Genomic DNA, 71,652 nt, shown 5'->3' on the forward strand with positions numbered 1-71,652 from the left:
ACAAATTCTAAACTCAAAAATACTTTTCTAATACTTGAATGCAGAAAGCAACGGCGGACGGTAATTAACTGCAGCGAAATTTTACTCGTATTCGGCGAATAATTAGAAGTCAATCGTAAGTAAGTAACAGTTGGTGAATTAATCGTAAGTCGACGGTCGGGAAAACTTAAGTGAAAATCGTAAGTGAAGTGGCCTGCGGGGGATTATCTGATTTTATACCCACAGGGGGGGTGCGGAAATCAGATGTGCCCAGCAGTCGAAATTCGGTAAATTTGCGTCGATGAAAACGTCTTAATTTCGAATTATCTGTGCTAGCGAACAAAAAAAACTCGGTTATCTTCCAATTCAGGATGTTTTATATGGTGCGACATCGTTTTTAGGAAATAAAAACGGAATAAAAACGGTGCGGTATGTTTTCAATTCCGAACGATGTCGGAATCCTGAATTGGAAATTCGAAAAGATTTCTCGGAAAATTAATTCAAAACAAAATTATTTAAAAATGAAAACTAAAATAATTATTCTAAAATGAGGGGGTAGGTTTGAAAACTACCCTCTCGTTACAAGATCTTCAACATGTGGAACAAAACTCAGCTCACTGTCAAACCAAACTCCCAGGTCACGAAAACGATCACCTACCGCAATAAGATCATTCCCAATGTGATAAGCAAAAGCTAGCGGGTGCGCCCTCCTGGTGAAAGTAACTTCAAACACAAACAAACAAATATAGCTGGAAGGAATGGAAAAATTTACATCCCCCGGGCTCCGGTTGAAAAATTGAATCCACGATGAAATAGGGGATTAAATTTTTCACGGTGAAATCTACTAAGTCCGGTTAACGGTTTGACTATTCACGGCAAGACGATTGAGATCGGATTTACATTAAACAGGTTCACCTAATCTACTCCAGGTGGCGTATACTCGGCTAATGCTATCTCGGTTACTCCCACTCTATGGTCCGCGATGACGGCGCTCTTCGATGATGCTGTCGAAGTTCTGTGTTCTATCAGCTAACCTCCAAAGTCCAATTGTCAAATTTCGCCGGGTGGTTCCAAACCTCGACCTCCACTTCCATCGGTGAAAGAAATGCCGGAAAATAGTGGAAACAGTGCAGGACGGAATCTTCAAAGTGAGTACCATTTCGATTTGTCATTCGTTGTGTTATTTCTGAACCCTTTTAGGGTGGACCTCGCAAAGCCGGCTCCGGGCACATGTCATGGGGGTTAACAGTTGTCAATATCATCCAACCAGGGTAGTTTGGAATACCAGACAGCGTCGTTGGCTCCCCTTGTGACGGTGGTGCACTTCTCCGAGGGTGTTGGAGTCAGCAGCAGTTGTAGGTTGCATAAAAATGAGAGAAAAGCATTTAGTATACTGATATCCTGGAGCAGAGGGATAACAGGGTGTACGGTGGAATTTCGGAAGAAACGGTAATTACGGTCGGTAATTTTGATAAGGAGATACAAATATACTGTTCTATTTCACTTACCGTTCAGGCCAGTTTGTAATATCGGTGTAAGCGGTGTCAGCCTTCTATTGCTATTTTCTATTCGGTTATTGTATTTAACAGTGACACAGGGGTGAAATAGAGACAGACAGGACGGGTGTATGTATTTGAAAAAAATAAAAATTAGGAGTAATCATGTATGTAATTACCATATGAATTTTCTTTACTTCCTGACATGTCCTATACACTGTCATATGTGTCTTACAGGATTAATAAAATTATGTTATGTTATGTTATGTTATGTTATCTCACTTGTTATTATCGGTCCCACAATCAATACAGAAAAATTGAATTAACGGTAACGGTTCCTGTTTTTCCAGTGAATTAACGGAATTTTCTGTTGTAGGTATTGTGGGATACTTACCCACTGGATGACAATCAGACGGTCCTGCTTGGTGGTAATAAAAGCTGCACAGAACAAACCAAACTGTACGGAAGAGATTCTTCCAACACTGGCAGACCAGGTTAGATCTATCGGTTATGGTGGAATCGCGGAAATATAGGTATGTACATTTTGTCAGTTAATAAGGAGATACAAGTATAAGGCTCCATTTCACTCACCTGGGCACTTATTCGGTGAAAGCAGCGGTAGTACCCCATTACTAACCTATTTACAGTGATGAATATTATTTTTAACGGTAATAGAGGAGTGAAATAGAGACAGACAGAACGGATGTATCCCATTTATTATCGGTGATTAGTACAATATAACGGTACGGTTTGTTTTTTATTTCGGTTGCTATACAGTGCACTTACTAATGATCAGACGGATGGAACGGTTTTAAATCCTTCACATGAATATTGGTGATTTTCTTACCACTGTCATCTTTCAGGTCATAAACAACGGGTGAAATTACTTTCACAACGGTATACGGACCAGAGAACTTCGGAGCCAACTTGGCTGCAAAGCTATCAACGGCGGATGACAACGGATTAGCGCGGTGCAGAACTCAATCACCGACATAAAAACGAACTTCTCTTCGACGGAGGTTGTAATGGTGAGCTTGTTGCTCAAATGCACGGTACAACCTGGTATTGACAAACTCATAGGCCTCATGAAGATGACGGATTTGTTCTGTACGGTGAGTAAGATTTACTCTACTTTCTTCTGGGCTTCTGTTTGTCTCCTCGGTGTCTTCGTCTTGGGTGTTTGACGAGTAGATTGCCTTTGGAACTGTTAATTCCCTTCCATAGTTCAGGAATGCCGGTGTGAATCCTGTAGATTCTTGTTTTGCGGTGTTCAGGGCGAAAGTTAGTTCACCTAATTTCTCATCCCAAGTACGGTGATCGGCTTCACAGAACTGACCTATCATAGTTTCGACGTACGATTGGCTCGTTCTACGGCGTTGCACTGTGGTGTATACGGAGGGAAGAAACGGTGAGCAATGTTTAGCTCTCGGAGACTGTTTTTGAAGAGTCTACTGTCATACTGTACCCCGTTGTCAGATATCACCAGTTTCGGACAGCCATATCGGAGTATAACCTGTTCGTATAGGGCTGAGTAAACGGTTTTAGCGGTGACTTTCCGCAACGAACGGCATTCAACCCACTTCGTGAAACGGTCCTGCATCACCACTACGTAAGAATTTACCTTCTTGGAACGGGGAAGTGGCCCAACCACATCTGTACAGACCTCTTGGAACGGTGCATCAGTCATTCTATGTGGTTGCATTTTTCCAGGCGTCTTCTGTTGTGGTACTTTGTACTTTTGACAGGATGGGCAGTTTCTTACGTATTTTGCGACATCTCTGAACATCCCTGGCCAGTAATAATTCCGGGCTAGCCGAGAGATGGTTTTGGAGATTCCCAGGTGTCCAGCTAATTCAGAATCGTGATTTTCTTTCAGAACCTCCAGTCGTTGTTCGGTGGGTACACAGAGCTTCCATGGTTGTCCGGATCCAACTTCAGTTAAGTCGGAAGAGTCCCAGAAGTGACGATACAGTTTCCCATCCTCAACGGCGTAGTCAGGGAAATCTTCTGGGTCTCTTTGTACCTCTTGGAGCTTTTTGTTGTACCAACTGCAGCGAACTTCGACGTCGGCCAGGCATACGGAATCCACAGAAGGTAACGGGTTTCGGAACAGGCTGTCGGCGACTTTGTTCAGGGCGCCTTTCCGATATTGGACTTCAAAGTCGAATTGCTGAAGGAAAGCGGCCCATCGAGCAATTCTTCCGGACGGTGACTTGATGGAATTCAGCCATTTCAGACTCATGTGGTCGGAAATTACGGTGAAATGAAATCCTTCCAGGTATGGTCGCAGTTTCTCTATCGAGAAAACAATGGCGAGGCATTCCTTTTCAGATACGGAGTAGTTTCTTTCGGCGGTGTTCAAGGTACGGCTGACATAGGCGATCACCCTTTCCTTTCCATCCAGAACTTGGGTCAGGGCTCCTCCAAGGCCTACGTCACTGGCGTCTGTTTGCAGGACGAACGGTTGATTGAAATCCGGACAGGCCAGTATCGGTGATTCGGTCAATTTTTGTTTCAGGAGGTCGAACGCTTTTTGTTGTTCCTCACCCCACTTCCAACGTGGTTTCTTCTTTAACAGGTGAGTTAACGGTGAAACGACATCGGAAAAGTTCTCTATAAAACGGCGGTACCAGCTAGCAACTCCCAGAAAACGGCGCAATTCACGGATGGTTTTCGGCGCTGGGAATGCTACGATAGAGGAAACTTTATCCGGGTCGGTACGGATTCCTTCGGAAGTAACGACATGTCCTAGGTATTTTAGGGATTTTCGCACAAAGTCACACTTTTCGGGATTGAGACGAAGATTGGCTTCTCTCAACCGCCGGAATACTTCTCTTAAGTTCTCCAGGTGCTCCTCGAAAGTTTCCCCCAGGACAACTATGTCGTCCAGGTAAGCGAACGCCTCCGGTTCCATTTCTGGGCCAATAACGGTATCTAAGAATCTCTGGAATGTGGCCGGACTAGCGTGAAGACCAAACGGCATGACGGTGAACTGAAACAATCCCCTTCCTGGAACTGTGAAGGCAGTAATCTGACGGCTTTCCTTTGCTAACGGTATCTGCCAATATTCTTGTTTCAGATCCAGTGTGGAGATGTACTTGGCCCTACGTAGTTTATCCAGAATCCCAGAAATGTACGGCAACGGGTATGCATCTTTTACAGATACTCGGTTGACGGCACGGAAGTCGATGCAAAAACGGTATTTTCCGTCTTTCTTCCTGACCAATACTACCGGTGAACTCCACGGTGACTTGGAGGGTTCAATCACTCCCTCAGCCAGCATCCGGTCTACTTCCTGATTGAAGATCTCCTGCATTTTCGGGTTTAGGGGTCGGTATCGTTGTTTGATCGGTTCGGTGCCCGGTTTCAGTTTGATCTTATGTTCAATCAGGTCGGTTGTACCATGTAGGTCTTCAAACTTCTTTAATTCATCTTTCAGAAACGCTTCCAGCTCCTGTTTCTGAGACTCCGTCAACTCTAACAGGTGTTCCTCGGCGGTGTGAACTTCTGCGGTAGTTTCGACGGGAGTCATCGGTTTCGAGATCAGACGGCCTTCCAGAAAGCACTCGGCAGTACTGAGATTTACGGAAAACTTGAAAGTCGACAGAACATCCATCCCCAGAATAATGTCAACCGGTAAGTTTGGTACCAGTAGGAATTTCAAGTCAGGCAGTGTGTAATCGGAAATTTGCACGGTGGTGGTGTACAGTTTCGGTGTGACGGTGGTTTGTCCATTCGCTATTACTGCGAAACTGTTGTGCATTGTTTGTCCTGTGATTCCTTTACTTTCACACTGATCGGATACGGCCTGACTGCAGAAACTCCTGGTCGCTCCGGTATCTATCAGTGCTCGGAAGTGTTTGCCGGCTATTCTGACCTCTACTAACGGACGGTTATCATTACAGGTAGTCGGTGCCAGTGGAGTCAAGATTCCGGGAGATGTGGTCGACTCCGCCTCCAATCTCCCCTTCAGTTTCCCGAACACGGACAGTCTCGTGAGAGAATGTTTTCCCTCTGGCATCGAGAACAGAAGATTTTCGGTGGCCTGCGACACTCTCGACGCATGTGGCCATATCCACCACATCGGAAACATTGTGTCTGGAAGGACACTCTCCTCCCTGAAGGTGGTTCCGTCCGGTCAGCGGGGCTATTTTCGGCTGGACGGCGGGGTGGTGGTGTTGCAGGTCTGGATCGACCTTCGGACCTGTCTTCAGAAGTCGGACGGTGAGATTCCTGTTGTTGGACTATTGACTTTCTGGACCTGGGCGGCTTTGGACGGCTTTCTCCCGGCGGAGAATGTCGTGTCTGGTTGGCTGGTGTCGGCGGGACCGATTCCCGGTGATCAGTTGTTTGGCGAACCTGTTCTCCGGTATCCATAGAAAAACTTGCTTGACATCGGTTCAGTTGACGGGGACTGTACGTCAGGTGAGGTTCTTCTACAAAACCTGGTTTGGAGGGTGGCTGGGTGTACTGGCTCATCTGCCACTGGACCAGTTCAAAAACTTCTCCCTTACGGAGAAGTTCATCATAAGTCTTGGTCTCCTGGAAGGCCAAGGCTTGCTGTAAGGGCGGGATCAACCTCTGTCGGATGAGCCGGATCTGCTCCACCTCGGATGGTTTTGCATAGGTCAGTTTCTGGAATAAGTTCTGCATCCGGGTAACATATAGAAGCAACTTTTCTTCAGGGCCTTGTGTTCGACTTTTTATTTCCTCCAACAGATTCTCCTCGTAGTTAACTGGCAGAAATGCTTCTTTCAGTTGGTTGCTAAAATCCTCCCAGTCCTCAAGAGTACCTCTCCTGGGAATGAACCAATCCCTCGCATCCTTTCGTAGTAACTCATACACTGATTCGAAAACTTGTTCCAGGGACACTCTACGAGATTCAGCCAGCCTCTCCACCTCTTCAAGAAATCCGGTTACACTACCAGTGCCATCAAAGGAGATGTTCCATTTGTGTACCGGAACAGTTGGTACTATTGATCGAGACTCCGGTTCCGATCTGGCAGGTGTTGTGATAATTGGCCGGTCAGAATTTATCCACGGTGCAGGTAAGTGTGGAAAAGACACCCTTCGTGTGGAATTAACCCATCTACTTTGTGTCGGACCCTCAGGTGTTGCTGTCCCACAGTCCTGCGACTGTGTGAGAGGTATCGCTGGTAATTGTTGCAGTAATGCTCTACATGTCTGCCTTGTCTCATTCATGACCTGTTCTAATGTTGGATTCCTTACAGGTGTACCGGTACGTGAGACATTAACTACTGAAGGAGGGTCGACACCATCTCCTAAGTCGATAAGTGATGTCTCAACCTTTGATAACCTCTCCGGTTGGATCGGTGACACCCCAGGTGAACTGGACACCTCCTCATCCAAAAGAGACCTCTGACCTCGGTTGGATGTCTGCGGCTGTTCACGATCACTCCTCCTACGCAGCTCCTCCAGTGTCTCCAACGCCTTATCTGTAGTCGCCTTCATTTGTTCAATTAATTGTAACTGTGTTGTGTCTGTGGTGACAATAAAGTTCAGCCTGCCTTGAATGTGTATTAATCTGGTGTAAATTCGCGAAAATTCGTTAGCCGCATTATAATGATTGAAGTTCTGAAGGGATTCCACCAAATCGGTGAGTTTATTTTGACAGATCTCAATCTCGGCGGCGGGATTCGATGATGTTGGGGGTAGTAGAGGTTCATTAGACTGAAGTACTTGTCGTAACAGACTCCGTTTAGTCATCACAGTACCGGGTATCGATTGTCCCCTCAGTTGTAATTCGAATGTAAGTTCATCACTGAGTAACCGGTTCACATCCATGTTCGACATATTATATTCAACTAAGTCCGATTCAGAACGCACCAATATTTCACACTCGGTATGTCTTTCACAATCCGTTTAAGTTCTAAGTCCAACCCGGTAAGTTAATCGTTAGCCAACCTATTCACTTAAGTTCAAAGTGGGTATCGGTGCACCCCAAACAAGAATTAAGTCTAAGTCCCGGTGTATCCAAAAAAAAAGTCTAAGTCCCGGCGCACCAAAAACAATCTAAGTCCCGATGTATCACAAAAAAAAATTTTCAAAAATTTTTAAAGTCCAACGTTACTCGAAAAAATTTCTATCAGTCCCACTAAAGTCCGAAAATATTCGAGAAATGCCGCACACAAGTCCGAAAAATTTCCTGAAATTCGAATAGCACCAAAACGCACAGGTTAAATTCCAAACAGTCTTTCAAGTTCAATAGCCAGAAAATAAATCACAATAATTGACTTTCAGTTTTCAGAAAAATCAGAAATAATCGGTAGGTTTCAACAGTACAGGTCAAAAGAAGATAGAAAACAGGTAGATAGGTTATCAACAGGTAATAGCCGATAGGTGAATCACACCTATTAAATTTTACCAATTGCGACAATAAATTTTCAATTTTTCACAGTCCGGAAATTCACTCATCTTCAATGTGAAATTTAAACAGTTCAATTCGATAAATCAGAAATAATAAGAAATCGGAAATAATTTTCACTGATATAACGGCGTAATAACAGTTAAGTTTTCAACAACTCAATACAGTAATCGGCAAAAGGAATAATCACAAATTATTTTCAACGGGGTTCAACAGTAGGAAAATTTCCAAAATATAGTCCAATTCAATTCACAGTATAACAGTTCAATATGGAGTGGCAGGGAATAAAACACAGTTCAAGTTTATTTTTCACAGTTTTCCGTTCAAGGAATAGTTACTCACTGTTCTGAGGTTTTACTCACTGTTTCGGGAATTCACTCACTGTCCGGTTAATGTCTCTCACCTCAGTTGTTTCCTGGTAGATTCTGAACGGTCCCTGCTCGTTGCGCCATTTTTGTAACGGGTTTTTCTCGGTGTACTCGAGCGCCAGCTATTCTTCAAGGGAGAATAGCAAACCTACCCTGGCAGCTACTAGCCGGAGACAGGGTTCCCTGGTGTCTAGGGTGTTAGCGACGCACAATGATAGGCAGAATCAACGTATACAACTTTTATTTGTCGATTCGTAAAAGGGGAACACAAATAGCACTATTACAAAATTCAGTGACTCGAAATCAGTGAGATTTACAGGACAAAACGGACGGAATAACACTGGATCCGATCTCAAACGTTATACGGGGGTTAACGGACTTGTTCGCCAGCCAGAACCTGAGACGTACACTTGACGGACAGATATTGGACTTCAGCCAGGTTAGGGGATGAAAGACAGCACAGACTTACGACGGCTCATCCTTAGGCTAGTTCGGCACTCCCCGGGTATCCACACCAGCAGAATGCCTCCCTAACCGTAGGGGTGAACACAGGAACGTGTTAAAAGATGGGAACTGAGGAAAGGGTGCGCCACCCCAAAGTGTCCTCGGTACCCCCCGGGTAACCACACCAGCAGGGTTCTTTAACGACAGTAGGGGTGGAACTAGATAAGACGGGAAATTTCGGGAAAGGGTGAGCCACCCCAAAGTGCCTTCGCCTACCATCCGGGTATCCACACCAGCAGGGTACGTTAATGACAGTAGGGGTGGAACTCAGACTCGGGTATGAGAGGGATGTAGACGGAAAACTGAAGTTCCAATATTATAAAAAAATTAACGGCGTGTCGTCTTACCTCTGGTTCGATATTCGGCCACTTACACTCCGGACAATCACCCAATATGGTGAACAATAAAAAAACTGAAGAAAAATTCTATCCCGGACTAATGAAATTAAAGAGAAAACAAATTCTAAACTCAAAAATACTTTTCTAATACTTGAATGCAGAAAGCAACGGCGGACGGTAATTAACTGCAGCGAAATTTTACTCGTATTCGGCGAATAATTAGAAGTCAATCGTAAGTAAGTAACAGTTGGTGAATTAATCGTGAGTCGACGGTCGGGAAAACTTAAGTGAAAATCGTAAGTGAAGTGGCCTGCGGGGGAACATCTGATTTTATACCCACAGGGGGGGGTGCGGAAATCAGATGTGCCCGGCAGTCGAAATTCGGTAAATTTGCGTCGATGAAAACGTCTTAATTTCGACTTATCTGTGCTAGCGAACAGAAAAAACTCGGTTATCTTCCAATTCAGGATGTTTTATACGGTGCGACATCGTTTTTAGGAAATAAAAACGGAATAAAAACGGTGCGGTATGTTTACAATTCCGAACGATGTCGGAATCCTGAATTGGAAATTCGAAAAGATTTCTCGGAAAATTAATTCAAAACAAAATTATTTAAAAATGAAAACTAAAATAATTATTCTAAAATGAGGGGGTAGGTTTGAAAACTACCCTCTCGTTACAAGATCTTCAAGATGTGGAACAAAACTCAGCTCACTGTCAAACCAAACTCCCAGGTCACGAAAACGATCACCTACCGCAATAAGATCATTCCCAATGTGATAAGCAAAAGCTAGCGGGTGCGCCCTCCTGGTGAAAGTAACTTTGAAACACAAACAAACAAATATAGCTGGAAGGAATGGAAACATTTGTTAAGTAAGACGTTTGAGACTAAAAGGAACAAGCATAAAATTTTACAGAGTTTATTCAACCATAAACCCAAGGATGGTGAGTCTCTTTATGAATTTCATTTTAAACATTCGTGTAAGATAGATGATTTGAAGTTGAATTTCACAGAAAGTGACAAAATTTCACTTATTGTTGGCGCTATGGGGAATGACAAAAATACACAATTACAAAATAGTAAGATGGCGACGAGTGAAGACACAGCGGAGTTACGTATAGAGAGAAATGAGAAAAAAAGCGATCAAAAGTGTGCAAAGTGTGCAAGAAAAGTGGTTGACTACATTAAGTGTGTCAAATGCAGTGGAATATTTCATCTATCGTGCATCGGGCCGGCAGCAAACCGAAAAGATGCAGTATGTAAACATATCACACAAGAAAAAATAACACCAGAACAAATCTTCTCGGACGAAGAAATAAGGGCGCAAAACAAGCTCCTACAGGTGAAAAACGAGTACCTCAAGAGGTTGCTACAGGAATCCCAAGAAAAGAACAGAGTTCTTATGGAAAATAACCGATTGTTATTAGAAAAGGTTAGTCGCACTGATTTGAAAACTGATAAGGATTCCTACAGTCATGTTCTTCAAAAAAAAATTGTAAATAGGCAGGAAAAGAAAACACCAGAGTTACAAGTAAAACATCATGACACATCTGAACTACGCCTGTCAGCTGTCAACCAAAATGCCCCGAAACAAAAAAAGGACGTCCTTGACAATGAAAATTCAAGAAAACATAACCCTACTTATGGGATCCGTTAACAATTAAATAACTATGCAAATGAAAAGGCAATAATAAATCAACCCAAATCAAATGATCAAATGAAAAGGATGAAACCAAAACGATTATCTTATGTCGGTACTGGACAGACAACTGCCGATGCTGGAACGGAGGTGAAATTTTAAGGAAGAGATTCACAATCCAAAAAACTCTGGCTTTTCATTTCGAAGGTCAAAAACGGGGTCACGGAAGAAATAATAAAAAACTACCTCACTGAAAAACTACAACCCACTGAAGGGGAACCTTTAATTGTTCGTAAAATGGAAACTTTACTGAAAATCAAAGATAACGAATGTTTCCAAATAGGAGTAGATTTCAAACATAAGGAAGCCATATATGACACCAAATTCTGGCCTGTTGGCGTTGCATTTGCTCGTTTCAGGTTCGGTGCCGGAAGAACTTATACTGAATCAACTAAAAATCCAAATTTTCAATCGGTAGCCACAACAGAGCAACCAATATGATTCTGATATAACACTACTCAACCTTAACATTCAATGCCTGAGAAATAAAGTTAGTATATTCAATAACATAATTAATGAGATTCAACCAGATATAGCGTGCCTAACTGAACACTGGTACAGTGAGAATGAGAGTGCTATTTGTCCTAATATTATGGTTGATAATTTTATAATAGTGGATTTTTTCAGTCAAGCTAAGTACAGGCGTGGAGGTGCATTGATATTTATCAAAGATTCGTTATCTTACAGAGCCATAGAGGAACTCAATAACTTCAAAGAAGAGATTATTACTGAAATTGCTGGAATTGAAATACCTGAAGAAAATTTGTTAGTATTATGTGTATATAGATCTCAGAAAGCAAATTTGGACGATTTCTTATATTAGTTAGAACTCGTACTGCATAGTATTATATCTCTTGGGGAGTATCCAAAATATAGATGGATCATTACTGGAGATTTCAATACGGATTTTATAGAGGAGAGTAGAGATAGAAATAAATTAATTAATTTATTAAAATGCTACAACTGCCAGCATGTTATGAATGAGCCATCAAGAGTCACTGCTACAAGTTCAAGTTGCATTGATAATATTTTCTGCAACTTTGAAATGAAGACATCCTGTACAAAAAATCTTCACTTGGGAGATCATTTTGGGCAGATAGTTTCATTTCCATCGGAAAAATTAGAAAAATACAAGGATAACATCTTTTTCACATTATATAGGAATATAACAACCTCTGGAATTAATAACATCAGACTGAAATTGAGTTACATAGATTGGAATGATAAACTAGAACCCTTGACAGCAGAGGAGAGCTTCAGATATTTCTTTCATTATTTGAAAACTAATTTTGACCTTGAGTTTCCCCAAAGAAAAAGACGTGGATATAACACCAATATATGGAGAAGTACTGATGAAAATGTAATAGAACTCAAACGTCAATTAGATGTTCTTGATACGATATTTAGGGTAACTCGATCCCATGATGCTTACACGGCTTACAAAAAATGCAAAGAACAACTGAAACATAGCATCGAAAAAACAAAAAACAGAAGAATGAGGAGCTTATAAACAAATCTGAAAACAAAACAAAAACTATTTGGAAGGTTATCAAAAATGAAACACGAAGAAAACTGAGAACAGATGATGACTGCAAGTTGGACGCTGATACTTTGAACGACTATTTTTCCGCAGTCGGGGACATGATGAATAAAAGTTCAAATATTCCATCTAATTACATAGAAGAAGCAGCTAAATTGTTACAACAGAAGCATCATGCGAAAAGTAAACTAACAAGGTTTACCGAAACAACAGAGTTTAAAGTTATAAGTATTATCAAGAAGATCAAACACAAGAAAACGACTGACATATATGATATGACAACAATATTTTTGAAAGATATATGTATAGAAATAGCAAATCCTTTAAAGAACATATTGAATAAATTTCTCAAAATGGGAATCTTCTCGGATACACTGAAGATGGCAAAAGTGTTACCTATGTACAAGAAAGGAGATAAAAGTAACCCAGCAAACTACCGTCCAATATCTATCCTGCCAGCCATTTCAAAGGTTTTTGAAGAAATTGTGAAAGAGAGACTCTTAGACTATCTCAATGATAATAGAATCCTCAGCGAACAGCAACGCGGCTATCGAAATTTGAAATCAACAACAACAATGCTTTTGGAACTCATGGAGAACATCATTTCGGCGTTGGATCGGAAATGGGTATCGGAGATTGTGTCTTGCGATCTGACAAAAGCATTCGACAGTATGAGCCATGAATTACTTATTGAAAAACTCCGTCTGTATGGCGTGGACGGTACGCCATTACTAATAATAATGTCATTCCTTGAGAACAGACAGCAGCAGGTTCAATGGCAAAATAAAAAATCACACGTGAAGAGGGTAAATTTTGGAGTTCCTCAGGGGTCAATTTTGGGGCCCATATTGTTTATAGTCTTCATGAATGACCTAGAAATAATTGCAGATAATCTCTGCATATTTTTGATAACATTGCTTTTTGCTGATGACACCACCTTTTTCCTCAAAGCGTTAAGTTTGAAATTTCTACAGCAGTTGAAGGAAGAAGTTTTGATGGAAGCTAGAGATTGGTTCAGATTCAATTCCCTTCCAATAAATGAGAGTAAAACACAACAACTAATTTTAAAAAGTAATAAAGAAAATAAATTATTGGGACTAACATTGGACGGAGCTCTGTCATGGGAACCACATATAGAGACCATGAAGAAAAAACTAGCAACGGCCATTTATACAATAACAACTGTGAGCAAAGTATCAACTACAGAAGCAGCATTAACAACTTATTTCGCCAACTTTCATTCAGTTGCTTCCTATGGAATTCTTCTGTGGGGGACATCTGTACATGTGCAGGATCTGCTGACCAAAAGAGAGCTATTCGGAAAATCCTTAACCTCAAGCAAACGGATAGCTGTAGAGAGGCTTTTGGAAAATTGAGAGTACTTACCATTCCAGCCATTCATGTATTGGAGTGTGCCACGTATATTCACAACAACTTGAATAAATTTCCAACCAATAGTACTTATCATTCTATCAACACTAGGAATAGGACAAACTTGTCGATTCCATATCATAGCCGTAAATTTTCCCAGCAAGGAGTTGATTTGTGGGGTCCGAAAATTTTCAATAAGCTACCAGAGAGATTTAGGGTTTTATCAGAGAAGAAGTTTGAGAATTCTCTCAAAGAATTTTTACACTTAAATACATTTTACTCACTGGATGAGTTCATGAGCATGAGAATAATACTGTAATTCCTTTGTTTTGACTTAGAATGTAACTTTCATTGATGCTGTAAATATATTATTTTTTTTTTTTCCTTCGTGTGAGGGGAAAACCCTTTATGGGCGCCCAGAGGGTCCGCACTCTAGGTAGTGTGAGACTCCGAGATCTTGTTTGGCTACTCACTAAAAACCCCTCACACATTCCAAGGAGAAGTTCTTCGTCTAGCCCTTGCAGCGTCCCTTAACAAAAGAGATGAGCTGCAAGTGGCATCTAGAGTTCATGGGATCTGATGATATGCAGTGACCCAAGCAACACCGCCTTCTGCATTCTGTGCGCTAGTATCTCGGCCCAAGATATGCAGGCCGGAATAATCTTCAATTCTTCCACGTAGTTGGTTCTCATTCCTCCGAGACATCCTATGATCAGTACAACAATCCTGACTTTATGACCCGGGTACATAGTTCTAAGCACGAAAACAAGATCTTTGTATTTTTGCCTTTTCTGCTCTTCCGTCATCACTATGTTGTTTTCTGCAGGGGATGAGAATTCCAGGATGAACAATTCCTTCAGCTCTTTGTCCAAAAGAAGTATGTCTGGCCCGCACGGGGGTACTACTTAGTAGTATACGGGTGTGACAATCCCGCGGACCCCGGTCACTCTCAGCCGATGTCGGAAATAAATCAGCTAAGCCTCGGAAAACAGTCGCTGCCTGGGGATCGTCAGGACACGTCTGGAGTTGGTGCTGGACGTGACAGCATGCGGGACACCAACGGCAGAACGCTAAGAAGGCGGGCGCCTGCCACACAAAAAGCTACGCCTCTAGACGAGCAGGACATCGACGAGGAGAGAGTTCAGGTTGTCGGTCGCATAGGGATTCAAAGCTCGCAAGAGCACCCCGTAGTCGGAACCGGCAGCCGAAACAGAACAGCACAAAGGGGACGCCACAAGTGGACGCCCGAGCAGCATAGCCTGCTGTCTGCGCTATACAGAAGATCAGGACCCGACAGAAGGGGATACATGAATAGGCTGCATGGTCTGTGGTGCGAAAATTGCCCAGACGTCAACTACATGACGCAGCAAAACCTGAGAGATCAGATCAGTCATTTCAAAAGAAGAGGAATCTTGCAGCAGTCTCGAGAGCAAGGAAGGTTGGAACAACAAGCTGAGGAGCAGGTGACAGATGCTTCGAGCCAACATCAGCAATTGACGGTTGACATAACTCAAGAACAAGCTGTAGCCCTTTTGAATGATATCGCGGGCCGAACCAGGACTGGTACACGCTCCACAAGGCCAATAACGGAACATGTGAGAGATGTTCCAGATATAGAACGCGCTGAAGAGCAGGTGACAGATGCTCCAGACCAACAACACCAAGCGATGACTCACAGAAGTGAAGCGGTAGCCCTAGAAGCAAGGCCAAGAACGGAACAAGTGAGAGAAGTTCCAGAGATAGAGCTAGCTGGAGAGCAGGTGACAGATGCTCCAGACCAACAGCAACAAAGGCCAAGGACAGTGAGAGATTCATCAGAGTTAATCGACAATACAAAAGAGGCATTTGAGGCTGCCGTTGGAGACCCACTGATCAAACCCACCCGGATAAAATCAAGACACAAGGCTGAAGATCTAGCCGTTTTGAATAGCATAATTCAAGATCATCTTAACGAGACCTGTTCACTGGAAGAAGTGGAGGCTGCAGTGAGAGCAGCCGCTTATCTACTATGTCCACCGAAAAGTACAGCTGCGAATAATAATAATAAGCATAGGAAAAGGCTAAATCGACTTGACATCAAAATAAAATCAATGAGGCAGCAGGCATCTTGGTACCAATGTGTCATAGATGTTCTGAAAGGAAAAACTAAACCGAGCAAGAGAACGAGGGAGATGATTGAGGAGCTTCGTGCTATACATGGTATCGTTAACTTGCCCACAGTCCATCTACTGGAGCAGAAAGCTGTAGATAAAATAAGATCACTTGCAGCAGCACGAAAGAAATTGATAAGGAAAAAAAGATGGATCGAAGATAACAACACCTTCACCGCGGAACCATCGAAATTATTTCAACCTCAACAGCAAGAGGTGCAAAACCCACCATCGCCTCAGGACGTCGAAGAGTTTTGGAAAATCCTGTACGAACAACCAGCAAAAACCAGGGATACTCCAGCACTTCCCAGATTCCAGCAGATGTGTGATCAAACCCTACAGCAGAACGACGAACTTTCTGAAATATCAGCCAAATATATTAGACAAGCCCTTAAGAACAAGAATGATTTCACAGCACCCGGACCAGACGGTATTCAGAACTACTGGTGGAAGAGCTTCCCGGCTACACATAAACACCTGGCAAGATTATTCAGCGGAATGCTGATTCGCCGTGAGCCCATTCCTTCATGGTTGGTGGAGGGTAGGACAGTGCTGATACCAAAATCAGGGGACTTAGGGCAACCCAAGAACTATCGCCCAATCACTTGCCTCAATACACTGTACAAGATACTCACAAGTGTTATTCAAGATCGAATTCTGAGGGTTATTGGACCAGTGTGGGACAGTATCTACGAACAGAGGGGAGCAAAGAAAGGAGTGCAAGGATGCAAGGACAACTTGCTGATCGACAAGAGCGTATGCCTAGACGCCAGACATTACAAGCGCGACCTACATACATCATGGTTAGACTACGCGAAAGCATTTGACACCTCGCCGCACGACCTGATCATACGGCTATTAAAAATGCTGAAAGTCCACCCTAACATCATCCATGCGATAGAAAGCATCATTGCGTTGTGGAAAACGATGTTTGCCATCCGAGCAGAGGGACGAACCGTTTATACGGGATGGGTGAGGTACAGAAGAGGAGTGTTCCAGGGAGATTCGCTAAGCCCGTTATTAATCTGCATAACACTCATGCCACTATCAATTGAGCTGAGGGCAAGCAAAATAGGATACAAGGCCGGTCCACCAGGCAGAAGGAACCACCTGATCTCCCACCTTATGTACGTGGACGACTTGAAACTCTACGCTCCCTCCAGGACCGCACTACAGCAACTATTGAATATCGTTTCCGACTACACCTCTGCAATGGGAATGTCGTTTGGTTTGGACAAGTGTGCTGTTTTTCATCTCCGCAGGGGAAGGGTCGATGATCCAGGAGAAGATATCCAACTGGAAGATGGAATGACTTTTCGACGCCTGGAAGAGGGAGAAACTTACAAGTTTCTCGGGATGAAACAGAGGGGAGTACTGGAGACAACCCAGATAAAGGACGCCTTATCAGCCAGCTACAAGAAGAAGCTGAGAGACATCTGGAAATCACAGCTGTCAGGAAAGAACAGAGTATCAGCTACAAATATGCTAGCCATCCCGATACTTACCTACTCTTTCGGGGTGGTAAACTGGACGGTGAACGAACTCCTCGATCTTGATAGGTCAACAAGAAAAACGATGAACATGAATCGTAGCCTTCACCCAAATAGCTCGATTCAGAGGATATACTTTCCCCGAAGCCAGGGGGGTAGAGGATTGCAATGTTTGGAATATCAACACTTTCAACAAACATTGGAAACAGCAGTAAGGGTCCTAAGAAGTGAAGATCCATTTCTGAAGTTTGTAGCTCAGCATGAACTCGCGAACCACGGAGCCTTCCTATTCCGAGCTGGACAGAGAGCCTTGGAGAAGCTTGGTATAACCAGCGTGTCGATCGATCCTGAGCGTGCTGGAGCACCGATCACTCAAGCGGACCAAAGAAGGCTAGCAAGACTGATACGGAAGTCTTAGTCGAATACATTACTCGAACATCATATGAGTAAGAGCCTGCACTCCATATTTTTCAGAAGTTTAAAAGACCAAGATCTGTCGGAAGAATTGTCTTTCGCCTTTCTAAAGTCGGCTAGCCTTAAGTCAGAGACGGAGGGATTTGTGATGGCGTGTCAGGATGGAGTAATAAATACCAGATGGTATAAAAAGAACATCATGCAAATGGACACCCCAACAACGTGCAGAGCGTGCCATAGTCAACAAGAAACGATTATGCACATTCTTTCCGCCTGTAGAGTCCATGCTCCATCGGGGTAAATAGAGAGACACAACGCGGCACTCCGAGTTCTCTACTTCCATCTGAGGGCGGCATATGAGATAGACAAAGAACCAGTGCTACCATATGTGCCTCTGGAGATTGAAGCGGTGGTCCAGAACGAGAAAGCTCGAATATACTGGAACTATCCTGTCTCAACAACACGGCAGATCAATGCATCTAAATATATTATTATTATTATTTTTTTTTTCTCTCTCTCTCCTTTTTTGAGGGTTTGTTTCATAACAGATGAATCACGGATCGAGAAAGACCAAGTGAAATCATCTGGAACTTCATCCTATCACGGACCGCACAATGGCTGCCGTCTGCAAAATTACAGCCTTCTGCATTTGAACGTAAGTATTCTCCGGTATGCTCAACTTCGACAAATTGCTTTTTAGTGTCTTGGGAATGATGCCAACGCCAGAGATAATCAGTGGTACGATATCTACACTCTGCATGCCCCATATTTGTCGAACGTCTTGTGCTAGTATTTCGTATTTGAGGAGTTTCTCTTCATACTTTTGTTGCAGATTGTGAGCACTGGGCACAGCAACATCTATGAGGTAAGTCTTCTTTTTCCTTCTGTCTACCAATGTTATATCCGGTCTGTTATGCTGTACGGTCCTGTTGGTAAGGATTGTCTTGTCCCAATAGATCTTAAACTGTACATTTTCTCTGACAGCATTTGGCTCGTATTTATAGTAAGGTGTATCATCGTGCTCCATGCCACACATTTTCAGTAGCTCTAAATATACTATTTTGGCAACTTGGTTATGCCTCTCGATGTACCTGGTTTTCGCCAGTTTTGTGCATCCTGATATGATGTGATCTATTGTCTCTGTTTTCTCTGCACACAGTCTACACTGGTCACTCTGTATATCCTCCTTTAAGATGAACTTACTATAATTCCTCGTTTTGACAACTTGATCTTGGATAGCTATCATTGATCCTTCTGTTTCTGGGTTTAAATACCCTTATGTGAGCCATCTAACAGATGCCGGTTTATCTACATGTGGTTCGTCTAGAGCTCTGCAGAATCTACCGTGCAGTTGTTTGGATTTCCACTCACTCAGCAGCTTCTGTTGGTTGCATGCATAGGTATGTCCTCTTTCGTTCTTTAGGTCCAGTGGCGTCAACTTGTTGTCAGCTTGAATAATGGTATGGTGTAACAGACGGTCTCTCCTCGAATAAAAGTACCTTCTCATGTTTTCCACCTGTCCATTATGTAAATTCTCGATATCAACTATTCCTCTGCCCCCAGAACCTCTCGGAAGATTAACTCGCTCGCAGCTTGATTTGGGGTGGTGCATCCTTGCTCTAGTAAGAGCTGTTCGCACTCTTCTATTCAGATCCTCGAGATCTGTTTGGGACCATTTAATCACCCCAAACGAGTAGGACAAAGCTGGGATCACGTACGTATTTATGGCCTTAGTTAAATTCCTCGAGTTCAGCTTTGTCTTGAGGACAGTCTGTAGCCTTTTATTGAATTCTGTCCTCAGTTCCTCCTTGACGGTAGAATGGTTTATCTTATTTGTCTGAAGAATGCCCAGATATTTGTAGGGTTCTTCGCTCAGACATTCTATTTGGGTTGTAGTTGTGATCTGCAGGGGCTCTGTATGCTGCAAAGTTCCCCTGTGTACAGTTACGGTTTTGCATTTATTGAGGCCGAATTCCATACCAATATCGGTGCTCATTTTATGTATTTGTTTCAGGACAATTTCTAGCTTCCTCTTTGAGCTGGTATAGATTTTGAGGTCATCCATGAAAAACAGGTGGGTGAGATTGAAAGTGTTTTGCTCAGTTTTTATTTTTATTCCATGCCCCATCCGAACTATGGTGCTAGACAAGGGGTTCAGCGCCAAGCAAAACCAGGGTGCGCTCAGGGGATCCCCTTGGAAAATTCCTCTCCTGATAGGTATTTCTTTGCTCTGTATCATCTGCTCAGTGGTATGTAAAGTAAGCACTGTGGACCATTGTCTCATCGATGTCTCTAAGAAGCTAACGATATCCGGGCTGACCTTATGTATTTTTAGTGCATGTATCAACCATGAGTGGGGCACAGAATCGAAAGCCTCCTTATAGTCAATAAAGGCCATATAAGCATTCCTGTTTGATCTTCTGATGTGTTCAAGGACGACCTCATCCACAACAAGCTGCTCTTTACACCCCAGGACACCTCTCCTTGATCCTTTTTGCTCTTCTGTCATGAGATGGTTTACCTTCAGGTGATTGGTTATTTTTTCTGTTATAAGTGCGGTGAGGATCTTGAATAGTGTGGGAAGGCAGGTTATTGGGCGGTACTGGGCTGGGTCTTGTTTGTTCTCACCTTTGGGCAGTAGATAAGTGACACCTTGCGTGAAAAACTTAGGACATCTCGATGGTTGTCTCAGAATATTATTGAACTCCTCGCTGATGTATGGATGTGTAGAGGAAAATTCTTTTATCCAGAAATTTTTAACCTTATCTCTACCCGGCGCCTTCCAATTGGGCAGTCGACTCAATACTCTGCTAAGATCGGCAGGTGTCATCTGTGGATTCGGCATTTCGGCATTCTCCGTTCTTCTTCATATATCCAAGGAGAATCCGCCCCATGTCTCACTTCTTTGGACCATATTTCCTCCCAGAATCTTTCCAGTTCCAGCATTTTTGGACATGTGTTTCGTGTCTGGTGCTTTTTCTCGATGATGTCCCGATAGAATCTTCTCTCATTTTTCTCGAATAGAGCATTCTGTTTTTTTCTCTCATTACTTTCCTTATAAGATCTTAGTCTATGTGCATACACGGCCAGTTGCTGCTTCATTGTGTCCAGGTTGTCCAGTATCAATTGTTGATGTGCAGAAGCTGGAGTCTGAATCAATGTTTCGTACATCTTTTTCGGAAGCTTCTTCAGGATTCTACTTCTTTTATTCCCTAACTTTAGCTGTTGTAAGGCTTTTTGTAGATTTATTTCCGGTAACGGGATACAGCAATGAATGAATGAATGACAATCTTCCTTGTTTTCTCTATTTTCTCTTCCAATTTTATTTCCCACTTCGGCTTGCTTTCTCTTCTTCTGGCGTTGGAAGTGCTGTGGATCTTCTGGTTTTTCTCGAGTACTGTTCTAGCTGCACAATAGATCACCAGGTGAATTTCCTCCAAGTCGGCATCTGTGTTTAATTTAGATTGGATGATATTATTTAGGGTGTTGATAAGTGCACCTGTGTGGGCTCTGAATCGAAGTTTAGACAGGGGTGGTCGTGAGCATGGGTCGGATCCGCGATATTGCATGCAGAGCGTCTCGAAGTAGTTTTCTAGACCCAAGTCAACCCTGTCATGCTCTTCATATTGCACTTCTGGCAGATCATCGTTTCGGACCTGTACTAGGGGTGGCTGGACCATCTCATTTTGGCAACGGACATCATTTTTTATTTCATCTAATATCGGATCTGATAGAAGATCTCTTCGGATTATAGCTCTTTGTTGGTCCGATATTCTCTGTTCGGACAGATGGTCAAGTTGAGGGTAAAATCTCAGGAATTCCTCACGCATTCTTCTGCGATAGAAAGTACGGTCCGCTTCTAGGTTAGTAGCTCTATAGTACGCTGTCATTATTGCTTTATTCATCTCGTTAGTCCAATGCATTCGACGCGTTTGTTCGTTTCGTCTGGGCACAGCTCGTTGTTGTGCAACATGGCGAAACGGCGAAGCTCGTTGATTTTCTCCGGTATTAATGCTTCTATTCATTCCAGGTTCGGCTGTAGTTGCTCTACCATCTCCAGCAATCTGGTTCCGGCGCGTGGTCGCCCGCCTGCTCAGCTCACCACGGTCAGCTTGCTCACTGTCACGTCCATCGCCAACATTGGACGTGCCCTGGGGATCACCAGGAATCCGCCTGCTCCTTAAGTTTAGACTTCGCCTCATTTCATTGAAAATGGTTTTGCATTTTACCTACTGCCAGGTTTCCGTTTCGTTCTCTTTTTTTAGAGAAGAGGCTGGAAAAACGCCTTGCGATCGAAGGTAGAGAATGATCGTTGAGTTGAAACCTCTGTGTATACTGCCACTATAGGGGAGTTAACTTGGGGGGAGATAGACAATACAGTGGGCCCGCTCCCCTCGGGGTGTTGGCTACGGGTAGTACGGATCGCCCAGAATTCCGTAGCGGCTAGAACTATATCCAGCCGACCCGACTAGTTTTTATTTGACTTTAGCCTTGCGGCTTTCACACTCCTCTCCAGAGGAAAATTCACTTATCCCAGATATCTCAGATATCAAAAGGATTAAGCTCTGTTGGAGCCCTTTCCAGGTTTTCGGGCTCGTGGTGGTGGTCGGGTCCGGGTCGCTCCTCGCCTCCCTGCTGTAGGTTGGATTCCTGCTCCACCCGCACTTCCTGTCGGAGCAGACGGTGTTCCTCTGCATTCCCCATGTACTTGCGTACAGTTCTCGCCGTTCCGAGCAGTACCGCCTTCTGCATGACTCTATAGATGTTTTCGTCCAACTGAAGTTTCCTCAAGTTCTCTAGTAATTTCTTCGGTATCAGGCCTGTAGATGAAATGACAATAGGAATGGTCTTGATATCTTTCAGCTTCCACTGTCTTCTGGTCTGTTCCTCGAGATCTCTGTATTTTGAAATTTTTTCAGTGTGCCTATCTAGAAGATTGTTATTATTTGGAATTGCCACGTCGATGAATAGTGCTCTGTCCTCATCCTTATTGAGCAATATGAGGTCTGGTCTATTGTGGGTTATTTTTCGGTCTGTGAGAAGCGTGCGATCCCAGTAGAGCTTGTGATGTTCGTTTTCCAGCACAGCATCCGGATGGTAGTTGTAATAAGGAACCTTTTTCGAAGTTAGAAGTTGGTGTTTTAGTGCCAATTCTTGGTGAAGAATCTTGGCAACAGCATCATGTCTATTTTTGTACTCCGTGCCCGCGAACTTCTGACATCCCCCGGTGATGTGCTGGATAGTTTCATGTGTCGCACAGCCATAACGACAGCTATCGTCCGCCACTGAGGCATCCTTGGCGATGTACTTCATGTAATTTCTTGTTATTATTATGACTTTAGCCTTGCGGCTTTCACACTCCTCTCCAGAGGAAAATTCACTTATCCCAGATATCTCAGATATCAAAAGGATTAAGCTCTGTTGGAGCCCTTTCCAGGTTTTCGGGCTCGTGGTGGTGGTCGGGTCCGGGTCGCTCCTCGCCTCCCTGCTGTAGGTTGGATTCCTGCTCCACCCGCACTTCCTGTCGGAGCAGACGGTGTTCCTCTGAATTTCCCATGTACTTGCGTACAGTTCTCGCCGTTCCCAGCAGTACCGCCTTCTGCATGACTTTATAGATATTTTCGTCCAACTGAAGCTTCCTCAAGTTCTCTAGCAGTTTCTTCGGTATCAGGCCTGTAGATGATATGACAATAGGGATGGTCTTGATATCTTTCAGCTTCCACTGTCTCCTGGTTTGTTCCTCGAGATCTCTGTACTTTGAAATTTTTTCAGTGTGCCTATCTAGAAGATTGTTATTATTTGGAATCGCCACATCGATGAATAGTGCTCTGTCCTCATCCTTATTGAGCAATATGAGATCTGGTCTATTGTGGGTTATTTTCCGGTCTGTGAGAACCGTGCGATCCCAGTAGAGCTTGTGATGTTCATTTTCCAATACAGCATTTGGATGGTAATTGTAATAAGGAATCTTTTTCGAACTCAGAAGTTGGTGTTTTAGTGCCAATTCTTGGTGAAGAATCTTGGCAACGGCATCATGTCTATTTTTGTACTCCGTGCCCGCGAACTTCTGACATCCCCCGGTGATGTGCTGGATAGTTTCATGTGTCGCACAGCCATACCGACAGCTATCGTCCGTCACTGAGGCATCCTTGGCGATGTATTTCATGTAATTTCTTGTTGGAATCACCTGATCCTGGATGGCGAGCATGAAGCCCTCTGTCTCAGGAAACAACCTTCCGGAAGTCAACCAGTAGTTCGACGCAGATATGTCGACGTAATCATGGTTGACCTCATTCTGTTGCCTCCCATGCAGAGGTTTGCCAATCAGTTTCTGCATTTTACTTTCTGCAGAGTGTTCGACGGTTTCCAAGTGATCCTGGTGTAGCTTTAACGGTGTGGAAGTATCAGCAATACAAACTACTCGATGGAGTTCTGACGAAGCTGCCTTGCTCAAGAAATATTTTCGAAGTCCTACAATTTCCTGGGACATACGGTTGGACAAATCAACAATTCCTCTACCCCCAAGATGTCGTGGTAGCTCTGTCCGTTCTATTGAGCTTTTGGGGTGATGTTTATTGTGTTTAGTCAGCATCGTCCGTATTTTTCTCTGTAAAGCTGCTAAATCGGTGGTCGTCCAAGAGATAATACCAAATGAATAGCTCAGCGCCGAGCAAGCGTAGGTGTTAATCGCTTTTATCAGGTTCTTGCTGTTAAGACCAGTTCTCATTATCCTTCTCAATCTTCGGGTAAACTCCTCCGTTAATTCTTTCTTCATCTGGGTCTGATTGATTTTTCTTGCCTGTTTTATGCCTAGATACTTGTATGTGTCTCCTTCCTTCAATGCTTCAATTTCTGCACCTTCCTTGAGTTTGAACGTACCATCTTCCATTTTCCCTCTCGTTATGTTTAGCAGTCGGCATTTTTCTAGTCCAAACTTCATTTTGATGTCTTCCGAGAATCCTTCCACCATTTTCAGCATCAGTTGCATTTGTTTTTTGGTAGATGCGAAGAGTTTCAAATCGTCCATGTAAAGGAGATGATTCAGTTTCATCATAGTTCTACTGCCGCTCTTGATGGAGAATCCGTAGTCCGTAGAATTCAATCTATGAGACAAGGGATTCTGATAGGTCAACAAGAAAAACGATGAACATGAATCGTAGCCTTCACCCAAATAGCTCGATTCAGAGGATATACCTTCCCCGAAGCCAGGGGGGTAGATGATTGCAATGTTTGGAATATCAACACTTTCAACAAACATTGGAAACAGCAGTAAGGGTCCTAAGAAGTGAAGATCCATTTCTGAAGTTTGTAGCTCAGCATGAACTCGCGAACCACGGAGCCTTCCTATTCCGAGCTGGACAGAGAGCCTTGGAGAAGCTTGGTATAACCAGCGTGTCGATCGATCCTGAGCGTGCTGGAGCACCGATCACTCAAGCGGACCAAAGAAGGCTAGCAAGACTGATACGGAAGTCTCAGTCGAATACATTACTCGAACATCATATGAGTAAGAGCCTGCACTCCATATTTTTCAGAAGTTTAAAAGACCAAGATCTGTCGGAAGAATTGTCTTTCGCCTTTCTAAAGTCGGCTAGCCTTAAGTCAGAGACGGAGGGATTTGTGATGGCGTGTCAGGATGGAGTAATAAATACCAGATGGTATAAAAAGAACATCATGAAAATGGACACCCCAACAACGTGCAGAGCGTGCCATAGTCAACAAGAAACGATTATGCACATTCTTTCCGCCTGTAGAGTCCATGCTCCATCGGGGTAAATAGAGAGACACAACGCGGCACTCCGAGTTCTCTACTTCCATCTGAGGGCGGCATATGAGATAGACAAAGAACCGGTGCTACCATATGTGCCTCTGGAGATTGAAGCGGTGGTCCAGAACGAGAAAGCTCGAATATACTGGAACTATCCTGTCTCAACAACACGGCAGATCAATGCATCTAAATATATTATTATTATTATTTTTTTTTTTTTCTCTCTCTCTCCTTTTTTGAGGGTTTGTTTCATAACAGATGAATCACGGATCGAGAAAGACCAAGTGAAATCATCTGGAACTTCATCCTATCACGGACCGCACAATGGCTGCCGTCTGCAAAATTACAGCCTTCTGCATTTGAACGTAAGTATTCTCCGGTATGCTCAACTTCGACAAATTGCTTTTTAGTGTCTTGGGAATGATGCCAACGCCAGAGATAATCAGTGGTACGATATCTACACTCTGCATGCCCCATATTTGTCGAACGTCTTGTGCTAGTATTTCGTATTTGAGGAGTTTCTCTTCATACTTTTGTTGCAGATTGTGAGCACTGGGCACAGCAACATCTATGAGGTAAGTCTTCTTTTTCCTTCTGTCTACCAATGTTATATCCGGTCTGTTATGCTGTACGGTCCTGTTGGTAAGGATTGTCTTGTCCCAATAGATCTTAAACTGTACATTTTCTCTGACAGCATTTGGCTCGTATTTATAGTAAGGTGTATCATCGTGCTCCATGCCACACATTTTCAGTAGCTCTAAATATACTATTTTGGCAACTTGGTTATGCCTCTCGATGTACCTGGTTTTCGCCAGTTTTGTGCATCCTGATATGATGTGATCTATTGTCTCTGTTTTCTCTGCACACAGTCTACACTGGTCACTCTGTATATCCTCCTTTAAGATGAACTTACTATAATTCCTCGTTTTGACAACTTGATCTTGGATAGCTATCATTGATCCTTCTGTTTCTGGGTTTAAATACCCTTGTGTGAGCCATCTAACAGATGCCGGTTTATCTACATGTGGTTCGTCTAGAGCTCTGCAGAATCTACCGTGCAGTTGTTTGGATTTCCACTCACTCAGCAGCTTCTGTTGGTTGCATGCATAGGTATGTCCTCTTTCGTTCTTTAGGTCCAGTGGCGTCAACTTGTTGTCAGCTTGAATAATGGTATGGTGTAACAGACGGTCTCTCCTCGAATAAAAGTACCTTCTCATGTTTTCCACCTGTCCATTATGTAAATTCTCGATATCAACTATTCCTCTGCACCCAGAACCTCTCGGAAGATTAACTCGCTCGCAGCTTGATTTGGGGTGGTGCATCCTTGCTCTAGTAAGAGCTGTTCGCACTCTTCTATTCAGATCCTCGAGATCTGTTTGGGACCATTTAATCACCCCAAACGAGTAGGACAAAGCTGGGATCACGTACGTATTTATGGCCTTAGTTAAATTCCTCGAGTTCAGCTTTGTCTTGAGGACAGTCTGTAGCCTTTTATTGAATTCTGTCCTCAGTTCCTCCTTGACGGTAGAATGGTTTATCTTATTTGTCTGAAGAATGCCCAGATATTTGTAGGGTTCTTCGCTCAGACATTCTATTTGGGTTGTAGTTGTGATCTGCAGGGGCTCTGTATGCTGCAAAGTTCCCCTGTGTACAGTTACGGTTTTGCATTTATTGAGGCCGAATTCCATACCAATATCGGTGCTCATTTTATGTATTTGTTTCAGGACAATTTCTAGCTTCCTCTTTGAGCTGGTATAGATTTTGAGGTCATCCATGAAAAACAGGTGGGTGAGATTGAAAGTGTTTTGCTCAGTTTTTATTTTTATTCCATGCCCCATCCGAACTATGGTGCTAGACAAGGGGTTCAGCGCCAAGCAAAACCAGGGTGCGCTCAGGGGATCCCCTTGGAAAATTCCTCTCCTGATAGGTATTTCTTTGCTCTGTATGATCTGCTCAGTGGTATGTAAAGTAAGCACTGTGGACCATTGTCTCATCGATGTCTCTAAGAAGCTAACGATATCCGGGCTGACCTTATGTATTTTTAGTGCATGTATCAACCATGAGTGGGGCACAGAATCGAAAGCCTTCTTATAGTCAATAAAGGCCATATAAGCATTCCTGTTTGATCTTCTGATGTGTTCAAGGACGACCTCATCCACAACAAGCTGCTCTTTACACCCCAGGACACCTCTCCTTGATCCTTTTTGCTCTTCTGTCATGAGATGGTTTACCTTCAGGTGATTGGTTATTTTTTCTGTTATAAGTGCGGTGAGGATCTTGAATAGTGTGGGAAGGCAGGTTATTGGGCGGTACTGGGCTGGGTCTTGTTTGTTCTCACCTTTGGGCAGTAGATAAGTGACACCTTGCGTGAAAAACTTAGGACATCTCGATGGTTGTCTCAGAATATTATTGAACTCCTCGCTGATGTATGGATGTGTAGAGGAAAATTCTTTTATCCAGAAATTTTTAACCTTATCTCTACCCGGCGCCTTCCAATTGGGCAGTCGACTCAATACTCTGCTAAGATCGGCAGGTGTCATCTGTGGATTCGGCATTTCGGCATTCTCCGTTCTTCTTCATATATCCAAGGAGAATCCGCCCCATGTCTCACTTCTTTGGACCATATTTCCTCCCAGAATCTTTCCAGTTCCAGCATTTTTGGACATGTGTTTCGTGTCTGGTACTTTTTCTCGATGATGTCCCGATAGAATCTTCTCTCATTTTTCTCGAATAGAGCATTCTGTTTTTTTCTCTCATTACTTTCCTTATAAGATCTTAGTCTATGTGCATACACGGCCAGTTGCTGCTTCATTGTGTCCAGGTTGTCCAGTATCAATTGTTGATGTGCAGAAGCTGGAGTCTGAATCAATGTTTCGTACATCTTTTTCGGAAGCTTCTTCAGGATTCTACTTCTTTTATTCCCTAACTTTAGCTGTTGTAAGGCTTTTTGTAGATTTATTTCCGGTAACGGGATACAGCAATGAATGAATGAATGACAATCTTCCTTGTTTTCTCTATTTTCTCTTCCAATTTTATTTCCCACTTCGGCTTGCTTTCTCTTCTTCTGGCGTTGGAAGTGCTGTGGATCTTCTGGTTTTTCTCGAGTACTGTTCTAGCTGCACAATAGATCATCAGGTGAATTTCCTCCAAGTCGGCATCTGTGTTTAATTTAGATTGGATGATATTATTTAGGGTGTTGATAAGTGCACCTGTGTGGGCTCTGAATCGAAGTTTAGACAGGGGTGGTCGTGAGCATGGGTCGGATCCGCGATATTGCATGCAGAGCGTCTCGAAGTAGTTTTCTAGACCCAAGTCAACCCTGTCATGCTCTTCATATTGCACTTCTGGCAGATCATCGTTTCGGACCTGTACTAGGGGTGGCTGGACCATCTCATTTTGGCAACGGACATCATTTTTTATTTCATCTAATATCGGATCTGATAGAAGATCTCTTCGGATTATAGCTCTTTGTTGGTCCGATATTCTCTGTTCGGACAGATGGTCAAGTTGAGGGTAAAATCTCAGGAATTCCTCACGCATTCTTCTGCGATAGAAAGTACGGTCCGCTTCTAGGTTAGTAGCTCTATAGTACGCTGTCATTATTGCTTTATTCATCTCGTTAGTCCAATGCATTCGACGCGTTTGTTCGTTTCGTCTGGGCACAGCTCGTTGTTGTGCAACATGGCGAAACGGCGAAGCTCGTTGATTTTCTCCGGTATTAATGCTTCTATTCATTCCAGGTTCGGCTGTAGTTGCTCTACCATCTCCAGCAATCTGGTTCCGGCGCGTGGTCGCCCGCCTGCTCAGCTCACCACGGTCAGCTTGCTCACTGTCACGTCCATCGCCAACATTGGACGTGCCCTGGGGATCACCAGGAATCCGCCTGCTCCTTAAGTTTAGACTTCGCCTCATTTCATTGAAAATGGTTTTGCATTTTACCTACTGCCAGGTTTCCGTTTCGTTCTCTTTTTTTAGAGAAGAGGCTGGAAAAACGCCTTGCGATCGAAGGTAGAGAATGATCGTTGAGTTGAAACCTCTGTGTATACTGCCACTATAGGGGAGTTAACTTGGGGGGAGATAGACAATACAGTGGGCCCGCTCCCCTCGGGGTGTTGGCTACGGGTAGTACGGATCGCCCAGAATTCCGTAGCGGCTAGAACTATATCCAGCCGACCCGACTAGTTTTTATTTGACTTTAGCCTTGCGGCTTTCACACTCCTCTCCAGAGGAAAATTCACTTATCCCAGATATCTCAGATATCAAAAGGATTAAGCTCTGTTGGAGCCCTTTCCAGGTTTTCGGGCTCGTGGTGGTGGTCGGGTCCGGGTCGCTCCTCGCCTCCCTGCTGTAGGTTGGATTCCTGCTCCACCCGCACTTCCTGTCGGAGCAGACGGTGTTCCTCTGCATTCCCCATGTACTTGCGTACAGTTCTCGCCGTTCCGAGCAGTACCGCCTTCTGCATGACTCTATAGATGTTTTCGTCCAACTGAAGTTTCCTCAAGTTCTCTAGTAATTTCTTCGGTATCAGGCCTGTAGATGAAATGACAATAGGAATGGTCTTGATATCTTTCAGCTTCCACTGTCTTCTGGTCTGTTCCTCGAGATCTCTGTATTTTGAAATTTTTTCAGTGTGCCTATCTAGAAGATTGTTATTATTTGGAATTGCCACGTCGATGAATAGTGCTCTGTCCTCATCCTTATTGAGCAATATGAGGTCTGGTCTATTGTGGGTTATTTTTCGGTCTGTGAGAAGCGTGCGATCCCAGTAGAGCTTGTGATGTTCGTTTTCCAGCACAGCATCCGGATGGTAGTTGTAATAAGGAACCTTTTTCGAAGTTAGAAGTTGGTGTTTTAGTGCCAATTCTTGGTGAAGAATCTTGGCAACAGCATCATGTCTATTTTTGTACTCCGTGCCCGCGAACTTCTGACATCCCCCGGTGATGTGCTGGATAGTTTCATGTGTCGCACAGCCATAACGACAGCTATCGTCCGCCACTGAGGCATCCTTGGCGATGTACTTCATGTAATTTCTTGTTATTATTATGACTTTAGCCTTGCGGCTTTCACACTCCTCTCCAGAGGAAAATTCACTTATCCCAGATATCTCAGATATCAAAAGGATTAAGCTCTGTTGGAGCCCTTTCCAGGTTTTCGGGCTCGTGGTGGTGGTCGGGTCCGGGTCGCTCCTCGCCTCCCTGCTGTAGGTTGGATTCCTGCTCCACCCGCACTTCCTGTCGGAGCAGACGGTGTTCCTCTGAATTTCCCATGTACTTGCGTACAGTTCTCGCCGTTCCCAGCAGTACCGCCTTCTGCATGACTTTATAGATATTTTCGTCCAACTGAAGCTTCCTCAAGTTCTCTAGCAGTTTCTTCGGTATCAGGCCTGTAGATGATATGACAATAGGGATGGTCTTGATATCTTTCAGCTTCCACTGTCTCCTGGTTTGTTCCTCGAGATCTCTGTACTTTGAAATTTTTTCAGTGTGCCTATCTAGAAGATTGTTATTATTTGGAATCGCCACATCGATGAATAGTGCTCTGTCCTCATCCTTATTGAGCAATATGAGATCTGGTCTATTGTGGGTTATTTTCCGGTCTGTGAGAACCGTGCGATCCCAGTAGAGCTTGTGATGTTCATTTTCCAATACAGCATTTGGATGGTAATTGTAATAAGGAATCTTTTTCGAACTCAGAAGTTGGTGTTTTAGTGCCAATTCTTGGTGAAGAATCTTGGCAACGGCATCATGTCTATTTTTGTACTCCGTGCCCGCGAACTTCTGACATCCCCCGGTGATGTGCTGGATAGTTTCATGTGTCGCACAGCCATACCGACAGCTATCGTCCGTCACTGAGGCATCCTTGGCGATGTATTTCATGTAATTTCTTGTTGGAATCACCTGATCCTGGATGGCGAGCATGAAGCCCTCTGTCTCAGGAAACAACCTTCCGGAAGTCAACCAGTAGTTCGACGCAGATATGTCGACGTAATCATGGTTGACCTCATTCTGTTGCCTCCCATGCAGAGGTTTGCCAATCAGTTTCTGCATTTTACTTTCTGCAGAGTGTTCGACGGTTTCCAAGTGATCCTGGTGTAGCTTTAACGGTGTGGAAGTATCAGCAATACAAACTACTCGATGGAGTTCTGACGAAGCTGCCTTGCTCAAGAAATATTTTCGAAGTCCTACAATTTCCTGGGACATACGGTTGGACAAATCAACAATTCCTCTACCCCCAAGATGTCGTGGTAGCTCTGTCCGTTCTATTGAGCTTTTGGGGTGATGTTTATTGTGTTTAGTCAGCATCGTCCGTATTTTTCTCTGTAAAGCTGCTAAATCGGTGGTCGTCCAAGAGATAATACCAAATGAATAGCTCAGCGCCGAGCAAGCGTAGGTGTTAATCGCTTTTATCAGGTTCTTGCTGTTAAGACCAGTTCTCATTATCCTTCTCAATCTTCGGGTAAACTCCTCCGTTAATTCTTTCTTCATCTGGGTCTGATTGATTTTTCTTGCCTGTTTTATGCCTAGATACTTGTATGTGTCTCCTTCCTTCAATGCTTCAATTTCTGCACCTTCCTTGAGTTTGAACGTACCATCTTCCATTTTCCCTCTCGTTATGTTTAGCAGTCGGCATTTTTCTAGTCCAAACTTCATTTTGATGTCTTCCGAGAATCCTTCCACCATTTTCAGCATCAGTTGCATTTGTTTTTTGGTAGATGCGAAGAGTTTCAAATCGTCCATGTAAAGGAGATGATTCAGTTTCATCATAGTTCTACTGCCGCTCTTGATGGAGAATCCGTAGTCCGTAGAATTCAATCTATGAGACAAGGGATTCTGATAGGTCAACAAGAAAAACGATGAACATGAATCGTAGCCTTCACCCAAATAGCTCGATTCAGAGGATATACCTTCCCCGAAGCCAGGGGGGTAGATGATTGCAATGTTTGGAATATCAACACTTTCAACAAACATTGGAAACAGCAGTAAGGGTCCTAAGAAGTGAAGATCCATTTCTGAAGTTTGTAGCTCAGCATGAACTCGCGAACCACGGAGCCTTCCTATTCCGAGCTGGACAGAGAGCCTTGGAGAAGCTTGGTATAACCAGCGTGTCGATCGATCCTGAGCGTGCTGGAGCACCGATCACTCAAGCGGACCAAAGAAGGCTAGCAAGACTGATACGGAAGTCTCAGTCGAATACATTACTCGAACATCATATGAGTAAGAGCCTGCACTCCATATTTTTCAGAAGTTTAAAAGACCAAGATCTGTCGGAAGAATTGTCTTTCGCCTTTCTAAAGTCGGCTAGCCTTAAGTCAGAGACGGAGGGATTTGTGATGGCGTGTCAGGATGGAGTAATAAATACCAGATGGTATAAAAAGAACATCATGAAAATGGACACCCCAACAACGTGCAGAGCGTGCCATAGTCAACAAGAAACGATTATGCACATTCTTTCCGCCTGTAGAGTCCATGCTCCATCGGGGTAAATAGAGAGACACAACGCGGCACTCCGAGTTCTCTACTTCCATCTGAGGGCGGCATATGAGATAGACAAAGAACCGGTGCTACCATATGTGCCTCTGGAGATTGAAGCGGTGGTCCAGAACGAGAAAGCTCGAATATACTGGAACTATCCTGTCTCAACAACACGGCAGATCAATGCATCTAAATATATTATTATTATTATTTTTTTTTTTTTCTCTCTCTCTCCTTTTTTGAGGGTTTGTTTCATAACAGATGAATCACGGATCGAGAAAGACCAAGTGAAATCATCTGGAACTTCATCCTATCACGGACCGCACAATGGCTGCCGTCTGCAAAATTACAGCCTTCTGCATTTGAACGTAAGTATTCTCCGGTATGCTCAACTTCGACAAATTGCTTTTTAGTGTCTTGGGAATGATGCCAACGCCAGAGATAATCAGTGGTACGATATCTACACTCTGCATGCCCCATATTTGTCGAACGTCTTGTGCTAGTATTTCGTATTTGAGGAGTTTCTCTTCATACTTTTGTTGCAGATTGTGAGCACTGGGCACAGCAACATCTATGAGGTAAGTCTTCTTTTTCCTTCTGTCTACCAATGTTATATCCGGTCTGTTATGCTGTACGGTCCTGTTGGTAAGGATTGTCTTGTCCCAATAGATCTTAAACTGTACATTTTCTCTGACAGCATTTGGCTCGTATTTATAGTAAGGTGTATCATCGTGCTCCATGCCACACATTTTCAGTAGCTCTAAATATACTATTTTGGCAACTTGGTTATGCCTCTCGATGTACCTGGTTTTCGCCAGTTTTGTGCATCCTGATATGATGTGATCTATTGTCTCTGTTTTCTCTGCACACAGTCTACACTGGTCACTCTGTATATCCTCCTTTAAGATGAACTTACTATAATTCCTCGTTTTGACAACTTGATCTTGGATAGCTATCATTGATCCTTCTGTTTCTGGGTTTAAATACCCTTGTGTGAGCCATCTAACAGATGCCGGTTTATCTACATGTGGTTCGTCTAGAGCTCTGCAGAATCTACCGTGCAGTTGTTTGGATTTCCACTCACTCAGCAGCTTCTGTTGGTTGCATGCATAGGTATGTCCTCTTTCGTTCTTTAGGTCCAGTGGCGTCAACTTGTTGTCAGCTTGAATAATGGTATGGTGTAACAGACGGTCTCTCCTCGAATAAAAGTACCTTCTCATGTTTTCCACCTGTCCATTATGTAAATTCTCGATATCAACTATTCCTCTGCACCCAGAACCTCTCGGAAGATTAACTCGCTCGCAGCTTGATTTGGGGTGGTGCATCCTTGCTCTAGTAAGAGCTGTTCGCACTCTTCTATTCAGATCCTCGAGATCTGTTTGGGACCATTTAATCACCCCAAACGAGTAGGACAAAGCTGGGATCACGTACGTATTTATGGCCTTAGTTAAATTCCTCGAGTTCAGCTTTGTCTTGAGGACAGTCTGTAGCCTTTTATTGAATTCTGTCCTCAGTTCCTCCTTGACGGTAGAATGGTTTATCTTATTTGTCTGAAGAATGCCCAGATATTTGTAGGGTTCTTCGCTCAGACATTCTATTTGGGTTGTAGTTGTGATCTGCAGGGGCTCTGTATGCTGCAAAGTTCCCCTGTGTACAGTTACGGTTTTGCATTTATTGAGGCCGAATTCCATACCAATATCGGTGCTCATTTTATGTATTTGTTTCAGGACAATTTCTAGCTTCCTCTTTGAGCTGGTATAGATTTTGAGGTCATCCATGAAAAACAGGTGGGTGAGATTGAAAGTGTTTTGCTCAGTTTTTATTTTTATTCCATGCCCCATCCGAACTATGGTGCTAGACAAGGGGTTCAGCGCCAAGCAAAACCAGGGTGCGCTCAGGGGATCCCCTTGGAAAATTCCTCTCCTGATAGGTATTTCTTTGCTCTGTATGATCTGCTCAGTGGTATGTAAAGTAAGCACTGTGGACCATTGTCTCATCGATGTCTCTAAGAAGCTAACGATATCCGGGCTGACCTTATGTATTTTTAGTGCATGTATCAACCATGAGTGGGGCACAGAATCGAAAGCCTTCTTATAGTCAATAAAGGCCATATAAGCATTCCTGTTTGATCTTCTGATGTGTTCAAGGACGACCTCATCCACAACAAGCTGCTCTTTACACCCCAGGACACCTCTCCTTGATCCTTTTTGCTCTTCTGTCATGAGATGGTTTACCTTCAGGTGATTGGTTATTTTTTCTGTTATAAGTGCGGTGAGGATCTTGAATAGTGTGGGAAGGCAGGTTATTGGGCGGTACTGGGCTGGGTCTTGTTTGTTCTCACCTTTGGGCAGTAGATAAGTGACACCTTGCGTGAAAAACTTAGGACATCTCGATGGTTGTCTCAGAATATTATTGAACTCCTCGCTGATGTATGGATGTGTAGAGGAAAATTCTTTTATCCAGAAATTTTTAACCTTATCTCTACCCGGCGCCTTCCAATTGGGCAGTCGACTCAATACTCTGCTAAGATCGGCAGGTGTCATCTGTGGATTCGGCATTTCGGCATTCTCCGTTCTTCTTCATATATCCAAGGAGAATCCGCCCCATGTCTCACTTCTTTGGACCATATTTCCTCCCAGAATCTTTCCAGTTCCAGCATTTTTGGACATGTGTTTCGTGTCTGGTACTTTTTCTCGATGATGTCCCGATAGAATCTTCTCTCATTTTTCTCGAATAGAGCATTCTGTTTTTTTCTCTCATTACTTTCCTTATAAGATCTTAGTCTATGTGCATACACGGCCAGTTGCTGCTTCATTGTGTCCAGGTTGTCCAGTATCAATTGTTGATGTGCAGAAGCTGGAGTCTGAATCAATGTTTCGTACATCTTTTTCGGAAGCTTCTTCAGGATTCTACTTCTTTTATTCCCTAACTTTAGCTGTTGTAAGGCTTTTTGTAGATTTATTTCCGGTAACGGGATACAGCAATGAATGAATGAATGACAATCTTCCTTGTTTTCTCTATTTTCTCTTCCAATTTTATTTCCCACTTCGGCTTGCTTTCTCTTCTTCTGGCGTTGGAAGTGCTGTGGATCTTCTGGTTTTTCTCGAGTACTGTTCTAGCTGCACAATAGATCATCAGGTGAATTTCCTCCAAGTCGGCATCTGTGTTTAATTTAGATTGGATGATATTATTTAGGGTGTTGATAAGTGCACCTGTGTGGGCTCTGAATCGAAGTTTAGACAGGGGTGGTCGTGAGCATGGGTCGGATCCGCGATATTGCATGCAGAGCGTCTCGAAGTAGTTTTCTAGACCCAAGTCAACCCTGTCATGCTCTTCATATTGCACTTCTGGCAGATCATCGTTTCGGACCTGTACTAGGGGTGGCTGGACCATCTCATTTTGGCAACGGACATCATTTTTTATTTCATCTAATATCGGATCTGATAGAAGATCCCTTCGGATTATAGCTCTTTGTTGGTCCGATATTCTCTGTTCGGACAGATGGTCAAGTTGAGGGTAAAATCTCAGGAATTCCTCACGCATTCTTCTGCGATAGAAAGTACGGTCCGCTTCTAGGTTAGTAGCTCTATAGTACGCTGTCATTATTGCTTTATTCATCTCGTTAGTCCAATGCATTCGACGCGTTTGTTCGTTTCGTCTGGGCACAGCTCGTTGTTGTGCAACATGGCGAAACGGCGAAGCTCGTTGATTTTCTCCGGTATTAATGCTTCTATTCATTCCAGGTTCGGCTGTAGTTGCTCTACCATCTCCAGCAATCTGGCTCCGGCGCGTGGTCGCCCGCCTGCTCAGCTCACCACGGTCAGCTTGCTCACTGTCACGTCCATCGCCAACATTGGACGTGCCCTGGGGATCACCAGGAATCCGCCTGCTCCTTAAGTTTAGACTTCGCCTCATTTCATTGAAAATGGTTTTGCATTTTACCTACTGCCAGGTTTCCGTTTCGTTCTCTTTTTTTAGAGAAGAGGCTGGAAAAACGCCTTGCGATCGAAGGTAGAGAATGATCGTTGAGTTGAAACCTCTGTGTATACTGCCACTATAGGGGAGTTAACTTGGGGGGAGATAGACAATACAGTGGGCCCGCTCCCCTCGGGGTGTTGGCTACGGGTAGTACGGATCGCCCAGAATTCCGTAGCGGCTAGAACTATATCCAGCCGACCCGACTAGTTTTTATTTGACTTTAGCCTTGCGGCTTTCACACTCCTCTCCAGAGGAAAATTCACTTATCCCAGATATCTCAGATATCAAAAGGATTAAGCTCTGTTGGAGCCCTTTCCAGGTTTTCGGGCTCGTGGTGGTGGTCGGGTCCGGGTCGCTCCTCGCCTCCCTGCTGTAGGTTGGATTCCTGCTCCACCCGCACTTCCTGTCGGAGCAGACGGTGTTCCTCTGCATTCCCCATGTACTTGCGTACAGTTCTCGCCGTTCCGAGCAGTACCGCCTTCTGCATGACTCTATAGATGTTTTCGTCCAACTGAAGTTTCCTCAAGTTCTCTAGTAATTTCTTCGGTATCAGGCCTGTAGATGAAATGACAATAGGAATGGTCTTGATATCTTTCAGCTTCCACTGTCTTCTGGTCTGTTCCTCGAGATCTCTGTATTTTGAAATTTTTTCAGTGTGCCTATCTAGAAGATTGTTATTATTTGGAATTGCCACGTCGATGAATAGTGCTCTGTCCTCATCCTTATTGAGCAATATGAGGTCTGGTCTATTGTGGGTTATTTTTCGGTCTGTGAGAAGCGTGCGATCCCAGTAGAGCTTGTGATGTTCGTTTTCCAGCACAGCATCCGGATGGTAGTTGTAATAAGGAACCTTTTTCGAAGTTAGAAGTTGGTGTTTTAGTGCCAATTCTTGGTGAAGAATCTTGGCAACAGCATCATGTCTATTTTTGTACTCCGTGCCCGCGAACTTCTGACATCCCCCGGTGATGTGCTGGATAGTTTCATGTGTCGCACAGCCATAACGACAGCTATCGTCCGCCACTGAGGCATCCTTGGCGATGTACTTCATGTAATTTCTTGTTATTATTATGACTTTAGCCTTGCGGCTTTCACACTCCTCTCCAGAGGAAAATTCACTTATCCCAGATATCTCAGATATCAAAAGGATTAAGCTCTGTTGGAGCCCTTTCCAGGTTTTCGGGCTCGTGGTGGTGGTCGGGTCCGGGTCGCTCCTCGCCTCCCTGCTGTAGGTTGGATTCCTGCTCCACCCGCACTTCCTGTCGGAGCAGACGGTGTTCCTCTGAATTTCCCATGTACTTGCGTACAGTTCTCGCCGTTCCCAGCAGTACCGCCTTCTGCATGATTTTATAGATATTTTCGTCCAACTGAAGCTTCCTCAAGTTCTCTAGCAGTTTCTTCGGTATCAGGCCTGTAGATGATATGACAATAGGGATGGTCTTGATATCTTTCAGCTTCCACTGTCTCCTGGTTTGTTCCTCGAGATCTCTGTACTTTGAAATTTTTTCAGTGTGCCTATCTAGAAGATTGTTATTATTTGGAATCGCCACATCGATGAATAGTGCTCTGTCCTCATCCTTATTGAGCAATATGAGATCTGGTCTATTGTGGGTTATTTTCCGGTCTGTGAGAACCGTGCGATCCCAGTAGAGCTTGTGATGTTCATTTTCCAATACAGCATTTGGATGGTAATTGTAATAAGGAATCTTTTTCGAACTCAGAAGTTGGTGTTTTAGTGCCAATTCTTGGTGAAGAATCTTGGCAACGGCATCATGTCTATTTTTGTACTCCGTGCCCGCGAACTTCTGACATCCCCCGGTGATGTGCTGGATAGTTTCATGTGTCGCACAGCCATACCGACAGCTATCGTCCGTCACTGAGGCATCCTTGGCGATGTATTTCATGTAATTTCTTGTTGGAATCACCTGATCCTGGATGGCGAGCATGAAGCCCTCTGTCTCAGGAAACAACCTTCCGGAAGTCAACCAGTAGTTCGACGCAGATATGTCGACGTAATCATGGTTGACCTCATTCTGTTGCCTCCCATGCAGAGGTTTGCCAATCAGTTTCTGCATTTTACTTTCTGCAGAGTGTTCGACGGTTTCCAAGTGATCCTGGTGTAGCTTTAACGGTGTGGAAGTATCAGCAATACAAACTACTCGATGGAGTTCTGACGAAGCTGCCTTGCTCAAGAAATATTTTCGAAGTCCTACAATTTCCTGGGACATACGGTTGGACAAATCAACAATTCCTCTACTCCCAAGATGTCGTGGTAGCTCTGTCCGTTCTATTGAGCTTTTGGGGTGATGTTTATTGTGTTTAGTCAGCATCGTCCGTATTTTTCTCTGTAAAGCTGCTAAATCGGTGGTCGTCCAAGAGATAATACCAAATGAATAGCTCAGCGCCGAGCAAGCGTAGGTGTTAATCGCTTTTATCAGGTTCTTGCTGTTAAGACCAGTTCTCATTATCCTTCTCAATCTTCGGGTAAACTCCTCCGTTAATTCTTTCTTCATCTGGGTCTGATTGATTTTTCTTGCCTGTTTTATGCCTAGATACTTGTATGTGTCTCCTTCCTTCAATGCTTCAATTTCTGCACCTTCCTTGAGTTTGAACGTACCATCTTCCATTTTCCCTCTCGTTATGTTTAGCAGTCGGCATTTTTCTAGTCCAAACTTCATTTTGATGTCTTCCGAGAATCCTTCCACCATTTTCAGCATCAGTTGCATTTGTTTTTTGGTAGATGCGAAGAGTTTCAAATCGTCCATGTAAAGGAGATGATTCAGTTTCATCATAGTTCTACTGCCGCTCTTGATGGAGAATCCGTAGTCCGTAGAATTCAATCTATGAGACAAGGGATTCTGATAGGTCAACAAGAAAAACGATGAACATGAATCGTAGCCTTCACCCAAATAGCTCGATTCAGAGGATATACCTTCCCCGAAGCCAGGGGGGTAGATGATTGCAATGTTTGGAATATCAACACTTTCAACAAACATTGGAAACAGCAGTAAGGGTCCTAAGAAGTGAAGATCCATTTCTGAAGTTTGTAGCTCAGCATGAACTCGCGAACCACGGAGCCTTCCTATTCCGAGCTGGACAGAGAGCCTTGGAGAAGCTTGGTATAACCAGCGTGTCGATCGATCCTGAGCGTGCTGGAGCACCGATCACTCAAGCGGACCAAAGAAGGCTAGCAAGACTGATACGGAAGTCTCAGTCGAATACATTACTCGAACATCATATGAGTAAGAGCCTGCACTCCATATTTTTCAGAAGTTTAAAAGACCAAGATCTGTCGGAAGAATTGTCTTTCGCCTTTCTAAAGTCGGCTAGCCTTAAGTCAGAGACGGAGGGATTTGTGATGGCGTGTCAGGATGGAGTAATAAATACCAGATGGTATAAAAAGAACATCATGAAAATGGACACCCCAACAACGTGCAGAGCGTGCCATAGTCAACAAGAAACGATTATGCACATTCTTTCCGCCTGTAGAGTCCATGCTCCATCGGGGTAAATAGAGAGACACAACGCGGCACTCCGAGTTCTCTACTTCCATCTGAGGGCGGCATATGAGATAGACAAAGAACCGGTGCTACCATATGTGCCTCTGGAGATTGAAGCGGTGGTCCAGAACGAGAAAGCTCGAATATACTGGAACTATCCTGTCTCAACAACACGGCAGATCAATGCATCTAAATATATTATTATTATTATTTTTTTTTTCTCTCTCTCTCCTTTTTTGAGGGTTTGTTTCATAACAGATGAATCACGGATCGAGAAAGACCAAGTGAAATCATCTGGAACTTCATCCTATCACGGACCGCCCAATGGCTGCCGTCTGCAAAATTACAGCCTTCTGCATTTGAACGTAAGTATTCTCCGGTATGCTCAACTTCGACAAATTGCTTTTTAGTGTCTTGGGAATGATGCCAACGCCAGAGATAATCAGTGGTACGATATCTACACTCTGCATGCCCCATATTTGTCGAACGTCTTGTGCTAGTATTTCGTATTTGAGGAGTTTCTCTTCATACTTTTGTTGCAGATTGTGAGCACTGGGCACAGCAACATCTATGAGGTAAGTCTTCTTTTTCCTTCTGTCTACCAATGTTATATCCGGTCTGTTATGCTGTACGGTCCTGTTGGTAAGGATTGTCTTGTCCCAATAGATCTTAAACTGTACATTTTCTCTGACAGCATTTGGCTCGTATTTATAGTAAGGTGTATCATCGTGCTCCATGCCACACATTTTCAGTAGCTCTAAATATACTATTTTGGCAACTTGGTTATGCCTCTCGATGTACCTGGTTTTCGCCAGTTTTGTGCATCCTGATATGATGTGATCTATTGTCTCTGTTTTCTCTGCACACAGTCTACACTGGTCACTCTGTATATCCTCCTTTAAGATGAACTTACTATAATTCCTCGTTTTGACAACTTGATCTTGGATAGCTATCATTGATCCTTCTGTTTCTGGGTTTAAATACCCTTGTGTGAGCCATCTAACAGATGCCGGTTTATCTACATGTGGTTCGTCTAGAGCTCTGCAGAATCTACCGTGCAGTTGTTTGGATTTCCACTCACTCAGCAGCTTCTGTTGGTTGCATGCATAGGTATGTCCTCTTTCGTTCTTTAGGTCCAGTGGCGTCAACTTGTTGTCAGCTTGAATAATGGTATGGTGTAACAGACGGTCTCTCCTCGAATAAAAGTACCTTCTCATGTTTTCCACCTGTCCATTATGTAAATTCTCGATATCAACTATTCCTCTGCACCCAGAACCTCTCGGAAGATTAACTCGCTCGCAGCTTGATTTGGGGTGGTGCATCCTTGCTCTAGTAAGAGCTGTTCGCACTCTTCTATTCAGATCCTCGAGATCTGTTTGGGACCATTTAATCACCCCAAACGAGTAGGACAAAGCTGGGATCACGTACGTATTTATGGCCTTAGTTAAATTCCTCGAGTTCAGCTTTGTCTTGAGGACAGTCTGTAGCCTTTTATTGAATTCTGTCCTCAGTTCCTCCTTGACGGTAGAATGGTTTATCTTATTTGTCTGAAGAATGCCCAGATATTTGTAGGGTTCTTCGCTCAGACATTCTATTTGGGTTGTAGTTGTGATCTGCAGGGGCTCTGTATGCTGCAAAGTTCCCCTGTGTACAGTTACGGTTTTGCATTTATTGAGGCCGAATTCCATACCAATATCGGTGCTCATTTTATGTATTTGTTTCAGGACAATTTCTAGCTTCCTCTTTGAGCTGGTATAGATTTTGAGGTCATCCATGAAAAACAGGTGGGTGAGATTGAAAGTGTTTTGCTCAGTTTTTATTTTTATTCCATGCCCCATCCGAACTATGGTGCTAGACAAGGGGTTCAGCGCCAAGCAAAACCAGGGTGCGCTCAGGGGATCCCCTTGGAAAATTCCTCTCCTGATAGGTATTTCTTTGCTCTGTATGATCTGCTCAGTGGTATGTAAAGTAAGCACTGTGGACCATTGTCTCATCGATGTCTCTAAGAAGCTAACGATATCCGGGCTGACCTTATGTATTTTTAGTGCATGTATCAACCATGAGTGGGGCACAGAATCGAAAGCCTTCTTATAGTCAATAAAGGCCATATAAGCATTCCTGTTTGATCTTCTGATGTGTTCAAGGACGACCTCATCCACAACAAGCTGCTCTTTACACCCCAGGACACCTCTCCTTGATCCTTTTTGCTCTTCTGTCATGAGATGGTTTACCTTCAGGTGATTGGTTATTTTTTCTGTTATAAGTGCGGTGAGGATCTTGAATAGTGTGGGAAGGCAGGTTATTGGGCGGTACTGGGCTGGGTCTTGTTTGTTCTCACCTTTGGGCAGTAGATAAGTGACACCTTGCGTGAAAAACTTAGGACATCTCGATGGTTGTCTCAGAATATTATTGAACTCCTCGCTGATGTATGGATGTGTAGAGGAAAATTCTTTTATCCAGAAATTTTTAACCTTATCTCTACCCGGCGCCTTCCAATTGGGCAGTCGACTCAATACTCTGCTAAGATCGGCAGGTGTCATCTGTGGATTCGGCATTTCGGCATTCTCCGTTCTTCTTCATATATCCAAGGAGAATCCGCCCCATGTCTCACTTCTTTGGACCATATTTCCTCCCAGAATCTTTCCAGTTCCAGCATTTTTGGACATGTGTTTCGTGTCTGGTACTTTTTCTCGATGATGTCCCGATAGAATCTTCTCTCATTTTTCTCGAATAGAGCATTCTGTTTTTTTCTCTCATTACTTTCCTTATAAGATCTTAGTCTATGTGCATACACGGCCAGTTGCTGCTTCATTGTGTCCAGGTTGTCCAGTATCAATTGTTGATGTGCAGAAGCTGGAGTCTGAATCAATGTTTCGTACATCTTTTTCGGAAGCTTCTTCAGGATTCTACTTCTTTTATTCCCTAACTTTAGCTGTTGTAAGGCTTTTTGTAGATTTATTTCCGGTAACGGGATACAGCAATGAATGAATGAATGACAATCTTCCTTGTTTTCTCTATTTTCTCTTCCAATTTTATTTCCCACTTCGGCTTGCTTTCTCTTCTTCTGGCGTTGGAAGTGCTGTGGATCTTCTGGTTTTTCTCGAGTACTGTTCTAGCTGCACAATAGATCACCAGGTGAATTTCCTCCAAGTCGGCATCTGTGTTTAATTTAGATTGGATGATATTATTTAGGGTGTTGATAAGTGCACCTGTGTGGGCTCTGAATCGAAGTTTAGACAGGGGTGGTCGTGAGCATGGGTCGGATCCGCGATATTGCATGCAGAGCGTCTCGAAGTAGTTTTCTAGACCCAAGTCAACCCTGTCATGCTCTTCATATTGCACTTCTGGCAGATCATCGTTTCGGACCTGTACTAGGGGTGGCTGGACCATCTCATTTTGGCAACGGACATCATTTTTTATTTCATCTAATATCGGATCTGATAGAAGATCTCTTCGGATTATAGCTCTTTGTTGGTCCGATATTCTCTGTTCGGACAGATGGTCAAGTTGAGGGTAAAATCTCAGGAATTCCTCACGCATTCTTCTGCGATAGAAAGTACGGTCCGCTTCTAGGTTAGTAGCTCTATAGTACGCTGTCATTATTGCTTTATTCATCTCGTTAGTCCAATGCATTCGACGCGTTTGTTCGTTTCGTCTGGGCACAGCTCGTTGTTGTGCAACATGGCGAAACGGCGAAGCTCGTTGATTTTCTCCGGTATTAATGCTTCTATTCATTCCAGGTTCGGCTGTAGTTGCTCTACCATCTCCAGCAATCTGGTTCCGGCGCGTGGTCGCCCGCCTGCTCAGCTCACCACGGTCAGCTTGCTCACTGTCACGTCCATCGCCAACATTGGACGTGCCCTGGGGATCACCAGGAATCCGCCTGCTCCTTAAGTTTAGACTTCGCCTCATTTCATTGAAAATGGTTTTGCATTTTACCTACTGCCAGGTTTCCGTTTCGTTCTCTTTTTTTAGAGAAGAGGCTGGAAAAACGCCTTGCGATCGAAGGTAGAGAATGATCGTTGAGTTGAAACCTCTGTGTATACTGCCACTATAGGGGAGTTAACTTGGGGGGAGATAGACAATACAGTGGGCCCGCTCCCCTCGGGGTGTTGGCTACGGGTAGTACGGATCGCCCAGAATTCCGTAGCGGCTAGAACTATATCCAGCCGACCCGACTAGTTTTTATTTGACTTTAGCCTTGCGGCTTTCACACTCCTCTCCAGAGGAAAATTCACTTATCCCAGATATCTCAGATATCAAAAGGATTAAGCTCTGTTGGAGCCCTTTCCAGGTTTTCGGGCTCGTGGTGGTGGTCGGGTCCGGGTCGCTCCTCGCCTCCCTGCTGTAGGTTGGATTCCTGCTCCACCCGCACTTCCTGTCGGAGCAGACGGTGTTCCTCTGCATTCCCCATGTACTTGCGTACAGTTCTCGCCGTTCCGAGCAGTACCGCCTTCTGCATGACTCTATAGATGTTTTCGTCCAACTGAAGTTTCCTCAAGTTCTCTAGTAATTTCTTCGGTATCAGGCCTGTAGATGAAATGACAATAGGAATGGTCTTGATATCTTTCAGCTTCCACTGTCTTCTGGTCTGTTCCTCGAGATCTCTGTATTTTGAAATTTTTTCAGTGTGCCTATCTAGAAGATTGTTATTATTTGGAATTGCCACGTCGATGAATAGTGCTCTGTCCTCATCCTTATTGAGCAATATGAGGTCTGGTCTATTGTGGGTTATTTTTCGGTCTGTGAGAAGCGTGCGATCCCAGTAGAGCTTGTGATGTTCGTTTTCCAGCACAGCATCCGGATGGTAGTTGTAATAAGGAACCTTTTTCGAAGTTAGAAGTTGGTGTTTTAGTGCCAATTCTTGGTGAAGAATCTTGGCAACAGCATCATGTCTATTTTTGTACTCCGTGCCCGCGAACTTCTGACATCCCCCGGTGATGTGCTGGATAGTTTCATGTGTCGCACAGCCATAACGACAGCTATCGTCCGCCACTGAGGCATCCTTGGCGATGTACTTCATGTAATTTCTTGTTATTATTATGACTTTAGCCTTGCGGCTTTCACACTCCTCTCCAGAGGAAAATTCACTTATCCCAGATATCTCAGATATCAAAAGGATTAAGCTCTGTTGGAGCCCTTTCCAGGTTTTCGGGCTCGTGGTGGTGGTCGGGTCCGGGTCGCTCCTCGCCTCCCTGCTGTAGGTTGGATTCCTGCTCCACCCGCACTTCCTGTCGGAGCAGACGGTGTTCCTCTGAATTTCCCATGTACTTGCGTACAGTTCTCGCCGTTCCCAGCAGTACCGCCTTCTGCATGACTTTATAGATATTTTCGTCCAACTGAAGCTTCCTCAAGTTCTCTAGCAGTTTCTTCGGTATCAGGCCTGTAGATGATATGACAATAGGGATGGTCTTGATATCTTTCAGCTTCCACTGTCTCCTGGTTTGTTCCTCGAGATCTCTGTACTTTGAAATTTTTTCAGTGTGCCTATCTAGAAGATTGTTATTATTTGGAATCGCCACATCGATGAATAGTGCTCTGTCCTCATCCTTATTGAGCAATATGAGATCTGGTCTATTGTGGGTTATTTTCCGGTCTGTGAGAACCGTGCGATCCCAGTAGAGCTTGTGATGTTCATTTTCCAATACAGCATTTGGATGGTAATTGTAATAAGGAATCTTTTTCGAACTCAGAAGTTGGTGTTTTAGTGCCAATTCTTGGTGAAGAATCTTGGCAACGGCATCATGTCTATTTTTGTACTCCGTGCCCGCGAACTTCTGACATCCCCCGGTGATGTGCTGGATAGTTTCATGTGTCGCACAGCCATACCGACAGCTATCGTCCGTCACTGAGGCATCCTTGGCGATGTATTTCATGTAATTTCTTGTTGGAATCACCTGATCCTGGATGGCGAGCATGAAGCCCTCTGTCTCAGGAAACAACCTTCCGGAAGTCAACCACTAGTTCGACGCAGATATGTCGACGTAATCATGGTTGACCTCATTCTGGTGCCTCCCATGCAAAGGTTTGCCAATCAGTTTCTGCATTTTACTTTCTGCAGAGTGTTCGACGGTTTCCAAGTGATCCTGGTGTAGCTTTAACGGTGTGGAAGTATCAGCAATACAAACTACTCGATGGAGTTCTGACGAAGCTGCCTTGCTCAAGAAATATTTTCGAAGTCCTACAATTTCCTGGTACATACGGTTGGACAAATCAACAATTCCTCTACCCCCAAGATGTCGTGGTAGCTCTGTCCGTTCTATTGAGCTTTTGGGGTGATGTTTATTGTGTTTAGTCAGCATCGTCCGTATTTTTCTCTGTAAAGCTGCTGAATCGGTGGTCGTCCAAGAGATAATACCAAATGAATAGCTCAGCGCCGAGCAAGCGTAGGTGTTAATCGCTTTTATCAGGTTCTTGCTGTTAAGACCAGTTCTCATTATCCTTCTCAATCTTCGGGTAAACTCCTCCGTTAATTCTTTCTTCATCTGGGTCTGATTGATTTTTCTTGCCTGTTTTATGCCTAGATACTTGTATGTGTCTCCTTCCTTCAATGCTTCAATTTCTGCACCTTCCTTGAGTTTGAACGTACCATCTTCCATTTTCCCTCTCGTTATGTTTAGCAGTCGGCATTTTTCTAGTCCAAACTTCATTTTGATGTCTTCCGAGAATCCTTCCACCATTTTCAGCATCAGTTGCATTTGTTTTTTGGTAGATGCGAAGAGTTTCAAATCGTCCATGTAAAGGAGATGATTCAGTTTCATCATAGTTCTACTGCCGCTCTTGATGGAGAATCCGTAGTCCGTAGAATTCAATCTATGAGACAAGGGATTCAGGGCCATGCAGAACCACAGAGGGCTCAGCGAGTCTCCTTGGAAAATTCCGCGTCTTATTGGAATAGGTCCTGTTGTAATGGAGCAATCTGCTGCTTTCATTTGAAGACTAGTACGCCAGGTTGACATGGCGTTTTTAAGGAACTTAACAATATTGGGATCCACCTTGTAAATCTTCAAGATCGTCAAGAGCCATTCGTGAGGTATAGAATCGAATGCTTTTTTGTAGTCTATGTACGCAGCGTAAAGATTCCTTCGCTTGGAGAACGCTTGATTGCAGATAACTGAATCTATTATTAGTTGTTCTTTGCACCCTCGGCTGTCTTTGGTGCATCCTTTCTGTTGCATGGCGATGATGTTATTCCTTTCGCAATGGTTGTAAATTCGGTTCGAAATGCAAGATGTGATTAATTTGTACATCGTTGGAAGACATGTGATTGGTCGGTACTTGGATGGGTCTTCTGTATTCCTTTGGTCTTTAGGTAACAGGTATGTTGTGCCATGTGTAAGGAATACTGGCATTCTTTCAGGATTTTCAATGACATCATTTATTGCGGAGGTCAATTTGTCATGCATGATCCAAAGTTTCTTTATCCAGAAGTTCTGTAATCCATCAGGCCCAGGTGCTTTCCAGTTGTGCAGTCCTCTGATAGCTGATTTTACTTCTTCAATTGTGATCATGTCATGCTGCATCGGCTCATATTTTATAGCTTCAGATTTTTCATCTTCAATCCATCCGGTATTTCCATTGAACTGAGGTTTCGTTGACAATTGTTCGGTCCAGAATTGTTCAATGGCTTCCTTTGGTGGTAACTTTCCATTTTCTCCATCCGACGATGTGAGTGACCGGTAGAAAGATTCTTCGGACTTTTCGAATGAATTATTGTCTCTTTTCCGGCTATAATTGCTTTTATATCTCCTCAGGCGTTCTGCATACAGACTTAATTTTTGCTTCAGAGTGTCAAGGCAATGGTGTGCTGTAGCATTCTCCGTCTCTCGTTCGGTGTGTGTTCTGTTTCTATCGATGATTTCTTTGGCAGCTTTCACAACCTTCCTTCCGCGATTCCCGTTCAAGTACTCCTTCAGTCGTCCAATGTCTCTTCTTAGCCTTTCTGTTTTGTGTTGAAGACGTTTCTGCCATGCTGGCGCGTGTAATTTGTGTAATTTTGGACCATCGTTGTTCGTTCGGCGAATTTTTGCCCCCATGGTTTTCGCTGTCGTTAGCGCTGCACAGTGAAAAACTAGATGCAGATATTCCAATGAACTTCCGTTCTGTAGGTATTCAGGTAAAACGTCCTTATTCAAGATGTCGATTATAAGTGACAGTTTCTTGGATGTATTGAGTCGTGGAGGTGCTACTCGATGAAGAGGATCTGTTCCTTCCAGTTCGGCAAAGTATCTCCTCATGTCAGAGTCAACTTGTCGGTGGAGCTCTTCCCTATCGTCCTGGTGTTCAGGCTCACTTGCGTTGCAAGATGGACTTTCAGTATCAGTTTCTTCTGCCTGTTGTTGCCCCGGCATGTGAATTTCATCAGAGGTGTTGGTGTTATTCTCTATTGTAGGCGGACGCTGAAGTTCTCGTTTGATTGCGTCGATTCGGGCCGTAGGTATTAGTTCATTTCTCAGAATTACGCGGTACTGGTCTGCCACTCGTTGTTCAGTGACATTGAGATTTGGGTAGGCGTTGGAGAATTCCTCATGGAGCCTTTTTCTATAGTTGTTCGTGTTCTGCCCTAGTCCCGTGATGGAGTTATATATGCGCACAATAGTTTCATTCATGGACGTTGTCCACTTCATGCGCTTTCTAACTAACCCCGCTTGGGTGAGCACTGGCTGAATATCCTGCGCAGCACTTTCAGCGGTTCGAGTCGACAATTGAATTGGACTCGTTGGTTGCTGTTGTTGCTTTGGAGCTGTAGCTTCTTTTGCAGCAGGAGCCCGCTTCCTCAACATCCTGCCACCGACGTCCCGCATGCTGTCATGTCCAGCGCCGGCTCCAGACATGCCCTGACGATCCCCAGGCAGCGACTTGTTTCCGAGGCTTCTCGTTATCACCATTTTCATGGGTTTGTGCTCCCCTTTCTCGGTTATTATTATTATTATGACTTTAGCCTTGCGGCTTTCACACTCCTCTCCAGAGGAAAATTCACTTATCCCAGATATCTCAGATATCAAAAGGATTAAGCTCTGTTGGAGCCCTTTCCAGGTTTTCGGGCTCGTGGTGGTGGTCGGGTCCGGGTCGCTCCTCGCCTCCCTGCTGTAGGTTGGATTCCTGCTCCACCCGCACTTCCTGTCGGAGCAGACGGTGTTCCTCTGCATTCCCCATGTACTTGCGTACAGTTCTCGCCGTTCCGAGCAGTACCGCCTTCTGCATGACTCTATAGATATTTTCGTCCAACTGAAGTTTCCTCAAGTTCTCTAGTAGTTTCTTCGGTATCAGGCCTGTAGATGAAATGACAATAGGGATGGTCTTGATATCTTTCAGCTTCCACTGTCTTCTGGTTTGTTCCTCGAGATCTCTGTATTTTGAAATTTTTTCAGTGTGTCTATCTAGAAGATTGTTATTATTTGGAATTGCCACGTCGATGAATAGTGCTGTGTCCTCATCCTTATTGAGCAATATGAGGTCTGGTCTATTGTGGGTTATTTTCCGGTCTGTGAGAACAGTGCGATCCCAGTAGAGCTTGTGATGTTCGTTTTCCAGCACAGCATCTGGATGGTAATTGTAATAAGGAACCCTTTTCGAAGTTAGAAGTTGGTATTTTAGTGCCAATTCTTGGTGAAGAATCTTGGCAACAGCATCATGTCTATTTTTGTATTCCGTGCCCGCGAACTTCTGACATCCCCCGGTGATGTGCTGGATAGTTTCATGTGTCGCACAGCCATAACGACAGCTATCGTCTGCTACTGAGGCATCCTTGGCGATGTATCTCATGTAATTTCTTGTTGGAATCACCTGATCCTGGATGGCGAGCATGAAGCCCTCTGTCTCAGGAAACAACCTTCCGGAAGTCAACCAGTAGTTCGACGCAGATATGTCGACGTAATCATGGTTGACCTCATTCTGGTGCCTCCCATGCAAAGGTTTGCCAATCAGTTTCTGCATTTTACTTTCTGCAGAGTGTTCGACGGTTTCCAAGTGATCCTGGTGTAGCTTTAACGGTGTTGAAGTATCAGCAACACAAACTACTCGATGGAGTTCTGACGAAGCTGCCTTGCTCAAGAAATAGTTTCGAAGTCCTTCAATTTCCTGGGACATACGGTTGGACAAATCAACAATTCCTCTACCCCCAAGATGTCGTGGCAGCTCTGTCCGTTCTATTGAGCTTTTGGGGTGATGTTTATTGTGTTTAGTCAGCATCGTCCTTATTTTTCTCTGTAAAGCTGCTAAATCGGTGGTCGTCCAAGAGATAATACCAAATGAATAGCTCAGCGCCGAGCAAGCGTAGGTGTTAATCGCTTTTATCAGATTCTTGCTGTTAAGACCAGTTCTCATTATCCTCCTCAATCTTCGGGTAAACTCCTCCGTTAATTCTTTCTTCATCTGAGTCTGATTGATTTTTCTTGCCTGTTTTATGCCTAGATACTTGTATGTGTCTCCTTCCTTTAATGCTTCAATTTCTGCACCTTCCTTGAGTTTGAACGTACCATCTTCTATTTTCCCTCTCGTTATGTTTAGCAGTCGACATTTGTCTAGTCCAAACTTCATTTTGATGTCTTCCGAGAATCCTTCCACCATTTTCAGCATCAGTTGCATTTGTTTTTTGGTAGATGCGAAGAGTTTCAAATCGTCCATGTAAAGGAGATGATTCAGTTTCATCATAGTTCTACTGCCGCTTTTGATGGAAAATCCGTAGTCCGTAGAATTCAATCTATGAGACAAGGGATTCAGGGCCATGCAGAACCACAGAGGGCTCAGCGAGTCTCCTTGGAAAATTCCGCGTCTTATTGGAATAGGTCCTGTTGTAATGGAGCAATCTGCTGCTTTCATTTGAAGACTAGTACGCCAGGTTGACATGGCGTTTTTCAGGAACTTAACAATATTGGGATCCACCTTGTAAATCTTCAAGATCGTCAAGAGCCATTCGTGAGGTATAGAATCGAATGCTTTTTTGTAGTCTATGTACGCAGCGTAAAGATTCCTTCGCTTGGAGAACGCTTGATTGCAAATAACTGAATCTATTATTAGTTGTTCTTTGCACCCTCGGCTGTCTTTGGTGCATCCTTTCTGTTGCATGGCGATGATGTTATTTCTTTCGCAATGGTTGTGAATTCGGTTTGATATGCACGATGTGATTAATTTGTACATCGTTGGAAGACATGTGATCGGTCGGTACTTGGATGGGTTTTCTGTATTCCTTTGGTCTTTAGGTAACAGGTATGTTGTGCCATGTGTGAGGAATACTGGCATTCTTTCAGGATTTTCAATGACATCATTTATTGCGGAGGTCAATTTGTCATGCATGATCCAAAGTTTCTTGATCCAGAAGTTCTGTAATCCATCAGGCCCAGGTGCTTTCCAGTTGTGCAGTCCTCTGATAGCTGATTTTACTTCTTCAATTGTGATCATGTCATGCTGCATCGGCTCATATTTTATAGCTTCAGATTTTTCATCTTCAATCCATCCGGTATCTCCATTGAACTGAGGTTTCGTTGATAATTGTTCGGTCCAGAATTGTTCAATGGCTTCCTTTGGTGGTAACTTTCCATTTTCTCTATCCGACGATGTGAGTGACCGGTAGAAAGATTCTTCCGACTTTTCGAATGAATTATTGTCTCTTTTCCGGCTATAATTGCTTTTATATCTCCTCAGGCGTTCTGCATACAGACTTAATTTTTGCTTCAGAGTGTCGAGGCAATGGTGAGCTGTAGCATTCTCCGTCTCTCGTTCTGTGTGTGTCCTGTTTCTATCCATGATCTCTGTGGCAGCTTTCACAACCTTTCTTCCTCGATTCCCGTTCAAGTACTCCGTCATTCGTCCAATGTCTCTTCTTAGCCTTTCTGTTTTGTGTTGAAGACGTTTCTGCCATGGTATCGCGTGTAATTTGTGTAATTTTGGACCATCGTTGTTCGTTCGACGAATTTTTGCCCCCATTATTTTCGCTGTCGTCAGCGCTGCACAGTGAAAAACTAGATGCAGATATTCCAATGAACTTCCGTTCTGTAGGTATTCAGGTAAAACGTCCTTATTCAAGATGTCGATTATAAGTGACAGTTTCTTGGATGTATTGAGTCGTGGAGGTGCTACTCGATGAAGAGGATCTGTTCCTTCCAGTTCGGCAAAGTATCTCCTCATGTCAGAGTCAACTTGTCGGTGGAGCTCTTCCCTATCGTCCTGGTGTTCAGGCTCATTTGCTTTGCAAGAAGGACTTTCAGTATCAATGTCTTCTGGGTGTTGTTGCCCAGGTATGTGAATTTCATCAGAGGTGTTGGTGTTATTCTCTATTGCTAGCGGACGCTGAAGTTCTCGTTTAATTGCGTCGATTCGGGCCGTTGGTATTAGTTCATTTCTCAGAATTACGCGGTACTGGTCTGCCACTCGTTGTTCAGTGACATTGAGATTTGGGTAGGCAATGCAGAATTCCTCATGAAGCCTTTTCCTATAGTTGTTCGTGTTCTGCCCTAGTCCCGTGATGGAGTTATATATGCGCACAATAGTTTCATTCATGGACGTTGTCCACTTCATGCGCTTTCTAACTAACCCCGCTTGGGTGAGCACTGGCTGAATATCCTGCGCAGCACCTTCAGCGGTTCGAGTCGGCAATTGAATTGGACTCGATGGTTGCTGTTGTTGCTTTGGAGCTGTAGCTTCTTTTGCAGCAGGAGCCCGCTTCCTCAACATCCTGCCACCGACGTCCCGCATGCTGTCATGTCCAGCGCCGGCTCCAGACATGCCCTGACGATCCCCAGGCAGCGACTTGTTTCCGAGGCTTCTCGTAATCACCATTTTCATGGGTTTGTGCTCCCCTTTCTCGGTTTGGGTGAGGGGTAGAGAAATGAGAGCAGAAAGAGCACCCCTATGAAGGATGTGAAAGAGAGAGGAAGAAGGAATGGGACTGCGGACAGCAGGCGTGGCTGGCTGCACCGTCTACGTCGTTACGATGGCTACCTGGCAGGCCATCTACCAGATAGCTGCCAGGCAGGCCAGACATTAGACATTATTATTATTATTATTATTATTATTATTATTATTATTATTATTATTATTATTATTATTATTATTATTATTATTATTATTATTATTATGACTTCAGCCTTGCGGCTTTCACACTCCTCTCCAGAGGAAAATTCACTTATCCCAGATATCTCAGATATCAATAGGATTAAGCTCTGTTGGAGCCCTTTCCAGGTTTTCGGGCTCGTGGTGGTGGTCGGGTCCGGGTCGCTCCTCGCCTCCCTGCTGTAGGTTGGATTCCTGCTCCACCCGCACTTCCTGTCGGAGCAGACGGTGTTCCTCTGCATTCCCCATGTACTTGCGTACAGTTCTCGCCGTTCCGAGCAGTACCGCTTTCTGCATGACTCTATAGATATTTTCGTCCAACTGAAGTTTCCTCAAGTTCTCTAGTAGTTTCTTCGGTATCAGGCCTGTAGATGAAATGACAATAGGGATGGTCTTGATATCTTTCAGCTTCCACTGTCTTCTGGTTTGTTCCTCGAGATCTCTGTATTTTGAAATTTTTTCAGTGTGCCTATCTAGAAGATTGGTATTATTTGGAATTGCCACGTCTATGAATAGTGCTCTGTCCTCATCCTTATTGAGAATTATGAGGTCTGGTCTATTGTGGGTTATTTTTCGGTCTGTGAGAACCGTGCGATCCCAGTAGAGCTTGTGATGTTCGTTTTCCAGCACAGCATCCGGATGGTAATTGTAATAAGGCACCTTTTTCGAAGCTAGAAGTTGGTGTTTTGGTGCCAATTTTTGGTGAAGAATCTTGGCAACAGCATCATGTCTATTTTTGTACTCCGTGCCCGCGAACTTCTGACATCCGCCGCCGATGTGCTGGATAGTTTCATGTGTCGCACAGCCATAACGACAGCTATCGTCCGCCACTGAGGCATCCTTGGCGATGTACTTCATGTAATTTCTTGTTGTAATCACCTGATCCTGGATGGCGAGCATGAAGCCCTCTGTCTCAGGAAACAACCTTCCGGAAGTCAACCAGTAGTTCGACGCAGATATGTCGACGTAATCATGGTTGACCTCGTTCTGGTGCCTCCCATGCAAAGGTTTGCCAATCAGTTTCTGCATTTTACTTTCTGCAGAGTGTTCGACGGTTTCCAAGTGATCCTGTTGTAGCTTTAATGGTGTACAACTATCAGCAACACAAACTACTCGATGGAGTTCTGACGAAGCTGCCTTGCTCAAGAAATATTTTCGAAGTCCTTCAATTTCCTGGGACATACGGTTGGATAAATCAACAATTCCTCTACCCCCAAGATGTCGTGGCAGCTCTGTCCGTTCTATTGAGCTTTTGGGGTGATGTTTATTGTGTTCAGTCAGCATCGTCCTTATTTTTCTCTGTAAAGCTGCTAAATCGGTGGTCGTCCAAGAGATAATACCAAATGAATAGCTCAGCGCCGAGCAAGCGTAGGTGTTAATCGCTTTTATCAGATTCTTGCTGTTAAGACCAGTTCTCATTATCCTCCTCAATCTTCGGGTGAACTCCTCCGTTAATTATTTCTTCATCTGGGTCTGATTGATTTTTCTTGCCTGTTTTATGCCTAGATACTTGTAAGTGTCTCCTTCCTTTGATGCTTCAATTTCTGCACCTTCCTTGAGTTTGAACGTACCATCTTCTATTTTCCCTCTCGTTATGTTTAGCAGTCGACATTTTTCTAGTCCAAACTTCATTTTGATGTCTTCCGAGAATCCTTCCACCATTTTCAGCATCAGTTGCATTTGTTTTTTGGTAGATGCGAAGAGTTTCAAATCGTCCATGTAAAGGAGATGATTCAGTTTCATCATAGTTCTACTGCCGCTCTTGATGGAAAATCCGTAGTCCGTAGAATTCAATCTATGAGACAAGGGATTCAGGGCCATGCAGAACCACAGAGGGCTCAGCTAGTCTCCTTGGAAAATTCCGCGTCTTATTGGAATAGGTCCTGTTGTAATGGAGCAATCTGCTGCTTTCATTTGAAGACTAGTACGCCAGGTTGACATGGCGTTTTTCAGGAACTTAACAATATTGGGATCCACCTTGTAAATCTTCAAGATTATTATTATTATTATTAAAATATTGCTTCAACCGTTGAAGCAGCTAATATTTCCGATCTGAATGTGTTAGCAAATTTTCTCAGAAATAAATCAATCAATAACACACAAAACTGTAATACTAAAAGTGGTAGGTCCAGTCAAACCGAGAGCCGAATAGTCAAAGATCCTACAAATTATTTGAAGAAAAATCTGGCAAATAAATCTAATAGAAAATCAATACATCAAACTCAGAACTATAATATGAAATCATGTCATTCTTGTGGAAGCTCAGCTCATCTTCGCAAAGAATGTCCCTATAGAAATAAAATTTGTCATTCGTGCAATATTCCTGATCATATAAAAGCGGTTTGAAAATATTTTTGTTGATGATAAGCCTCTCCCTGCTTTAATTGACCTTGGCAGTGACTGTTTTATTATAAGAAAAGATGTTGCTCTATCTGCTTATATCGAAGTAAAACCATTAAAAAGAAATATTAATCTGTCAGGATTTTTAGGATTTGGCACAACAGTATGTGAATTTGTCGAATGTAATGTCAAAATGGACCAAGCTCAATTAACATGTAAATTATATGTTATCGATGACTTATTATTTACTCATGATGTGTTGATAGAAAGAAACTTTTCAGAGAACGAATCCATAGCCTATTTTAAAGAAGGAAATAGGCTTAAATTTTCGCAAAAGCACATTGATAATGTGCCTGGTTTCACAGTAGACCATGATAACATGAATGATAATTATATATCTGAACTGTATAAACTTTTAAATGAATTTTGTTTGTGTTTATACAGGGATTTGAAAAACTTGGGTAAAGTGGCATCTATTTCATTAAAAATTCAACTGACAAACGATAGTCCGATTTCGTGTAGACCCTATAGGATATCAGAAAAACAGAAGGAGACGTTGAGGGAAATTATTCAGGATTTGTTAGATGAAGTATATTTAGGCGAAGAAATCTCCTTATGCAAGTCCAGTGATGTTAGTTGATAAAGAAGTCGGTGAAAAAAGAATGGTTGTGAATTACATTGCTCTAAATAAAATAATAATTAAAAATCCATTCCCTATGCCACTAATTGAAGACCTCATCGATAAACTTTCTGGTTTTGAATTTTTCACTACGCTAGATTTAGCGTCAAGCTATAATCAGAATCCTGTTCATCCTGATTCAATTGAAAAAACGGCTATCATTACGCCAGAAGGATTATTCGAATTTCTAAGGATACCTTTTGGGTTAACAAATGCTCCTCCAGAATTCCAGAGATTCATGTCCATAATTTTCGAATCATTGTTCAAATTAGGAATATTAATTTATATTGATGACATTCTTATATATATATATATATATATATATATATATATATATATATATATATATATATATATATATATATATTACATCTCCGAACATTATGGCTTCAGACCATAGACCAACCATTATGGCGTCACCTAGAAAGAGACGACCTATGTCGGTTTTGATTCGTGTATATTCAACCAAAACGACCAATTATACTCCTTGTCTACCAAGAATGGCGTACGATGAAAAATGAATATACGAATTTTCAACATCTGGCGTATGTTATGGCTTCAGTATAAGTTCATAACATTGTGGCGTCAAATATACGCTTTTTGTACAAGAAGATAACATTACGGACTCATGTAAATGGCGTTTAATTCCCTCACAGCGTTGCCAGAGAGATTGCTATTCCGAAAATTATGAGGTAGATTTTACCGCTTCGTTTCCAGTTCGAATTGAATATTCAAGTGTCTAGTTGAGTTCGCTATCCATCTGGTCAGGATCGCGATCTTATCCATTATAAAAATGGACCAGAAAGAATCCTCTAGTACTTCAGTATGAAAATCTATGGTGACTGGAATATAGAATCGAATTTTTGAACTTTTTCTACTTTGTTATCCAAAATAATTAATTTTGTGAAAACTACTCGACCTGAAATATTCAACTGATATTTTTTCGAAAGCCGGTGATGATCATTTTATGATAAAATTATCTACTTAAAATACCTATAAAGTTTGCATAATACAACTATTCTGGAGTGTAAATGGAAAAAGCTGCTAGCTAAATTATTTCGATAAAAAGCAAACAAAATCTGAGTCCATTTTCACAGTTTTCGTGTCGTATGTATGAATGTACCGGATATGAAAAACACTGTATGTAAAAACTCGAAAGTGCGTTTTTATGAAGATTCAAGATTAAAGAGATTTCTTTGTGGATATTTATGATTTGTCCACATCCAAAATTCGTTCTGATTTTTTCAAAGCCATAAGTTTTTGAAATATGAAGTGTGCTTTTTATTTGTGCTCGATATACTAACGGCCGTTTTCAATAAACGTATATCCATTGTTTCAGCTACTGAAGATAGACAATAGAGTCATTCAGGGCAACTGTGCGCACTTTTGCCTTTCAAGCCATACCCTGTTTCAAATGTTGAAGCTAGGAAAATTAAAACATATTCATAAGATAGAGAATTTTCTAATCTATAAGAAAACATCAAAAGCAAACAAACAAAAACGTTTTCTTTCCGCAAAAAAGAATTTAATAGAGAAAGTCGGAGTGCGTTCACATGCCCCGTATTGCGGGTAAGTGTGCGCACCCTCACGGGGTAAGTGAACGCAGTGCTTAGTGAACCACACAATCAAAACAAATTACAAAATAATGTCATCAAAATGTTACAATATCAGAGAAATGCTGTTTATTGTCAATTCAGAAGCGCCTTCTTACAAGCAGTGTATTATTTTTCGTGCCACAATTCTTGGTGAACACAACACTTGATACATTCCCCTGTTGGTGGCTCATATTTTTCTGAACAATTGGGACAATATTGATCGAGTCTTATCCAAGAAAATCAACAATGTCATAATTTATTCCTCACTGAACTAATGCCCATATAATGAATCTATGCGCACACTTACCCGCGCACACTTTCCCCAGTAAGCCAAAATTTGAATTGACGTTCTTATAGAGTTGAGCAGCTAAGAGAACCTAAAATTTTTCATTATATATTTAGATCAATATACTCATAAACGAATAAAATATTGTTTAACACTGAGGGACTCGGAACTTGGACCTGGCAGAATGTGCAGAGATGCTGAAAATTAACAAGAAAACCAGTGAATTTGATTGATTGCAAATAAAAAGTTAAAGAAACGTGGCACGGCGCACTCCTATGAAAAACTAATATGGCGATTCTGCGCCCTTGCTTCACCCAAATGAATCCCCCTTTCATACATTGCATAGTCGAGATATACGCACTGCGCACACTTACCCACTGCGCTCAGTTACCCCGAATGACTCTACATCTGATTTCGTTTCTATGATCTATCTGTAGATATTTTTTAGAATGGTTACCAATGGTTACTTATCGTCAGTAAGTGAAACGATGGATAAATAGTTTTATCGAAAACGGCCGTTAGTTTCATACAACTAGTATACGATAGTTCAATCAGAGGAAAGACCCATCTCATGGAATTTGAATGATTCGTCTGAAAGATTTAGTGGAAAATACCTTTACTTAGCACGCTCAGAGAAAATATTGACAAAATTTTATACAGTTTTGTTTTTCAATTATAGATTTTGATATATCGCAACAGCTATCTCGTTTCGATAGTGAGTGAGTTCTATCTTTGGCTCCTTGTTTTTCAGTATTATGAGTTGAATATTGAAATATATTATTTTGAATACTTACTGAGTTTATTTATTTAATTTTGAACCACTGGTGCCTATATCGCTGCTGTTTGTTGTTTTCATATTTTCATATGCTTTCGATACAGTTCTCTCTAAAAATTTCACACTTTCTTTATTCAAGATCGCTTATGCATAACTTAAATTTCGATCTCTTGATGAACCCACATTTTGTTTATGAAGATTTAGTGGCTAGTAGGTACTGCTGATGTCAGTTTTTTTCCAATTTCTACTCTATTCAACTGTCTACTAAGTGATATGCCTGAAATACTCGAATTGTATATGGAATTGAATCGAAACAATTATAACCTCTCGTTGTCAACCAAATCACATTAGGTTATTTCAGTGAGAATTCAATATACCGAAACGTATCTGATCAATTTTTTCATTGTGATGGCAATATAATATACCTATGCAAGCTTCAACCCATGAACCCAGAAATTCATGCACCGTGTGAATATTTTTATCTGCACAAGAAAATTTACTATTTTTCAATTTTGCGTGCCATGTTTACTATGCTGTCACGATTCAAACTACTGTTGACTTAATACTCAAAATTTGTGTAATGCATATTAACACAACAGGAAGTATCGGAAATTTGTTTTAACTGCAGGGACATCTGTCCCTGAAGAAACAATGTTAACTAAAACAACGAGAATATGCTCAGTCAACAGTCCGATAAGAAAATATACTGAATAATAAGAAAGAAGTTTCAATGAGTAAACTAAATTCTGAAAGTCGAATGGGAAAACTGTACCTAACCATGAAAAGTTATTCATATTCTCAACCTGCGATATCAACATCAACTGCTTATTCCCTGCGTTTCTTGGAACAGTGAGAAGATTCTCATGAAATCAGCAGTATTCATTCCCGAGATATATGAGCATTTGTTGGAGGTCTCTTTTTTTCTCTTTAGAAATTTCACACTGAAAATTTATTTTTGGTAGATCAGAATGTCAGGGAAGGTTTGCTAGGCTGGCGTTTTTCTTTGAATCATCTGTTTTAACTGTTTTCATCCACAAACGATTATCGATATCTCCAAATGCTAGTGCGGTTGGTAGGTATTATATGTGGTTTCTTCTTCTTATTCGAATCCATGTTGCTTTTGTGATTTTAAGTTTGATTGTATCTAAAGAGTTTTGCGAGGGCTGCAAATTCAATGAAATCAAATTCTGGCATAGCTTTGACCATGAAGGGGTTGTTTATTCAATTTTGGACGGTTTTTGCTAAAAATGATAGTCATAATAAAGTAAGCACTATATATACAGGGTGTCCCAGATATCGACGGCAAGCTCTAACCGGGAGATCGATTCATCGACCATCTGACTTTTCTTGAAAAAATACTAGATCATTCCTAGATTCGTAGAGAAAAATTTATGGACAGATGAGTCCACATTGAAAAAATATGGTTACCTGAGCACGCATAACTCGCACGAGTGGCAGTTAGAAAGTATCTTGATGAGGTATACTCTAGCGATTGGTTACTATCTCGTTCACCAGATTCAAATCTGCAAGATTTATCTTATTGGGAGCGGAGAAAGTAAAGGTTTATTAAGCCAATAGAAAATATCTGAGTTACTGCACAGATAAATGGAGGATGCTGAATTTGTTAACAATGGAACAAACAAGCGTTTGATAACACGATCTTATAGAGGAGTTTATACCACGGGAATTCCTCGCCATCCGTATAAGGCGTAAAGAGGGAAAGACTACCAGAATGTGGGGTCTTTCCAGAACATTTAAACGATCAGTAGAAGTTACGAATATTACAATAGTTTCCACTTTCGTCGAAAAGACGAACGTCTAGTTTCAATTTCACCAGGATACGAATTGTAGCCAATGGCGAGACTTTTGGAGAAATTTTTTCATGTGGAATTTCATAGAAGAGATAATTCCACATCGGAAAGTTAATAACATGAATGAATATTAGTTCTTCAATAAAAAACTAAAAAAAATTCCGTTTGACGAATAAAAAAATTTCTGAATTTTCTAGGTGACGAACTGATTGAATTGAATTATAATGAATACCCCATATAAATATGCAGTTTCTGACGTGAGGTATTCATTTTTTCTTTTTGAACTGACCACTAGAACGGTGTAGACCCCTCTTAAGGAGATATCAAACTTGCATTGCGGCTGAGGAAAACAATTCGAACATCTGTTATAAACCTTATTATCTGAATGAAACATATTAAATGAATTTTTTAATAGTGTCATCATCGGCCTTGCTCCCACATCGTGAAGTGATTCTTCCTACCTTAGTCAAACACGAATCAACCTTGAAGAAGCCTGTTTTTTTGCAGAATATGAAATTTTCCACCATTTAAAGAATAATAATTTAGAAAATCTCAAACCGTTTTTGATTTGCCAAACTCGCACACTATGTATTATATTTTTAGTGTCATTTTCTTCCATGCTGGACGAGCTGGCTCTAAGTTTGAGGCCATAGTAGAATCATTATTCAGTATTACTCAACACGAAAAAATAATAAGAGAATTGAAGACTCTCATCAGGAGTGAAAAAAAGCCACAAGTATTCCAATATGACAGAGTTTTCCATTACTCTAAAAGCCTTCATTCTTATCAATTATCATCAATAATATCAATATTGATCAAACTTACTATTTTTCATCAAATTAAGTGAAGAGATGTTGAAAACGGTTGACCGAGTTTTCCATATACGCTGAAAACCCTAGCTTTACCTACTATTTTTCATTACCAAATAATAATACTGATATAGAGTAAGATTAAGATTGAATATCGAATTATAATAAGGGCTTTTAGAGAATATTGATACAATCTTAACTGAAATTCGACTGTAAAAATTTTCAAATCGTTGACTTTTGATGTAATTCAGCAGATAATCGAGTTTGTGACGATATCTCAACGTTTATTCTCATGAGCTGTAAATAAAGACTTCCTAAGGTTCAGAATATGTTGGTTTTTATACTGACTCATTTTCATGAACAAACACTATGTGTAACCTACTTTTGTTTTGTTATCCTTGACTTCATATTATTGTTTAAATAATAAACTGAATCTTCATTTGGGATTTTTTTCAATATTTACCCACCAAATGATAATACTTTTGCAGTATGCTGATAGACTACTGTGCTAATAAATAATTTTATATCATTCGAGGTAGGGATCAAATGTGGGAAAATTATTATGTAGTTTTGTTTAACTAAAACCAACTAAACCAACTAGGTATTTGTTATATTAAACTCATTTCATTGCAACATTTTTTAGGAATATCTTCCTGAGCTCTATGTCGTTGGTAAAATTCGTTTATTTCGAAGGTCTTGTTACTAACTTCGACGACATTTGAACTGCAAGTTCATTATGAAATGAAAAGAACAGGTTTTTTGTTTTTTATGGAAAGTTGTTTTTTCCATCAGATTAAAATTTTTTATATGAAGCGAAAAACAATTTTATTAATTTTGGAAATAAATTGCAATTCAAGCATTTCATTTTTTTTGCAGTTAATGTAAAGAAGTTCCTAATTTTCTTCGAATCATCAGAACACCTAATGACACCACTGAATTAACATATCAGTTATTCTTCAGTATTCAACTAGAATATGCGTTTGACTGATAAAAAATTGAACCACGAATTTTCATCACTGATTAGAATATTAACATCCATATATGACGTTTTCCTTCATAGAAGCTTCGAAAGACCACAAGATGAGTACCTAACTCTAACGCGTAATAAGAATTCTGCATCCCCAAGAGATATTCGAAATTCAACCGCTGGATAAGAATGCTCTCTATTCACTATAGATAAAAACGGGAAGGAGATGTTGCCACATCTCTGAGTCCATAAAGTACAAGGTGTAGTTTACAATATACAGGACATGTATATTACAGTCACGCCCCCGGTGGCAATGTCTCAAACTGAAATATACAATATTTACCATTCTCCGACCATTAGGGCTTCACGAGAAGAAATTTTCATTTCGTAATTGTGATGTCATCTTTACAATTTAAGCAGATATCTGTATTCAAGGTTCTTCCACATCACTCAGTGCTTCGAATTACGTAAACCAGAGTCAAATCGGTAGCTTCATTGAGCGGAAAACGTGAATTACATTATGGCTTCACATATACTGAAGTCATAATTCGCCTGAAGCCACAATGAATGGTCCTTGCATGTTACATGAAGCCATAATGATAGGAGGATATATATATATATATATATATATATATATATATATATATATATATATATATATATATATATATATATATATATATATATATATATGAACTCATAGTTTGTTGTGACCTCCGTTAAGTTCATTGGGCGACCTGACCTCCGGGTGAAGGAGTTATATAATTGGAATAATTTTTGGTTATATATGTAGAGGGGAAGGTAAATAACAGGGCTACCTAAAGAGGGGAAAAGATTTTTATCGAAAAATTTTTCTTCAAACGAATCAGACCTTACTACCTCCGCATATATTTCTTATTAGTAGTGCGCTCTCTCCTCCCGCAACGTTGCCAGATTTTAGGAGGACAGAAAGTAAGGCAGCTTGAATTTCACTCATATATAGAATACAGCTGCTCTTCCGATTCCTTCACACATATTGAAACCTGTAAATAGTTCAAGAACGATACTGATATTAATAAACTTCATACGCTGATAATTGATTGATAAGGTTCGTGATCTCGGTGTAAATGAATTTGGACAGTTTTGCATAAATATGCTTATGTCTACGATACTTCGTCCGATAGGGGAGTTTAATACCATATAGGTCCCAAAATGAATGATACATGACAATGAAAGTTTTCGTGACATATAAGATTAATTCCAAAAACAATTTCACCGAATTTCTTCTGGTATGAAATAGTAATCTAATTTTTGGGCATTATATTCACGACATTAGGAAATCCATTAAAATGCTTTTCTCGAATGAATCAACAAAGATATACGTTTTACTTTCAGCTTCTATACTTCAATCACTTTTATTTTAGCACTGGATTGGCCATGGAAATTGGATACCTTTCACTCTGTATGGTACGAAAATGTTGGGTAAAGACGCTTGTCAAAATATTTTTCAGTTTTAAATCAGTGCTACGTAGTCCGTTCTACGTGAGACTCTAAGTAATTACGTATTTCATCACAATGTCAAATCACTTCGGAAAATATTAAGTCGAAAATATGTAACGAACATAATTGACGTTTTAACAAACTGATTGGAGACTTATCAAATCTATTTATTTACTTGGAAAATACAAGTGATCAGTAGCTTGAGGAAAGTTACTGTTGTTTATCTTCTTTGGCTGAAGGTTGAAGACGTTACATCAGTTGTAGAATTCAAAAAAATCAACCCGAAGATGAAATGCATTTGATGCAGTGTTAGCATTGAGTTGAATATTCAAAGGTGGTAGGGAATGGGTATCTCTTGAAGAAATGAACGGATAATTACAAGAATGTTGAATTCTTCAAACAAAAATCATCTTGCATGAATGGTAGTCAAAATAATTAAAAGAATTTTGAAGCAAGAGGAGCTTCACCTTCAAACAAAACAACTGGCTCGTATTCGTGTCTGTTTATTTTCAATACATTGATATAATGATAATAATTATACAGGGTATGGCGTAATGAATGGATAATATAGAACCTGCGGGTAGAGGACTCTATGGCGGTTCAGATAGATATATTTTACGTTTTGTAAAAGTGCCTTGATTTTCGAGATATTGGGAATTTTCGATGAATCACCCCAAATAATAATAATAACTGGATATTGACATTTTTCATCATAGCGGATCAAAAGAAACTCCTTGATTTAATGGCATTTCTTAATTTCTCGAGGAGTCTTTTGCGATTTTTCAGTACACAGGTTGTTTCACAATAAGTAAACGAACAAACGGAAACCGTGAATAGAGGGCATTGAGCTGAGTTCAAGAACACCCCATATGTGTGTCTTAGGCATTCCGTTTCCGATATACAGAGGGGTTTATCCGAATTTCCCGAATTTTCGTTCGGGTGGAACTTCAACTATTTTAGTTGGATTCGGATAAAAATTCATTATCTGCTTAAACTTGTAAGTTTCCAAAAAACAGAACATTAAAAGTTGACGAACCAGGACTCATTGAGGCTATATTCAAATTGAAACTCATGCAAAACACTCTGTTTTTAGTTTTTCGTCATAATTTTGAATTTTTCAGGTATCTGCATTGATTTTCTCAAAATCAATGAAACTTTATTGTTATGCCTTATCAGTGAATTATTTTCAATGAATAATTGTTTAGTGAAATGCCTCTGGCAATAAACAGCGCTGCATATTGACTTTTACTTCACATTAATTAATAGGATGAATATGATCGCCAATCAAATGTGGAAATCTAAAAATGGAATTGGAAATGTTCAACTGATTTTTTTCTTTCTCAATATTTGTCTTGCATTTGTTTTTGATATTTATAGCATATCTGGTTATGCAGATAAGTCATTTACAGTGATAATAAGCTTTATTATTGATAATGAACAAGAATAGAAATAAAAAACTACGCTATCATGAAATAATAATTATAACTTGATATCTGTCGAATGAATCGCTTTTTATGGACAAGGTGGACCTGAAGTAATTTTCCGAATTGATGTTCACCTCATTTGGTCTTTCAGTGAAGGTAATGATTGGCACTTCGAATAAGTATCATGAATGCACTTTCGAATTCCTCACTGATTCCGTTACAGTCATTATTGGATCTATGGAAATCTATTGATTGGTCTGGTCTTATTGTTATTGAAACATTGATGATATTCATGCACCAGCAAAAGTATTCATCAGTATTTCAGGTCATTTCATTAGAAGGATAGGACCCCAACATTGGACTGCTAGATCTCTAGATCTGACACCCCGCGATTCCTTTCTTTGTTTTTATTCACACAACTAGTTGTCCATAGAAAAAAAGATTCATTCTGAAGATCAAATTTTAATTTTTAGTTTCAAGATAGCGTAGTTTCTCCATCCATATTTGGGTATTATAAATTTTGAAACATTTTATCATTGTGAATGACTATTTTGAAGACCGAATAAGGTATAATTGTTGAACACATTCAACAGAATATTCTTTGAAAAAAAAAAATCAATTAAGAATTTCTAAATACATTTTCATGAAGTGCTCTATTCCTTAGAGGCGTCTTACCAAAACAATTATTTCTAGAACATGATCAACAGGTGGGACAACCCAAAAATCCACTCATTTTGAGACAATAATAATGCAGATAACAAAAAAGTTAAAATTATGATTAAAAAACTACATACACGCTGTTTTTATGAGTTTGAAGTGAAGTAAAGCCTCACTGAGCACGGTCCTGATTTTGTCGAATTTTAATACTCTGTTTCAATGAAATTAACAACTCAAGGCTAAATATGAATTTTCAGTCGACTTGATCGAGAATTTCAGGAGTTATAGCCAAACGGAAATTCGAGAAATTTAAAGAAACCCCGAAGAAACTTATATATAGGGTGCTCCAAAACTATTAAATCAAACCACACACCACGATAGAGTAGATCAAATACTATCGAATGACACCAACATTAGTTGAGCGAAAATGTACCGTTTCTGAGAAAAGCTAACCTGAAGTTGCCGATTTTCGAACTATTTTTTCAATCACAGGGACAATTTGTGATTGAGGATAGCGTTTTTCTCCCATATTATCACCCGTGTTTATTCTGAGTATCAAAAATCATGTAGTAAAAACAATTGTTTTAATTTACCTTTACTCAGGTTATGGTTATCGATTAACTACTCAAAATAATTTGAATTAGGGGAGATATAACAATAATCTTAGTTCAATATAATTTAATATCGATTACCTTTTTTTGTTATTGAGAAAAATAGTTAGAAAATCGCAACTTTAGATATTTTAATAAAATTCTGATTATTTTGGAATGGGGTGATTTTGAACTCAGCTCAATGCGGTTTTCATTTGTCTGTTTACTTGTGAAACACCCTGTACCTCCTTGTACCGTCATATGAGAATTCAAATTCTTCTTGTTGTGAGAAACGTTCAGCCCAACATCTGTTTAATGCAAAACACGTGTTAACGTGACGCTGATATGAAGGGTTCAAACTTTTCTACCTGATTCGGGCCCTTTAGGAACGAATTGCTCAAGATACCCAGTTCGAGTAATACTTCGTTTTGCGTGTTATATTGGATAAAATTGAATTTATTCCATGGAAGATTCGAGAATAATTGATGTCCAGAATGCTCCAGAATTTTCAGATTCCATTGAAACTCTTGCGAAAATTATCTCGTATATTGTCAAGTTTAGATTTCAATTCATTCAGAACTTTGAGTTCGACAAATAATGATGTAGATAATTCAAAATTCTATTTGTCTCAAGACTCGAAACTTTTCGAGAAACGATTCATTCAATGATAAGATGACGAATAAATCAAAAAATTATGAGTGTTCATATTATATTTCCATTCATTGAAGAATATTTAGAATAATGAAGTTCAACAAAAGTTACGAACAAGATACTTATTCAATTAGCCTCATGATCCGAAACATTTCAGAATTAATTTCGTGTTTAAATAATCCGCTGCATATCGTTGTTCACAATACGACTGTCAATTTAGGACCAATTATAGAACGATTTAATTAATAGATCAATAGCTTTCGAAAATGTTGGTCAGTCTATAAACTGACAATTCCTTTTGTCAAATGACGGATTTCAGTATCAGACTGCTACATAGTATAATGAGAGTTCAAAAAATTTTGTATAGACTACAGAATTTAGATGGTTGATATTATGTGTCGCTGACAGTCATTAACATTTCCTTCAGCGCAGTTGTTGTTTTGAAGAAAAAGTAATAGATTCTCGCAAAATCCGAAACTCTACATGAAAAGGCCTAGTTGTTCAGTTCGGGATTAAAGTTTATCCTAGATTGATTTTGACATTTCAGTTCATTTCTGTCAGGTTAATCTAGAATCATCTTAAATCTCGGCCTGAACTGATCAACCGGGCCTTATAGTAATAGAAACGTAGCATTAATTAAGTCGGTATATTATTGGAATAATATTAATTTTTTATAGTGGAGAATAGTGGTTCTTATCCTCGGTATTCACGAAATTCATTTTATTATGTTTTTTTTGAGGTGAATCGGCTCGAAATCTTGGATCCCCCGACCTGCTATGAAATTAGCATAATAACTCAAATTTCAACATTTTCACAGAAATTTTTGAATTTAAGCGAGAGACACATTTCCTTCAGCGCAGTTGTTGTTTTGAAAAAAAAAGTAGTAGATTCTCGCAAAATCCGAAACTCTACATGAATAGGCCCAGTTGATCAGTTTGGGATTAAAGTTTATCCTAGATTGATTTTGAAATTTCAGTTCATTCCTGTCAGGTTAATCTAGGATCATTTCAAATTTCGGCCTAATCCTGAACTGATCAACTGGGCCTTATAGTAATAGCAACGTAGCATTAATTAAGTCGGTATATTATTGGAATAATATTAATTTTTTATAGTGGAGAATAGTGGTTTTTAGCCTCGGTATTCACGAAATTCATTTTATTATGTTTTTTTTTTGAGGTGCATCGGCTCGGAATTCTGGATCCCCCGACCTGCTAGTTTCGTACACTTTTAAGACAATAGCATAATAACTCAAATTTCAACATTTTAACAGAAATTTTTGAATTTAAGGGAGAGACACATTAAAAAATTCGATAGCAAGTTACCGCCTAACCTACGAGCTTGCCGAAGTTGAAACTGGTACCAATCTACTCAGTGCTTCATAATATGTATAGTTTTATGACTCAGTGGTTTTTAGGACCTGTAAAAAAAAATTAAAAACTGAACTCGTCATCGCCTTCCAAAGGCTGTATCTTGGAAGGGCTTTCGATTTGGAAAATTTACAGGAACTACCCCCGCTTATTTTCATTAAGGAATCATCTCCCTTATTCCTTCGCATTTGTTTACAGATATCCTGTATATAGCTATATTTTATCTATGTACCTTTTTATTTTAGATAGTAACAGTTTAATCAATATGTGTAATTTTCGAAGACCACAACAAAAATTTCAATTGCACCTGATTTGTTAATTATAAGAATCATCATTTATTTTGAATAATGAAACTGCATGCGAAAATACTTAAATTAACTTTTGTCTTTCTCCTTTCATCATGCGTCCATCATAGCTTTTGGGAATTTACCAATCAATTATCTGTATATCAATCATATGTATCCGAGTATGTATTTATATTATTAACTTCATTTTGTAGATTCATCATGTCTTGACAAAAATATGGTTGCAATTTCGAAATAAGTTGACTCAAAGCCTCCAATAGACTTCAATTGTGTTTATTTTTTCCCTTACATCCAGTATGATCTATCGAAAATGCAAATCTGTTTTGGATAATTCTTCATAAAATCTTACTTGTTTCGATATAATTGGTAATTTTTTTTATGATACATCACTAAAAAATTTAAACCAGAGAGATGGTACAAGCTCTTAAATTTTTCGGGAAAATCCAATATTTAAACATAATCGATAATAAGAGAGATGTTTGTAAGCAAAGGATTCCTCAAAATCATTGAGCAATCCGATTTAAGGAAAATATATAGAGCGTTCCATTTGAAATAACATAACAATGTTGGTTTAGCCGACGTTGTTCATTTCTGTGATTTTGTAGAATTTGTAGAATTTTTTCTCTTGATTCTGAAATGAAAATTTTCGGAATGGCTCATTGTCCTTGAATATTCATCACCATTCACATCTGAATATTCTTTTCCGAAAAATTTTTATTTCGCTGAACAGCTCATTTTATTACATGCAATGTAACAATACTGATTATTCGTTATTCTAATAGGCAGTATTATCTATATAGATAATTTCCATAGACAAAAGCAATATTATTATGGACAAGACTCAAATCGATTTGTTTTCAGATAGGTAATGAAATAGTTCGCCAAATTCAGAATTATAGTATTAGCTTGAGATGAAAGAAGTTCAACGGATGCATAGATACACACGATGAAATATAAACAATCATAATCCCATTCGAGAGAACCAAGATTGGTTTTCTTTCACGTGATTCTTTCCCCTACAGAAGAATGCGATAAAAAATCGTTGAGATATGCCGCCTGGATTGCAATAATGCAATCCAGGCCCTGCGCCCTGCGCCCTGCGCCCTGCGCCTCTCTTAACTTAATTCCTCCGTATACTGATATTCCGCCTGTCTACATCTGCTGGCACAGTACAATGTTGCCAATTTTGGAGGTGCTAACGAGCAAAGAGTCTTCCAGAGCAATTCTTCGATATACAGCTCAGCACACTAGCGCCAGTGATATACACTCGAACTAAAAGATTGTTCAGTACATAAAGGGGGTGCGTTGTGACCTCAAAACGATTTTTTGATATGTTGGTCCCTGAAGCCTCCTGAATACTGTATTGGGTTGAAATACCTGTTTGTATTCTTCTTTTGAATAAATAAATAAATAAATAAAACAAGGCAAAACGTTGTCACCTCCGATTTCGGAGGTGACCGCGATATATATGAGGTGAGAGCGTTGAACGAGTTGCCATTAAATCAAGGAGTTTCTTTTGATCCGCTATGATGAAAAATGTCAATATCCAGTTATTATTATTATTTGGGGTGATTCATCGAAAATTCCCAATATCTCGAAAATCAAGGCACTTTTACAAAACGTAAAATATATCTATCTGAACCGCCATAGAGTCCTCTACCCGCAGGTTCTATATTATCCATTCATTACGCCATACCCTGTATAATTATTATCATTATATCAATGTATTGAAAATAAACAGACACGAATACGAGCCAGTTGTTCTGTTTGAAGGTGAAGCTCCTCTTGCTTCAAACTTCTTTTAATTATTTTGACTACCATTCATGCAAGATGATTTTTGTTTGAAGAATTCAACATTCTTGTAATTATCCGTTCATTTCTTCAAGAGTTACCCATTCCCTACCACCTTTGAATATTCAACTCAATGCTAACACTGCATCAAATGCATTTCATCTTCGGGTTGATTTTTTTGAATTCTACAACTGATGTAACGTCTTCAACCTTCAGCCAAAGAAGATAAACAACAGTAACTTTCCTCAAGCTACTGATCACTTGTATTTTCCAAGTAAATAAATAGATTCGATAAGTCTCCAATCAGTTTGTTAAAACGTCAATTATGTTCGTTACATATTTTCGACTTAATATTTTCCGCAGTGATTTGACATTGTGATGAAATACGTAATTACTTAGAGTCTCACGTAGAACGGACTACGTAGCACTGATTTAAAACTGAAAAATATTTTGACAAGCGTCTTTACCCAACATTTTCGTACCATACAGAGTGAAAGGTATCCAATTTCCATGGCCAATCCAGTGCTAAAATAAAAGTGATTGAAGTATAGAAGCTAAAACTCATATGACCCGTCGTGCCCGTTCGGAGTTATGGTCTTCGAGAAAGACCATAACGAGCTATTCATTTG

The 71,652-nt window shown here is 41.5% G+C and overlaps 4 protein-coding genes and 1 long non-coding RNA gene across 5 annotated transcripts; 1 reads left to right on the forward strand and 4 right to left on the reverse strand.

Moving 5' to 3' along the window:
• Positions 1-1,185: 1,185 nt before the first annotated feature.
• Positions 1,186-2,588, forward strand: LOC123318925. Its single transcript, XR_006538416.1, has 3 exons — positions 1,186-1,428; positions 1,852-2,008; positions 2,339-2,588. It is a non-coding gene; the product is annotated as an uncharacterized LOC123318925 (long non-coding RNA).
• Positions 2,589-20,561: 17,973 nt separating this feature from the next.
• Positions 20,562-21,937, reverse strand: LOC123318274. Its single transcript, XM_044904892.1, has 2 exons — positions 21,002-21,937; positions 20,562-20,957 (listed from the first exon to the last, which is right to left on the reverse strand). The coding sequence occupies exons 1-2, from the start codon at positions 21,935-21,937 to the stop codon at positions 20,562-20,564; spliced, it is 1,332 nt and encodes a 443-aa protein (XP_044760827.1).
• Positions 21,938-25,802: 3,865 nt separating this feature from the next.
• LOC123318275 lies at positions 25,803-29,412 on the reverse strand. The gene is made up of 3 exons (XM_044904893.1): positions 28,477-29,412; positions 28,112-28,432; positions 25,803-28,040 (listed from the first exon to the last, which is right to left on the reverse strand). The coding sequence occupies exons 1-3, from the start codon at positions 29,410-29,412 to the stop codon at positions 25,803-25,805; spliced, it is 3,495 nt and encodes a 1,164-aa protein (XP_044760828.1).
• Positions 29,413-33,277: 3,865 nt separating this feature from the next.
• On the reverse strand, positions 33,278-36,887 carry LOC123318276. The gene is made up of 3 exons (XM_044904894.1): positions 35,952-36,887; positions 35,587-35,907; positions 33,278-35,515 (listed from the first exon to the last, which is right to left on the reverse strand). Exons 1-3 carry the CDS (start codon positions 36,885-36,887, stop codon positions 33,278-33,280), a joined length of 3,495 nt encoding a protein of 1,164 aa, XP_044760829.1.
• Positions 36,888-40,749: 3,862 nt separating this feature from the next.
• Positions 40,750-44,359, reverse strand: LOC123318277. Its single transcript, XM_044904895.1, has 3 exons — positions 43,424-44,359; positions 43,059-43,379; positions 40,750-42,987 (listed from the first exon to the last, which is right to left on the reverse strand). Exons 1-3 carry the CDS (start codon positions 44,357-44,359, stop codon positions 40,750-40,752), a joined length of 3,495 nt encoding a protein of 1,164 aa, XP_044760830.1.
• Positions 44,360-71,652: the final 27,293 nt, after the last annotated feature.

The sequence above is a fragment of the Coccinella septempunctata genome, chromosome 8, assembly GCF_907165205.1.
Source record: "Coccinella septempunctata chromosome 8, icCocSept1.1, whole genome shotgun sequence".
Taxonomy (NCBI): domain Eukaryota; kingdom Metazoa; phylum Arthropoda; class Insecta; order Coleoptera; family Coccinellidae; genus Coccinella; species Coccinella septempunctata.

Coding starts and splice junctions, on each gene's coding strand:
- LOC123318275 (XM_044904893.1), bottom strand. CDS start 29,412: ATGAGGCGAAGTCTAAACTTAAGGAGCAGGCGGATTCCTGGTGATCCC. Junction 28,433..28,476: donor TCATTCATTCATTCATTGCT/GTATCCCGTTAC, acceptor GCCTTACAACAG/CTAAAGTTAGGGAATAAAAG. Junction 28,041..28,111: donor AGGAAATATGGTCCAAAGAA/GTGAGACATGGG, acceptor CCGAATCCACAG/ATGACACCTGCCGATCTTAG.
- LOC123318274 (XM_044904892.1), bottom strand. CDS start 21,937: ATGAGGCGAAGTCTAAACTTAAGGAGCAGGCGGATTCCTGGTGATCCC. Junction 20,958..21,001: donor TCATTCATTCATTCATTGCT/GTATCCCGTTAC, acceptor GCCTTACAACAG/CTAAAGTTAGGGAATAAAAG.
- LOC123318277 (XM_044904895.1), bottom strand. CDS start 44,359: ATGAGGCGAAGTCTAAACTTAAGGAGCAGGCGGATTCCTGGTGATCCC. Junction 43,380..43,423: donor TCATTCATTCATTCATTGCT/GTATCCCGTTAC, acceptor GCCTTACAACAG/CTAAAGTTAGGGAATAAAAG. Junction 42,988..43,058: donor AGGAAATATGGTCCAAAGAA/GTGAGACATGGG, acceptor CCGAATCCACAG/ATGACACCTGCCGATCTTAG.
- LOC123318276 (XM_044904894.1), bottom strand. CDS start 36,887: ATGAGGCGAAGTCTAAACTTAAGGAGCAGGCGGATTCCTGGTGATCCC. Junction 35,908..35,951: donor TCATTCATTCATTCATTGCT/GTATCCCGTTAC, acceptor GCCTTACAACAG/CTAAAGTTAGGGAATAAAAG. Junction 35,516..35,586: donor AGGAAATATGGTCCAAAGAA/GTGAGACATGGG, acceptor CCGAATCCACAG/ATGACACCTGCCGATCTTAG.